Consider the following 72,089-nt stretch of genomic DNA (forward strand, 5'->3'; position numbering starts at 1 on the left):
CACTCACTTTATTTGCACATTATATCCTAAGTGACTAATGTATCAGCAAACCTCACAGATAAGATGGTGAATTTTAGCCATAATCTTCCCCTCAAAGTTTTCAGTTATTTGGGATCCTGTTATTTATTTCTTTTGCCTTCAGATATTTCTGCACAGACAGGAATTACAGGAATTTCCATGTTTGGTATAGAATTATCTAGACACAAGAGTTTTAAAATGATGAAAAATATTCATCATAAGAAAAAGAGTAATAAAAGACATCTCAAAAGGCAAATTATGATTCAAGCTTTCTGCCAAGACAGTTTTTACTGGTACACTTAGATAAGAAATGCTATATTTATATATGAAAAACTATAGCAGGTTCCTCTGCATAAAGGAATAATAAAATACCTGCCCAGACACCAACAAAGCAGCCTTTTTCTATTGAAAACATCCACCAGCACTAGTCTGGAGAACGAATATTAAGATTCATCATTGATATTGCTGGTTTGGAAGCATCCTTTCTGTCAAAAGGCTTTCAGTGACAGTTCACCAACATTGTTCTCCATCTTTTTCTTCATTGTCTCCCAAGGATATGTTCCCTTTTGGGTGAAATGCACACAGACCTTTGAAGTCTACCGGCAAATCATCAACTGCACTATAATACAAGGGGTTTTCCAAGGGGGTAGCATTTTTTTGCAGAGTCTGCAGCCCCATGCCAGGGCACATGGACCCACTTTGGTACAAGTTCCTTCCAGAAACTTTGGTGGAATTGCACATCATATAATTCAAACTGAGGAAATTTAGGGACAGGTGCCCTCAGCTTTGAAAAAAGATGCCTCACAAATAGCATTCAGACATTAGAAAACCCAGGGACTCCAGAGGACTTCACAAAGCATAAAAGAAAGAAACATTAATACATTGTTTGGAGAAACCTGGTGCCAAAAAAAAAAGAGTAGATTTAAAAGCAAACATGAAAAAGAAATAACAGTTGTTTTGAAGAGTTGCTACAGTGCTAAGTGTTGGGGAGCTGTAAAACCTCCTCAGTCATTCTTTTGGCTTCATTTTCCTACATTGTTACTAATATCCAAGCTACTATAGTGATTTAATTTTACTTTATTGCACTGCTTTTCCAGCCCTTATGAGATAAACATTTCCGACAGTGTTGAAAATTGAGGTGACAACAATTTTCAAGACAGACCAGACACAGAGTATGAACTACACAAGTTATAAACAAAAAGGAGGAGGGGAAAAAAGAAGTATATTTTGCATTCCTTGGAGTCAGCCCAAGGAAGAAGGAGTCCAGTTCTCACTGCTGAGAAGTAATTGAGACAGTGAGGAGTTGGCTCAGTGCATGACTATCCATAAATTTGTCTCCAAGACAAAACTGGCTTTCTGATTACATTAAACAAGAGGATGGATGACTTTGTGGTTCATGTCCTTGAACTGGGCTCAAGAGGATGACCAGTCTGAACCTCCTGGTTGACCTTCTACAGGGCACATTGAAAAGGCCTGCTTTGTGTGAGGAGGGTGTGTCATGACAAGCTAGTTTATTCAGTAGAGCTAAAGCCAGAGAGGCTTTCCTTCCCAGAAGAACTCCACATGGTATTGGCACACCTACCCTGCTTCCTGACACCCTGAAGGACAGAAACACACAGATCATGTCATTCAGAGGTAGCTTGGTTTATTTTATTACACTCTTCCACTGAACAGAATAGTCATGATCTCTCTCTAGTCCTCCTTTGTCTGTTTCTAAAAGGATAATTTCTTTCCCACTCCTTTTTCTTCCCCTTTGCATCTTCTTCTGCAATACTACATAATTTCTTATTGTTTACAATATCACATGCTAAAATATTTCAGCTACTATTATTTTTTATCTTGTTACCTTCTACTAAATCATATGATTATCTCCTACTTCTTACTTTCAGGCACCAAACCATCCCTGGCCCCCTCGTTTGCCATATGTTTTGTCAGCGTAACATTTGCTGGTAACACCACATCCTTTCAAGAGCATTTTGGGAAAGGAACAACAAGCAGGTTATTTTTGGTAGAGCACATTTTGTCACACCAGGGAAGAAGAGGTTACACTACAAGGACAAATATTTCATGATATTTGGGAATACCAATCTGTTTAGGAGCTGTAACTGCAGGTGCAAAGAGAGCTCATGGCATCATCCACAGCAGGGTAGCAGAGAAACCCTGTAGTGAATGATCCTACGGTGAGAAACTTTGATGACTTGGGCTCAAGCTGAGAAAAGTAGTTGTACTGAAATCATAAAATAAAGTAGAAAACAATATATCCTCCTACACAATTGTTCTCTCTGGGTAGTTTCTAAGTATTCTGAACAGGTCAGAATCTCTTTCATTTGCAAGTGAGTCCCTATTGCTTTACATTAGCAGAGAATTTGGCCCTCTCTTTCACACAGGGATGGGTGATATTAAATCTAACACCTAATATCACTCTTGGTTGCACAGCAATAAATCTGAAGTTACTCTTTTGAGCTCAGAGTACTGAATGCAAATCCAACAGGTTTGTCTCACTTTTACAGGGAGATAATGGAAAATAAGCTGTGCTTTTGTGCATTAAGACCTGAAGTAACATACAGCAAAGTTACTAACTTTGGACATAAATTATTTGGATTATACAAATATAAGAAACTGAAATCTTCAGAGGCAAGGAGAGAAGAGTTAAGACACTGCCTGGAATTGCAATCTATTTTCTTTTCCCAGTAGAAGCTGCCCTAGACCTGATATACCAGCTGCTGTCTGATATATGTCTCCTGCCTCCCCATATGCTTCATGTATATGCTTGCATATCACTTTGCAGTCAGCCAGCAGCTTGAAAATGTCACAATGATACTTTGCTTGGTGACACCCCACACCCTCTGTGCTCATGATTGAATGTGTAGGTCCCAAATCTACTTATATGCACAAAAAAGCAGAACAAAGGGGGTGGTTTACAGCGAAACCCTTGAGCAGTGCTACAACAGTGAGCTCTGGAGTGAGCCAATACAGATGGTTTCGCCTGCCTGTGGCCTGTAGGGACATAAGAGACATCACGATCGTGTTGTCAGATACTCTGCCCTTTACAGGCCATAGATTTTCACTGGCTGATTCACAGATTAATATCTTCAAGGCCACTCAGGCCACAGAATGATATTGAACTAATAACTTATGTTTGACTCATAAATCTTTCAGGAAGGTGTCTGTAAGATTTCAAGAAATAGAAAAATTCATCCTTTTTCTCAGCACTTTCTTCCAAATTTTGAGCGCCAAAAAATTGTCTCTTTTTTATCACTTGCATTGTTACAGAGTAATTGCACAATTGTTAACATTCATTAAAATTTACGAGATTCAAAACCTCTTTTAGTACCTGATTTTTGCTTCCCATTGAGATCCTTGTGAACAATAAACATCTTGCTCCTTGATCTTGCTTCTGGTAAGCTAGATAGAGGTATTTCTGCAGCAAGGCCTTGGCCTTGTATGAATCATGAACCTAATATACTTTAAGATATTTATCTTCCATGCTTTAAAGATGGAGAAGAGAAAGCTCTTCCATGCTGCTGCTTCTTGTTCTTCAAATGTAGACAGGACCACAGAAGTTAGCTCAAACCACCAGTTTCCAGAATAGATGAGGTCAGCCACAAGTTGTTCGTTGCAGACTTTTTACAAAGAACTACAGGTGATGAGAAGTTTTTGTAGAAGTGAAAAGACATATTTAGTTTCAAGGAGTCAAATGGCCTACCCAGGAATTTCAGCCAGTATACGAAAGGGAGCTAAAGTCCTTGTACAGTCAACAGAGGAAAATTAAATGATACCAAAGGCAAGTTAGCAAGCCTCAGAGACGTAGTCCCATGCTCTCCTTCAACAGGTAACCTCTGTTTCTCCATGGGGCAATCAGATCCTCTCACATTCAGTGGGTTCCCACATGGAAACAGTGGAGCTCAGGGAAACACTAAATGTGAATCCAAGGAAATCCTGTATAGCAAACATTCTGCCTTCACAATGATTAATGCACTATTCAAAACAGATGCCTGATAGTGGAAAAATCAAAGAGGAACGAGTGCTAACCACAGCACTACGCCATGACCCCAGTGGAAGGTTGACTTCTCAGCTAAGAGTTATCAATATCTATCTGTAGCAAAGACATGAGTTAATGGTAAAGTAGACATGAACTTAATTCTCATTGTGCTTGTGTATATTTTACAAGGAGACAGACCATGTTGATATAATTTTTATACTGACATAAATTTTTTATTTTCTATATGTCAAACTAATGTGACTTCTAAATGGAGAAAAGCCCTTTATAGCTTAATATTGTAGGTGTATTTCTCTTTATAGATAATATTTGCAGTGCAAGATGTTTTTAAATCTTCTTTTCACCAGTGATCAAAAAACTCAGCATTTTCAACCTTTTCTGGCAGTACATTTTAGATGATGTTCTGTTCCTCTAAGGAATCCAAATAATAGGTGTCTGCCAGAAAATGGCAATTTTGCAATATCAGCTCGCTGGCAGAGTACAGAGAATTGTTAGAAACACATAATCAGAGAATCACAGAATAGCTGGGGTTGGAAGGAACCTCTGGAGATCATCCAGTCCAACCCCCCTGCCAAGGCACGGTCACCTAGAGCACCTCATCCGAGTGGATTTTGAATGTCTCCAGAGAGGGAGGCTTCACAACCTCCCTGGGCAGCCTGTGCCAGCACTCTGCCACCCTCAGTGTCAGGAAGTTCTTCCTCGTGTCAAGGTGGAACTTCTTGTGTTTGAGACCATGGCCATTGCTCCTCATCCTGTCACTGGTCACCACTGAAAAGAGTCTGGCACCATTCTCTTGACACCCAATTTTGAGATATTTATATGAGATGAGATATGATGAGATCCTCTCTCAGTCTCTTCTCCAGACTAGACAGGCCCAGCTCCTGCAGCCTCTCCTCTGACCCCACACTGGAGCAGAGGAAGGGTGTGAAGACCCCTCCCCCTGAGGAAAAGGAGCAGCAGACACAGCATGTGATGGACTGACCCCTACCACCATCCCCTGTCCCCCTGCGCCACTGGTGGGGAAAAGGGAGGGAAAATCAGAAGCGAAGCTGTGCCCTGGGAAGAAGGCAGGTTGGGTAGGAGATGTTTTAAGATTTGGGTTTCTTTCTTATTATCCTACTCTCATTTGTTTGGCAAGAAATTAATTCTTTTTTCCTAAGCCAGGTCTGTTTTCGCTGTGACAGTAACTGATGAGTGATCCCTCCCTGCCCTTACCTGACCCTCAAATCTTTCGTTATATTTTCTCTCCCCTGTCCAGCTGAGGAGGGGAGGGCTGGATCAGGTTTGCTGAGCACCTGGGGTGGAACTAGGGCTAACCCACCACAGCTGGACATTTCAGAGGACATTTGAGAATTAGTTTTTGAAGTTAAAAAATGAAAAAAGCAGAAGATTGTGGCAGGTGAAATTCCAAATGGTGGAATAGTGATAGAGAGTGTTAATTAACACAGTGTTTATTCATGCTACATAGTGCATGTAATCAGTTACACTTCTAAATGAGGATTTGATTGCCCACTATTCCAAAGCATACCAGCACTTTCCCATCGTAAAGACAGGGAATCTGCCCATTTGTATTTGCTAAGTACAAGCAGAATGGCCTCTGGGAGGAGCATGAAACAGTACCAGAATAGAAATAGGAAATTTAAATATTCATAGAAAAGCTGCAACATCCTTTATGTCTGGATCTCAGCAAAGAAGGGTGTTGGTTTTTTCTTAGGGGGGGAGAGAGAATTATTGAATGTTATGTAGTCCACTGCACCTAATTTTAGCCACAGAATGAATCACCTTCTGGAAACATCTATCTCCTCCTTTGACTCTGCAGGGTATGCAGAAGACTAGGATAGATTATGTGACTAATATCTCAAACATCAAATTTGCATAAAATGACACAAGCCCCTTATCTTTAGAAAGTTTCTTCAGTAGACTGCCTCATCGTAGAGTCTAATTAGGAAATTTAATTTGGGTGATGTTGTAGAGGAAGAGTCCTTATATGAATATTTATAGGAAGCCTTCAGTAATCAGAACAATCTTTCAGCATGCTTTCAACTTGTAACAAGACCTAATCATGTGCTTAATTTTAAGAGGAAACTTTGTGTTTTCTTAAATCTTGGTACCCATAGGGCATTCTTCAGTGCTTCCCCAATAAAAGTTTGAGCTCCCAGAGACAAATCAGCAGTGTAGCACTGCGCTACGCAGCATTACTCCAGCTCCTATTTCAATGTTTGAAAAAATCTGACAAGATCCAGGGATCCTAAAGATTTCTGAGCTAAGTTCTTTCTCAAAACTTCCTGATATAAACCAATTCCATTCCTGAACTCTCCCTGTAACATTTTTTCGGCCTGACTTCACAAGGCAGAATTCATATTTATCTACCTCATAGAGAAAAGATATGTTTAGCTTATTCAGATATTTTCCTTGTAGTTTTGTTTATTGTTCTGGCTTATAACTTCCTGGGCAGCTCTTTGATTTAATAAGGAAGAAAACTATTTCCAAATAAAGCATTGCGTTTTTCATTGTGAAGTATATATATTTATCTCAGTTGAGTTTGGTCATAGCTCACTTCAAGAAAGGAATAATCTCTATACACTGTCTTCCAGCATCTCACATTTCCCTTGCAGTTTAATGCCTACCATGTCTAACAGGAACACACGGACAATAAAAAGTAGATCTGTGTGAGTGTTGCAGAACTGACAGTTGAAACCTTCAGCCACATTCATACATGTCATTTAAATTGGGTTTGAGGAAGTCCATGACACTGTACCCAGAGGGAAACATTTGGACTCTGCATTAAACCAAAACAAAACTCATTGTGCAATTTCGTCAGCAAAAGCATTCATTGTGTGTCCCAGTGCCTGAGTCGCTGTGAGAGTGAGCTGTTGCAGTTGGGCTTGTTGCCATCCCAGCATGTGAAGTTTGAGATTTTTTTGCTTTGTTTTGTTTCTTGCAGCTGTATATTCTCCTGCCAAGCATCAAAAATCTTGAAGTAGTGCCAATCAGATACAGCTGAATTGCCTTTACTGCAGTAAGAAAAATTATCAGCATGCAATTTATTATTAGAATAGACCATTCTAAATTTTTACTCCCATTGCAGCAGACAGCTATATCCATTTTTGTATAAAAACTCACTCAGCACAAATAAAAGGCCAGCAGATTAGCTGGCTTTAAAACCATATCCTATTTTCAGCTGGACTCGCTGGAGAGTGGACTTCAAGGACAGCCATGTCCAGTGCATTTAGTTGCACTTGGGGAACTCTCTCTCTCCCACACCTTGTATAAAACCAGTAAAAAAAACTTATCATCAGTGGCTTAGGAACCTCGCTTCAGTGAGATTAATATTTCATTATTTGAGAGAACTACAATCACCCATTTAGCAGGGGTAAGCAGAAAACAAAAAATTAGTTCTACTGTAGCTCTAAGTTTACCCCAGGGCTCTCTGGATCCTATACCAATGGTGTTTCAGGAATTGTTTAAAATAAGATTTAAAAGAAAGCAAAACAAACAAAAAACAGCCACCAACCAAAAAAAAGCAAAACCAATACTATCAACATAAAAGTATTGATGCTCTGCATGCAGGATATGGTAACCACTTGCCACTTTGGGAATTATCTCCAAGAGCCTAAGGATTTGCAAGAGTTACTGTCAGCAATCAGAGGAGAACACACCCTGAGGGACCTTGGGAGGACCAAGGTCTGTTCTAATCTCTTGTAAACCCTTTCTTCCCCCCAGAGTGCCAAGTTATTTCTGGGATTCTAATGAATTCTATTAGGATTGCTGACTGCATCTTCTAGTTGTTTAACTAATCACCTAAGTCTAAGGTTGCTTTAACTAAGCCGCCTAAGTCAGAAAACACAAACATCCTCAGGATAGCTCAAACAAGTTGCAGAATGAAAGAAAAACTTATTGGAGTTTAAGATTGTTTTAAAATAAAACCAATTCAAGTTACATTACTTATGAGAAAAACGAAGTTCAGGCCTCCCTTGGGCTAATAATTTTGAGGAGTTATTTTTAAAGCAGTGATACGAGCAGTGCTAAACAACAAGGTCTTGGGGTCATCACACGCATCCTTATGGAGCCCTAGTTTCATTCAGTGTAACTGTGACTTTACCACATGCCAGGTTTGTGCTCAGATACTGGGTTGAAACACTAAACTGCACTGGAGTATCTCAGAAGAGAAGGGAAGCACAAAGATTTTGCTCTTGCACTTATAGAAGAAAGTAATCTTGAACTAATGCCTTTTTCTCTGGAGAGAAAAGTACGTGCAAGCTGAAAGAGCAAATTCATCAGTGTTATTATATTTTAGGAAATATCAGCCAATCTTGCTGTGTCTGTTTGGGTAAGTGTTGCTGCAAGGTGGGAAGCAGACTCAGGAATGGATTTTAAGCTTCGTTAGATGTAACCCAGTTACTTCATTGGCTGAAGCATCCACACTGTCATTAGAAAGATCTCTGCTTTGGATATGTCCCCTCTGTGCCTGATGCATCCAGGCTAGAAAAGGGTAGAAAGAGGCTGAAGCCCTTGCTAATGTAGAGGAGATCCAATCTCCCAGAGAGCTCAGGCTGAGACAAGCCCATCATTATGTTACACAAGGACAGGCCAGATGCTGTACTAGCAACCTTTGAGAGGATTTTCATTTGCACTTAAATAACCATGAAAGCAAAATTTAATACGTGGGTAACAAAACACAGCAGGGTCCACAATCATCAGAACTCTTGACTTTCTGGCCACTTTGCAGTTATCACAGAATCACAGAGTATGCTGTGTTGGAAGGATCATTGAGTCCAACTCCTGACCCTGCACAGCACCATCTCCAAGAGTCACACCATGTGCCTGAGAGCATTGTCCAAATGCTTCTTGAACTCTGTCAGGCTGGTGCTCTGACCTCTTCCATGGGGAGCTGTTCCAGGGCCCAACGACCCTCTGGGTGAAGAACCTTTCTTTAATATCCAATCTAAACCTCCCCTGACAGAACTTCAGGCCATTCCCTTGGGTCCTGTCAGTGGTCACCACAGAGAAGACATCAGTGCCTGCCCCTCCTCTTCCCCTCAAGAGGAACTTGTAACTGCAGTGAGGTCCCCCTCAGTCTCACCCTCTCCAGGCTGAACAGACCAAGTGACCTCAGCCACTCCTCACATGGCTTCCCCTCAAGGCCCTTCACCACCTTTGTTGCCCTCCTTTGGATGTTCTTTGATATGCAGCAATGTTCTTTGATATGCAGCAACTAAAAAAAACAGCTTATTGAAATTATGCTACAGTAACACAGTCCCATCTATGTAAAGAAGAATAAAGGTTTGCAGTTGAACTGACGTTCTAACTACACCAGATCATCCAGGAATTATAACTTCCAGTGTTTAATTCTGCTTTTTGTGAGCAAGTCTTTCCTTTTGTTTTAAATTGCAGAATGATTCACTTTATTTTATTTATCATTCTGTTACTGTGTTATGAGAAGTCCATGTGCCAAAGCCTGCTCTGATTTCTTGAACTCAGCAAGAACTGATAGTATGATTCACCCTCTCCACATCTACCCAGATGACATTACCACTGTTCCAAATATGCACTATCAAACTGCATGTCAACATCCTGTTGGCTGGTCTAGAGTGTTGGACATTAGATTGGAGAGGAGGCAGTGGCTCCAAGACATTCTGCCTGATCTTTGGACATGATGATACTATAGAGTTACAAAGACTCTGCACCACGGTCCACTGAACTCTTGACCTTACACATCTTCCCTCCGTGGTGTCATTAAATGAACCACAGTTCATGGAAAGCCAAGAACCAGGCTACAGGGAAGATGATTTTATTTCCTTTTCACAGAGAGATGGCACGTTTTGAGAAGTATTTGTATTGTAGTGACACTGGATGGTCACCTGAGCACAGACACAAATGGAAAAGAGCTTGGCCCAAATAAACTGACAGATTAAGTGGGGACCTTAAACAGGCACACTACATCCTTTAACTGCAAATGATTGTGCAATAAGGGAAAGCAGGGGATATACATGTTCCAGGGATAGGAATATATCCTGAAGGTTCAAGATGAAGTCAGAGGAGTGGTAAAAATAAAGCAAATGCCTGGGGTACAAAGTAGGAAGGAGAGTTGATCTCTTATCTCCAGGGTAAACCCTTCTCTTTTGGCCTCGTATGAGGGTCAAGAACTTGTTCAGTGTTATGAATGCAGACAGAAAATTCCTTCTCTGTGCTCCAAGGATTTCACAATCTTGTTGCATTTAAAGTCACAGGCTGCATAGGCATCACATAAAACATGAGGTATACTAGCATCACAGTCCATCCTGGGCAATAAGTCTATATTGATCCCTTTTGCATCACAAAGGTTTCATTCTCCATGACATTACATCAGACCTGAGATGGTCCACACCGTCTATGGCCAGTATTCCTCACCCTTTCAGCACAAAAGTAAATGTGAAACAGAAAGGAAACAAGTCAGGGGGGAGAACACACCACAGGTTAACAAATAAATAACCTATTATTCCTCACAGAGATGGAGAGGAAGACAATCAGTAGAAAATAGTATTTCATGGGATATCCAGAGCCAAATGCTTTCCTATGAAGAATCCTTCCTTCAGGATTCAGCCTAGCAGTTAAATCTCTGCTTGTGTTGACCTGCACAAAGACTTCAAAACCTAGGATTCCACCCAACCACACACAGCTCAGCAGCCTGGCATGTTTAAGACAGCCTGAAGTGTGTAGCCAGCAAAGGAGAGGAGAAAGCCAACACCACCTCTCCCACCAGCTGGCCAGGTGACCACGGCACGCAGCCCAGTGGGACACATCACTGGCTCATCTGAATGTGGCCACCAGTACTGTCATGAGGCCCATGCTGAGCTCACAGCCAGACACAACTGCTGCTACATCCTCTCCTCAAACGTCCAGATGATGGATCCAAACACCTTCTCTGAAGTTTGCAGGCTGTGCAGGGCGGGCAGTGAAGAACATTACTGATAGCTTTCCAGTCAGCCTCTTTCAATCTTGCCACTGCTTTTACAGGATGAGATTACAGATTTTGCATCATGTTTTGCCATGAAAATCCATCACAGAGAGGGATTTCTAGTGTGATGACCTGTTGTTGTAAGGCATAACTTCCTGAAGAGAGCCTCTTTCCTTTGTTTTATTTATTTATTTTCCTTCGAGTGCAGCCCAAACCCTCCCTTCCTGTTGGGAACAACAGCTGCAGCATGCTGTATCAGCTTGCCAAGCCTGAATGACTGTGAAATATCATTTATCTTGGAGCAAGACAGCATCAAAGAGAACAACCATGTGGGCCTGACCATGCATTCATTACATAGCTGTGCTTAGGAGGAGTAGGATAAATTGCACTATCAGAGGCAAAAGAGGTCCCACTTCTGAGCTAACACTCTTGGACCTGAAAGCACTGTCACATCTGAAAGCACTACTGAGAAAAAAAGGGAATTTTCATTTCCTTACTCAGAAAAACATTCTTTCGAAGGTTGGAGATGCAAAAGTATTCACCAGGGTAGGAAAGCAATACTTCTTCTGTAGGTTAATGGGAACACCATGGCCTCAAGATCAAGTAATCGGCTGATGAAAACCACAGAGCTGACACACACATTTCCTAGCATACCTGTGTTATCCCACAGATGTGGTGAATCCTGTATGAATGCCACAGTCCTTAGACAAAAATTGCTTTCAGATACCCTTCTGTTATTTTCTCCCTTTAACCCTTTTGGGGAGCTTTTGTTTCTTGCCAGAAGCAACTGCTGTTTAAAGATTAGGAGACTTCAGTCAAATTGAAAATTAATGATTAATCACACATTTTCCCCACCAGTGCTCCACTCCCATCTTTTTTTCTGGGTTCCCTTCCTGCCTCCTGTCCCCCAGGACCAGTTGGCTTATGCTGGGATGCTTTTTGTTTAGTGCCCAGTCTCAGGCTCCTCCGGAAGCGTGCTGGGCTGCATGGTGCTTCCCTTATCAACATCACATATTTCCCATTAATGACAAGTGGAAAAGGTCAGGCAGGTCTCTTTAATGGCCTGTTTGAGGGCAAACAACAGCCTTGGGAAATGGCTTTCTGATTTCTGGGAATCCCAGTCTATTCAATAAGCAAAGAAAGAAGTCCCAAGAAGATAACAAGGGGTTAAAGGGGACTTCCCCATGTGGGTTTGGTTCTGCCAGAATCCTCTTATAGAAACTTGGGCAAAACTTCCAATGATTTTGGTGGTGGGAGAGTAGCTTTAATAAGAACACAGACAGATGCAGGAAGTGTTGCACAGATGCAGAGGGGTTAAGCACCCGGAGCAAATCATGCATGCCGTTTTCAGTAGTTTGCCACAGAATTCTTAAGAAGGTCCAGACAACTGGCTCTAATGTAATAAAGGCATCACTACCACCATGCTTCAGTTCATCTGCAGCAGCTAAGTTCTCAACAGCAGTTCTGAAATTGCTTGGGGATCAAAGGATCATAGAATCATACAATGGTTTGGGTTAGATGACCTTAAAGATCATCTAGTTAACAACCCTCCTGACATCTTCCACTAGACCAGGTTGCTCAAAGCCCACTCAACTTGTGCTTGATCAGGATGATGAAAGATTTAAATGTAAAAATATTGCACGACAACAATTCTCATGCCCCAGAACAGAAAGCCCCAATTTTACCTGTGCACATTGTGTTTCTTACACAGAAGAAGCAGTAATCAAAAACATGCCCATCAGTATTTTCATAGAGAAGCTTTCGGGTGTAAATGAATGTCACGCTATAGAGCTGAAGCCAGTGGAGCAACGTCAGGAGTTTTTCCTATTATTTCACTGTCTTTGTTTTGTGCCTTGCTTTGCTCTATCACTAAATGTTCCAGAGCTCTCTACCATGAGCCCAGAGTGTGGAAATGCTGACTGAAGTAGTTTACTGCATCCATGCTCACAAACAAGCTGTTATTTGCCGTTGGCATGTAAATAAGTCACTGTTCTTTCCATCCTATAGCTGTTAAATAAATACTGTGAGCCAAGTTCACAGCACTGATTTCTTGTAGGAGGTCACTGAGATGATTTCACAGAAATATCCTGTGACAATTTTGCAAAACAGGATGGTCCCAGCCTGAATTTCATTACTCTGTTTTTTTCCACTTCCATCCTGATGGTTACTGTGTTTTTGCTGTCACAGGCAGGCTGTTAATTCATCCTGACTCCAGAACAGACACCAGGAAAATGGAAACTTTGTCCATTCTTCTTAGTGTTTAAGGCATATGTATTAAAATTACTTGTATTCTGGTATGACCTAGAAATCCTAGTCCATGTCAACTACAGACTCTGTATGCACACTTACAAGAACTTCATGCCACTGACTGCAGTACAGCATGCAGACAGCCAAACAGATAGCTTTAAACGGCAGCTATATAAACAAGGCAGCTGGCAGCCTAGATCAGGCTGAAAAACTTGCAGTGGAGTATGAATAAATTCACCTCTGCAGACCAATAAATACATCTTATTTATAAATAACACCTGCCTGTACATTAAAATAAAAATAACAAGACTAGGGAGACGCCAGGTGTCTCATCTTTATCCTACCAATGGCAAACTGGGGCAGAGATTAAATGTTTTGTCAAAGGTGCCATAGGAAGCCTGAGTCAGAGCCATGACTGGAGCTACCTGTGCCTCAGCCTGTGCTGCAGCCACAGGTTCCTCCTTGTTGAGCGGTGTAGATTCACGGTATATGCTGACATAACTACTCTGACCCAGTAAATGTCATCCTCAATTTTCACCTGTTAAAAGGACAGAATCAGTCAGACTGTGAGTGTTAAGGGGGATGCTGGGCAATGAAAATTGGAAGTCCTACTTTCAGTCTTACGCACTAATGGTAGACATTTTAGGAAAGGGAGTCAGCAGCAAGTTTTGCACTTAACAGGAATAACATCAACAGCAGTGGATAGGGGTTTGGGAAGTGGATTTAATAGGTGAGTCTGGATTTGGCTAAGAATGAAAAGAGCATTTTCTTTCCACTGGTTGCTGGCTAATAAAAGCAAAGGGGTGGAATACATCCAACTTGCAAAACTTGAATACAGTTACTGCTATCTGCAAATGGGTGCCCCTCCCCGCTCATGTGAGCTACACAGGCAAAAGAGAATGACACATGTGCTGTTTCCTTTTCCAGTTGTAAAGGGGTCAGGAGCCAGGCAAGGAGAGCCTGAACAAGGGGAGCATTTTCCTGGGTTCTTCCAGCTGTTCTGCTCAATCCCGCCGTCAGTTCTGAGCAGGGAAGAGAGACTGTCAACACAAATAAGGCATTTTTCAAAGGCGTAAATTATGAGTTCCCAAAACAATGCGACATCTCAACCACGTGAGTACCCTTACCCCCCCTCCCCCTTACAGTAAGAGTGGGTTTATCAGTCTGTCGCTGAAGGAAAAGATTGTCTAATGCATTTCATATGGGGGAGAAAAAGAAAAAAAGGAATGCCTGAGACCGATCCTGAAGGAAAGAAGTTGTGAAGAAACTGTTTTCTTTCTTAATTCTTTGTGTTTGTGTGTGCGCGTGTGTGAGTGAAGAACTGAAGCAGGCTCTGCAAACTCCGGTTCCTGAATAGGACCGAGAAAAGTTAGTAACATTTCCGCCTAAACCCCAGCTTAGAAAAGCTTCATTTGAATGTTTTTCCCTCCCCCCGCCTTCAGGAATGAAGTTATAGAGCATTTTGAAAGCGTAGTGACGCTTTTCTAAGATAGTAATGGTGCTGCTCAACTTGCGTTTAGAGTCTCAAGCTGTCTGTGTGTAACATGAGACGCAAGCCACAAACTGGCAGTCTATATTTAAAGCCACAATGTGTTTCTGCTCCTGGAAATTTAGAAACATGGGCTTAAGGACAAGCAAATTAGTTTTTCAGCAAGAGAGGGTACAGGAGGGCAAGTCCTGTGTTTGCATAACTCCACATATTTCAGTAAATTTTAAGAAAGTCAACAGTCAAGTGAGAGGCTCAGCTGCAGTATGGTAGTGTTCATTTTGGGACAGTATTAAAAAGAAAGGAGAGGGAAAGGGGGTGGATTATGATTTGATAAGCTGAAAAAACTCTTGAGTTTTTGGTGCTGCAATATATCTTTTTTATTTTTTTCCGTATGGTTTTGTGTGATCTTTCCTGTTTTAATTCAAGAAAGTACGTTTGTTTTATTTTTAATAAATAAACTGCCAATAGCAGAATTATTTATCATACCATGGTATCAGTAATGAAGGCAGAAAGTACAGACAGCACTGCTGGGAGCAACCTGCAGTCCAGGGTACTTTTTCTGTATGGCTGTAGACATTGACAATGTTTCCCAAGCTTTGAATGAGGCAGGCTGATCCAGCAGAAAAGACACAGCAAGCAGAACCTCTGTAATCTCAACCAGCAGTTTCTAGTTACTCTTTATTCCTTTTTGCGAGTTCTAACCAACAAGAAAGATTAGATGCTACCTTTATATTTTATTCTACTTCATTCTGCAGTTCAGAATATTATAGCTTGTTTTCAATTGCAGCTTGTTTTCTGCTATAGACAGGAAAGATACAGGCAGGCTAATTCAGGATTCTGAGAGCTTGGGTTTGGAAGAGCTTGAGTAAATTACTGCTATTTCTGCTCTCCAAGCGTGTCCGGGAGGGTGGTCATGACTCACTGAGGTTCTTCTTGTGTATTGTGAAATACCAACAAGGGTCCAGAGCCAATCTTGTTTATTTAGTGACAGGCTTGGCCAAGTGACATATGCAGGATCATCTCTACAGTCCTGAATACATTAAAAACCACTTCTCTGGCAGACCCAGGTTGTCAGACCCCACAGAAGGCCCTAGGGGAAAACCAGATAAGGAGCTAGTGCCCCAAGGGGCCTTTTGTCTGTTCATAATGAAAAAAGGCGGATGCACCAGGTTCTCTTGTTTTTCTCCAAAATGTGGACAGGAATTCTCAACTTGAACTATTTTAAGATCATATGACTCTCTGTGAAAATAAATGGCTTGCAATCCAGCTAGAAGAAGTATTCTGGCTGAAAAATAGTTACAATATATTCTTTTCTTTAGTTGTTGGGGATTTTTGTTGGTTTTTTTTTTTTAATTATATGGATCCAATTTATAGATTAAGAACAAAAGTTAGAGGTGAGTCTGATAATACCATATTTCTGTATAATGCAAGCTTGGTGCATTGATAATGGTTGAGGTTTTGAGGGAAGGTCTTTGGCAAAAGGGTCTTATTGCCTAGTAAAATTCCTGCTCTTTTTGCAAGAAACAAGACAAGAAACAATTGAAAGTTCAGTGTATTGACAGGCACTGCGCAGCATGGACAGCAGATGTTTGCCAGAGAGGCAGAATAATTGGGAAAACAAATTTGCTTCATAGCCACAGTGAAAATCTTTGAGATGGGTGTGAAAATGCATAAAAAAATCATCAAAAACTTCTGACTTTACTGAACATATTAATTCTTTGCTGAATACTTGCAGGTGAGCCCACAGAGCAGCTGCCAACTGACTGAACAGTGTTAAGTTACCTATTGCTCATGTTCTTTGCTTATCTCCTTGTATTCACGCACAGCTGATAAGAAATTTTTATTCATTCTATAAATGCAGTATGATCCTGTCAATCCAGTGGGGACCGGACTACTGTTTCAGATTTTAAGTATTCAACTCTGTGAACACTGTAAATGTATTCTGCCTCCATATGGGGATGCCCCACTGTCTCACCTTGGGCACTTCCCATGCTCAGCTCAGATATCCACCAGATATCTGGGTGGGCTCTCTGTACACATAACAGAGGCCAGGGAGACAGTAACTCTGTGATGCATTTGCTTCCTGCTCAGATTGTACAAGCAGTAGCTGCCTGACTTACTATGAAACCTGAGGAACTCCACAGGTCTGGCAATCTCAATTCAGCTGGCAGCGTTTGCCCTCTTCCTTTTAGACAGCAGTGACCCTATTTTGAGGCAGCGGGACAGCTCAAATGAGGTGAAGGACTAGGACAATAAACGTCACCAGGTCAAAGGTTCAACCTGGGGAGGCGGTGATCCATGCAAAACCATCTTTATGGGTGAAACGTGTCCATCACCTTGGAGAAGGTGCTCTGCAATTGACAGGATTTAATCTGTACCCAGCAGGCTGGGAATGTTTGTCTGGGGCCTCTTATACTTCAAATGCCAGCTGTCAAAGGAGTTAGTGGTTAAGGAGAGCAGTTTGTGGAGGCTTCTCTTCCTCATCACCCATCAACAAACAAGGTCCTCCTGGGTGGATAGGGAAGCAGTGTGATGTGTTCAGTGAAGAAGACTTGGCCCAAAAACAAACCAAGAAGTAAGGCTGGTCCTCAGGCCATGCCCCAGCTGCAGAGGGAGGAAGAGGGTGAGGAACAGTGTGAAGTAAAGCCAGCCTTCTGAGCTGTGTGCACTCTGTCTGCACTGCCAGCTGTCCTCCAGCAGTAACCCAGGCACTGCCCTGCTCAGGGGAGCAGTCTGGTGCTGCCTCTGTTTTACAAGCAGGAGGTCTCAGCTCCATCAGGCTAAGCTTCTCCACCTGCCCCAATGAAACCTACAGCTTCTGGCAAAATGAGTCATGTGTGGGTGGGCTGTCCCCCAGAGAGGCTGAGACCTTGCAAAGGTGGCCTCAGACAAGGGCAGAGTGACTTATAGTTGTGAATGGGGAGTGTGGTTCTGAGAACAGCCTTGCCCCATCTTAACTCATGATGAGATATATTTCGGTGCTGCAAACTGGTCCTTTACATGTTCCTGGAGCAATACCACTTGCCTTTCACACATGACCTGTGAAAAGTCTTGAATGAACCCTGTAGGCTTTTAATTATATTATTCACACCTTGGCAATATATGTGATTTCATTGCCCTTAATCAACAGAAGTGCTTGCCTGTGACAGTGAGTGATAAACTAAAACAGAGGTATTGATTATGAAAATCTGGTCTTCACTGGTAAACCTGTGAGCATTTATACATAAGGAAACCTACAGATTATAATAACCTCTCATTTTTAGCACAGAAATCTCAAAACATATCCCGCAAGCATTTATGTAAATTGAAAGTCTCTGCTTGTATGTTTGTTTCCCACCACTGTGCATATGAATTGGAAAATTTGGCTTTATACCCCAGGGCTATCCTGACACCCTCACCATCTGACATATTTATGTGAAAGCCTGGGAATTGAAAGGCTCAGAATGCACCTGAAATTTCAGTAATTAACAGCAGAAATGTTGGCAAACCACTGAACTGGAGAGAATAGGGAGGATGTCGACCCAAATAGGAGTCTGCTGGTTTAAAATACTCAATTTTCAGCATTGCTGGGCATCATTTAAAAAAAAAAAAATTTACACAGTAGATGTTAAAGATCCAGGTTATGGCTAGTTGTGTGCTTAAGCCTGTTAATATTACAGAATTATGCAGTGTCTGCATCTCATTGCTGATACTGCTGCACCTTTCTTTCTAGGCTCTTGTGTAATATACCCTGTAGCCATCACTGCTCAAATGACTGAGTCCAATCAGCAAAGTCTTTTGTGAAACAGGCTTCCAGGACTGCATTCTCTAATGAATGTCTGTTTGTGTGTGTGCTCTGTGCAGTGCCTGTCTCTATTGTCAGGGAGGGATTAGTATTCCTATAGCATAGAGAAATTCACGCCAACAGAGGGATCTGATTGTGCTAGGTGCTGTACAGTCACCTCTTCTCCAAAAGGCTGGTAAAAAGGAGCGATTACAGGTGGGAGAGAAATGACTGCTCTCCATAGACACTGCTGGGGAGTCCACTTTTAGCTGGGAAAAGCTGGGGAGGTAGGAGTTGGTTTGATTCCAGTAGATCCACTGGGGCAACAGCTCTTTGCTTCCCACTCCCTAATTTTTTAATGCATGCTCAGGAAAAAAAAACATAGCTCAGAAGACATTTAGCAACTGCCCTGTTTGTTTCCCACAGAAAGACCAGAAAACTTTTGAAAACAGCATTTGGCATAAGTAGGAACTTTGTTTACAATTTTTTGTTTCTCATACAAGTTGTGATAGAAAATGCATGAAAAACCCAGATGCCACAGTGACAAAAATATAAGAACACCTTAGGAGGGCAAGTATTGGGGCAGTAGACAATTGTGTTTTACTTACTTAATTTCCTAAATCAGATGCATTTGACAGCATTACCCCAGCAATGAGTCAATGAAAAATTCACCAGCTGCTAAGCATTCTGAAAAACTACTTGGAGAATGGAGAAAAGTGTCACTTGGAGAAATCAGGTTTGGTTTGCCAACAATTTATGGACACGAATGGAGGAAAGGCCTCTCTTCTCTGGGTAATTTATTTGTAACTGATAACTCAACTGCAGCAAGTAACGATACTGCAATGCTATAACAACAGACATGCAGCTCATAATTTGTAGCTGAAATAAGGTCTGGACTCCTTTGTTTCTCCAAGAGTCAGCATGATCTAATTCACACCAGATTCCTATCTCTGCTATGTTAGCATGGAAATCAAACACATTGCCTGTGCTATGCTGTTCCCTTATTGCAGATGTACCTTGCACGTGTAGTTTCACCAATGAGACAGCTGGCTAAGTGATTTTCCTCTTAATTAATCATCTCATATGCAAAGGAAGCCAGTTTCTCATATCTTCTTCTCTTCTGACATATGTTTCACCACAGGGTTCTTCCTGATGAAGCAGAAAACTTCACTTAAAATCTCAATGGGTTAAACTTGTTCTGCTGCATTGGAGTTTTAAAGTGGCTTTTTTTCCTTTCCTCTGCCTCCCTTTTTCATCTTAAGAGGGGAAAAAAAGTTGGTTACTTCATGAGGGTCTCTACCTCTTTCTTCTTCAGATAAGCCCTGAAACAGAGTTAAGCTTTTTATCAGTAAGTTGCAGGGGGGTTTTTGAACACACCCTGAGACAGTTCTTTGTTATTGTGAGTGATAAATGCCTATTTTACTGGGGACTGCATGTTTAAAGTATCTAGTTTTATGAGGCAGTCCACACCATAAAGAACATATGTGACAAGGTCACAGCCATGCAGAATCAGACATCAAATCCTTCCATATGTGTAGGTGTTTAGAGTTGCAAGCAGAGACTCTTTCAGTAATACCAAACCTAGAAAACAAGTTTGAATTCTGTCTGTACACACACATATGCACACCCAAAGTGTATGTGTATACAATATACCAGATATCTGTATGCATACATATACAAGGACACACATATTTATACACACCACCCTTTCCACTACTTTTATGGCTTTATTTGTTCAGATTTATATCCCTCTTCTAGCTCATCTGTGCTGGGAGAATTTGGTAGCTGCATCTTTAGGACAGTTTTCTAGAAACACTGATAAGATTAGTATATTCATACTGAAATTATTCTTTAAAAAAAACTAAACCCCTTTGGAAGCACTCATATTATGTAATTCTGTGTCCCACTCAAACAGTTGAGAAGATTCATTTATACTGGAATGGATTTTACAGAATTGTTATTCCAGTTTAACTTTTTTTTTGGTAGGCAAACTTCTTCTCTGCTCTTCAGCTCATTTCCTTTGAAAAGTGTTCTCACTAACACAAAAGCAAGATGCTTCTTGTCTACTAATTGGATGTTTCAAAAATTTCAGTCACTTAAGAAGGAATGAAAAAGTGGGTCTTGATGGCTGACTTTAGATAAACCAAATAATCCTTAAGTAAAACAAATAGCCCACGAATCACTTAACACAAAGTGTTAAATCACAAAACACAAGTGATTGAAGAGTTACCTGTATGAATTAATAGAGGGAAAAAATATTCCTAGTGGATTGTGAAGAGTTACCATAAAAATGTAGTAATCCAAGAGTTCAGGAAACTTGTGTACATATTCAAAAATCCTGATGTTTAAAATGACATGCTGGATTTTTATATTTTATTTCTGTCTTCTAGGATATATTGTTGAATTCTGCTTTCAAGATTTTCATAGCATATATTAGGGCTAGAAATTTACCAGTTTATTATGAAACAGTCCAGTCTTTTATTTCCTGAAACTTCTATAACCAGCACTCATGAGCTAGCTGAGATTGTTCTTCTAACTATCAATGGTTCATTCAAGTGTAATGAGCACAGTTCCAGTCCCATCCAACAAAGCAAGCAGGAAATTAAATCCTTGATGTATCTGTGGCCTCTCTCACACCTGCTCTCTCATGTTGTCTAGTTGAGATATCCTCTGCACCTCCTAATCCCACCTGTCTGTCCCGTTCTCAGCCCACAAGTAAATGGTCATATCTGAACATACAAAAGACACAGGTCCCAGCTGATAAATGCCATTTCCCCACTTCTTTCAAGGACCTTCCACAGTTCTGCCAGTGGGAAGGAAGAAAAGAACAGGACAGGAAGACATAGATCTTTCCCTGTCACCATCTGGGCTGAGGCTTTGTTTCCTCTGGGACTTGCCCCCTCTTCCACTCTCTCCCCCTCTTCTCCATTGATTTCTCTTTGCTCTCTCATCTTCACAGCTTGCTATGAAACAACACCTCCCCTCTCCAGATCTTTCCTCTCATCACATAGCAATTTTTATTTACAACTGGGACATGCTTTTTACATTCTGGATCACATGACTGGGAGAGATGATTATTGTCTGTCTCTTTTGAATTTCCATAATTACGTCAATGGCCTTTGAGTTTTGGACTCTGTTGCATAAAAATCCAGTTTTGCCTTAATGAAGTCATAGAGAAATTTTTTTTTTAGTTTAGAGAAGCCTATGCTACCAGTTACTAAGGGCAGTTAAGCCCTTGGTGCAAATAGGGGCTATACACAGGATGAGGCTGTATCTCGCTCTACAGAAAACCCTGAATAAAGTGCTGAGTACACCAGGAACCAAATCTCCAGTTGGGAACCCCTTTTCAGCTTCCCCTTTGCTTTGGGGAAAAAACCCTTTGCTTTGGGTTTTTTTTTTTTCACTCTTCTACAAAACCACTCAGTGTGCTCTGAACACTCTGTCACTTTTCCTGTCACTCATCCTATCCCTGCTCCAGTCATGAAGAAGAGTGAACAGCTTCTTCTAACATCACCAAGGCCAAGAAGAACACTACCGGGTCAGGGAGAAGAAGGCCAGGTTGGCTGGGGCTTTGAGCAACATGGTCTAGTGGAAGATGCCACTGACCATGGGGGTGTGGTTTGAAACAGATGATCTTTAAGGTCCCTTCCAACCCAACCCATTCTATGATTATATGATTCAAAGGGTGCTTGGTAGGTCCTTCTCGTGAAGGCTGTGTACCCCTAATGTGAAGAAACAAATTCTTTTGAAACCTTGCTGTGCCTTTGGCACGTTACCATCTCCCACTTAGAGCTGTCTACTCCTCATACCTAGAGCTCAAGCAATGGTTAGTGTGACTGGACCCATGAACATCCTCAAAAAATGAAAAATACCCTTCTATCTCACCTTTTTTATAACTGAATGGATCTGGTTCCTCGAAACACCTTTCCTCAAGTTAACCATCCCACATCCTGACCCAAGAACCCAGATCTGATTTCTACTTGCTGTACAGGGGACAATTTGAACTTACTTCAAATCCAAGCCATTACCACAAGGATAGTGATGCATGCTAACTTGGCATGGAGAGAGATGGAAAAGATGGTGTTGTTCAGCCCTCAAAAGAAGCTGGTTTTTTTTTCAAAGCCTTGGTTATCTAAGTCTTTCCTCTGTTTCCAGGTCTCCAATTAATGTCTCCTTCCTACTTATGGTTAATAGCAAGCTTTCCTTTCACATCCTTTCCATTTCCTCTTGACAAAATACAGTCTTCATTGCAAAAGTGTATCCTTTTTATTTTGTTTAGTCTGTAAATTTATCAGGACAGAATGATCTCTCCTTCTATCTCCTTTCTAAACAAAAATCACCAAATAATTATTTGACACTTTGGTGCTCATGTGGCACTGACCACATCTGTCTTCTCAAGCTACCTCACCAAGTTGCTGATTCTGGACAGAGATTTCAGCCTCCTGAAGTATGAAGATATAATTCAAAAAACAACCTTCAGTATGACATCAACTGGTAATGCATATCAAGCTGAAAGGATTTAGGGGTTTCTCCTTGAAAATATTTTTCCCCTAAACACATTTTTTTGTATTCTCTGAGATAGTCTCTGGACTGTGGAGATCAAAGCAAGCTGGAAATCCAGCAGAGTTTTTAAGTGCATTAAAGGTACAGTGTTTCAAAGCCACATGCCTGAACATTTAAGCACCATGGAAGAAATGGAGTAGCAGGTGGTAATACATGTAAACATGATTGTTACAATCTTAATACTTTACAATTTGTCAAAGCCTAACTGTGTGACAAAAAGCCAAAATAAAGGATGCTGTGTGCACATGCAGACACACAGGAGAGCATAAAACCCAAGGACACCAGCCAGCTTTGGGTTTTCCCTTTCAGCCACATTTTTGATCTTGTAAGTCATTTACAGTAATAAGGATGTGGATTTACCAGACTTATGTGGAACCTGGCAAATCTGAGCATGGAGTGAGTGCTTCTTGGGAGATTTGAATACAGAAACATAATTCTCTGCTGCACTTCTTTTTTGCAGAGGTAAAGAGTATAAAATGCCATCCACCATAGAGCAGTGGCATATTGTGAATATATAGAGAGAGACACAGTCTATAATGTTCCTCACTTAGCAACTGAGACATTATAGAAATATTTTCAGATGCTTTCACAGAGCCAAAGTGAGACAAAATGAGACTACTTTTCTTTTTATTACTCCTAAAGAAATGAGAAAATATCGAAAAAGGGTGCCCGCCAGATCCAACCCCTTTCCTACCATAAGTTTTGGTACATGTTTTCTGTACAGCTGTAGCTGTAAACAGAAGGCTTCATCACCTGAGATCACCTGAGGTCCTGGCCTGTAAACAAATAGTCAACCATTTCTGTGTCCTTCCCGTTTCTGCATTTTCTTGGGAAATGCCTTCCTTACTGCAAGCTGCCATTACAGTGCTGAAATCAGTGTTGTTGAGGTCCTTGTACCCTGGAACTTGAGATTGCTCATATTGATTTTATTGGACTTTGTATCAGAATTTGCTGATTTCAGACCATAAGTTTTTAATACTGCTCTGCTTCAAATGCCTTGGTTTAGTTCACAGCAGCCTCATCTACTATCAGCACAGATTTTAATGAAGGCAAAGTGATTTATCAATGGTAACTAGAACTCTTGTAGGAAACACTATTGAAGACAGGGGGTAGTGGGAAGCAAATAAAGATAAACTGATCCTGTATGCTCCTAAAGAAAACTTCCTGCTGATTCAAGGTTCTTGCACATTAAGAAAAGATGTGGCTCCTGAGCTCATTCTCCCTGTGGATTAATGATCCATAAGGGACTCTTTGTACCAAGGAGGAGTAAATCACCCCTCCTGCTTTTGGCAGGCAGGAACGTAACTGGGGAGATAAATGCTTTTACATTTCTCTGAACTTTGCTTTTACACCTGGGGTAAAAGATTTCCCCTTCTGGAATCCATTAAAATCTGTGAATCTCAGACAAAGACTCTTCTTCCTCCTCTCATGGTCTGTGTGATATGCTTAATCTCTACATCCTGGGGACATAACCATTTGTGAGCTGGAAACAGAGCATAAGCTGAGCCCTTCTTCTCTTGAGGTACCTCCTCTGGCTTCCTTTGCTTGCAATGAATGAAACCTTTCATTTCAGCGCCTCTGACTTGTGTCAGAAGATTTGTGACTGACTGGAGCAACAATGGGGTGGCAGAGAGGGATGAAACTCTTTAAAATGTGACTTTGCTAAATAAGTAAAGATCAGCTTTAAACACAGGGGAGAAAGCAAGACGAGGTACAGCTGAATGACACTGTTTTAAAGAAAAAAATGCAGCCTGGACTTTTCGTCCCTATTCCTCTCCACGACATGCATTTCCTTTAAGGAAAAGGTCATGCCTTCTTTCCCAGGCTGCTACAAGCCTTCCCCAGACAGGAAGCATATCCTGTGTCCTGTTTTCTCCAGAGTCCAGTAGCAGAGCAGATGGGACCGTAACTTCCACGTTGCTGCTGCCACTCTGCTGTTTTTAAGTGATCTGAGTACCAAATCTCTGGGTGAATCTTCCCCCCTCTCAATTGTGGTGCAGCCCCAGGGCCTTGCAGAGCTGGCAGCTGCTGGAGATGGCCAGAGGGAGAAATACAAGCTCCTCCCTTTGGAGGTCTGGATGGCTATTTTTGTCAGATATGAAACTGCAGCAGTCATTGGGGGGAGATGTGGGAGGGGGAAAAGCACATGTTCTGTATTTAAAGTTTGTATCTGTGATTTATTCCGGAAGAGAGGGGCATATTTTCCTCATTGAATGAGAAAAAGAGATTTGGAAACTGCAACATACAGCAAATGCCATTTTCCACCCAAGCAATTTCCTTCACAGCTCACACCTAAGAAGTTGTCAAACCCTAGGGGATCAACCCTCCCGAGTCACGCCCTGCTGCCTGCAGCACACAGCAATGTCCAGTACTTTTGGGTGGCTGAGGGAAGTCTGCAAGGGAAATACTGATACATGTGGGTGTTCAGCTTTGCAATTGATTTTGTTTTCCACTATTTGGCACTTTAAGGCACCAGCTTGCTGTCTGTGGACATGAGCATCCATATTCCTAAGAGGATCACTTCCTCCCACTCCCCGCTCCACTGAAAATATCCTGGGTGAGAGGACATGTAGCAAGAAATGCAAATTCTGTCCATTAACAGAAGCAAAGCCATGGCACGCCAGCTGTGGCCAAGGGTCATATGTCTCTCCAGACTCCCACGGCCACACACATCTGTCTTTTCCATTCCCCAGCCTTGCTGGGATATTTCCAATCCATCTTCTAAATAACGGGATTTGGTACCGATTTTCCCCATGTTTCACTGCCATTGCACAATGAAGTGATGCTGTGGCATGACCAGAGCTGCCTGTGTGTCTCCCTTGGCCCTCACCAGCTGTTAGGTTACACAAGTATTAAGGCAAAAAGACTTTCTTTCCTGGGGACATTGCCACTTCTACCCACCTGCTACAGAATCCATGACAAATGATGGCCAGTGCAGGTTTGATCCTGATGGTGCTGGGTATTCTTGACTAACCAGGACTTAAAAGCTTTTTCATCTCTGCCCATGAAAGTGCTGCACTGAGCATGGAGCTGATGGTCTGTCTAACCCACTAGAGCCAGTAGCAGATGCTTAATGGAGAGTTAAAGCACAGGGCAACAATCAAGGGATCTGAGGAATGGGAAAGTTTTGAGCCAGAATTAGTAATTCAGTGTTTAAATGGTTGCCTTGGGGTATAAAAGCTTTTGCATTTACCAGAGTTTCTCATACGAAATACTTTAACCTCCTGCTCACATCGACTCAGCGCTTGGCAGGACTGAGCCTTGGCTGCCTCTCTTCTTGAGCGAGCTCTTTTAACTTCTAGCTGAAAGAATTCAACCTTTGAAGCTCAGCATTACTGAATGCACAGCTGGTGGCAGAGAGCAGGGAACTCCTCTGTCCAGTTCTCCCAGGTAACCCCAGTGCCTCCAGGGGCGTGTGACCATGACTTTATCATTTTGTCCCCTCCATCAGCCAGCTGTGCAGCAGCTGTCCACCCCAGCAACAATAAAGACTTTTGTCTGAAGCCAGCTGTGCAACGCAGCACAGTACAAAGGTGCTGGTAAGCCTAGCCCCTGTCTTGCAATGAAGCCAGGACAGGGAATATCTCTGCCACCCCTTCTTCCCTCCCCATTAAGTAGAGCTCCTACTTGTCAGGCAAAAATATACAGGGTAAGGTTTTAAAGAGTTAAAGCCAGATTGCTGTGTATGACCCTTCTTTATAGCGCATGTGCATCTCCTAGGGAGTGCTTCTTGCTGACTGTCTCCTAAAGGGACTCTCAAGAGCAGACAAGCTAGAAAGACAAGCTTTAAAGCTCCTGCCTGTGTGTTTAACACTCGTGGGTGTAGCAGGGCCACAGGGAAAGAAAACCATGTCTCACAAAAGTAGCCTACTGGGTTTGGAAAGGCAGACATTCAGGTCTTGTGGAAGAAGGAATTAAATTGACAGAGAAGCCCTGTAAAGCTCGGGTCCTGTGGCCTGTTTTATCCAGTTAAGTTTTCTCTTTCACCTATACGGACAGAACCAAAAAAATGCAAAAAGGAAGTGGGCTTTACTCCTCTCTGTCTTGTAACAGACACATATTTGTGTCCAAGCCTTGCCATGGCATGAAGTACAGCACAGCTCTCCCTGAAATAAACTGCAGCTCACATATATCTCAGGGTGGAACTTGGCTCTTAAACAAAATTTAATGGGAGTCTGCTCTGGCTGAACTCTACTTATGACTTCATATTTTCCAGGGCTGTGCTACTGCTGTTGGCTTGTTCATTTTTCTTTCTTTCTTTTTTTTTCATTCTCTTTATACTAATAGGTGTTTCAGTGGGATAACTTGACCTTATGAGACTGTTCCAAAGCATACTTCTCTGGAGGCAGTGGTAAATGGTTTTGATACATTATGAAAATTCTTTTGAGAAGTTTGCAGGCTCTCTCATGACTGCTTGAGAAGGCAGACTTTTGCAACCTGTTAGGGAGCATCAACTGGTGAATTAAACTGGGAAGTTAGAAAGCAGAGAAGGTGGGCAGAGGCTATATATTATGTTCCTGGCTTGATTCTATCATATTTCTCATACTCATAAAATGGAGTTTTCAAAACTTTCACCATTGGCCCGACTGAGCAGGCGGAATGTGTGAGAGAACCAATTTCAAAGGAAGCAGAAGCAGTTTCGCAGTGAGAGCCTTTGCAAATTCCACCTTGTCTGTGAACCACTTGGTGTTCCACTCTGTGTGTTGGGACAGTGCCCTGCTTTGAGCCAGCAGGGCCAGCAGTGACTGCTGCTGCTTGGCCTCAGAGTCCTGTCACTGCTGATGCAGCTGTGGAAGAGCAGCACCCCTGAAGGAAGGATGGCACAGCTCTGCCCTAGGGTCCTGATTTTGACAGCTGAGAGAGGCACCTGACTTCTTAGTGCATTCCAATATAACCTCACACAGGGAATACTAAGCCCAACTTTTTCCATGGCCTTCTAGAGCTACTGTAGTTCAAAGGAGTCACTAGACTGTGAATGTCTGGAGTTCTCTGCTCTGCTCAGAGCAGTCCAGAAAGGAAGTCTCCAGCTTTAACCAGCTGCTTTTCTCTTAATGCTTTTCTTCTGGGGAACTTGTTTTTCCTGCATGTAGGTTTATGATGTATTTCAGCCACCCAAAAGAGCATTCCTGCTTTTTGCCCTCTCTGTCTGCACCTAGCAAACCTCTCCCTGTTAATGGATCAACTGACAGTCTGACTACAGGCTGACTTGGATCAATTTGCCAATAAGTAAATAGCCCTCTAAAGCAAACAGTAAATATGAGTAAATAAGTAAATATTAAATGGGGGAAGGGGCTTTCCTTTTGGTGAGCTGGTTTTCTGCTGGATCAGCTTGGAAGGAAAATGTTTAGGAACAAGAATGCCCTTTGCTGCAGGAATGTAGCAGCCAGCTCAAATCACAACAATTCACTGTCAACTTTCCTGCATGGATATTTCATACACTTAAGAGCAGCCCAAAGGCTTTACAGTAAGTGAAAAATATGTTGGTCAGAGAAGTACCATAGCAAGCATTTGTTGCTATTGAAAACTACTAGACCATATTTCTTTGCTTAATGACACACATTAATCCTCCATTGAAATTTCCAGGGCTGTCCAAGCTGAATCTGGCTTTAAAGATATAAAATACAGTCCAAACTATAACAATGTAGCATTCTGAACAAAAAAAGGAGCTGGAAAAAAGTACCAGCAATGTTCCTTTGTTTTTTTCTTTTGCTGTTTAAACCGCTAAGGATGTCATCTACAAGCTTTGAAATGGTTTCCAAAATATGGCATTTTTTAAATTGGTGACCAAAATATAAATATTATCCAAGTACCCACTGCTACTTCTGTTTTCAGTCCAGTTTCCTAATGAAATGAGTCTTATGTGTGCCTGCTGTCTATCTGTCTGCTTAATCATCTGTTCATCCATCTGCCACTTCTCATCAAGAACTTTTGGATCCACTGACCAGTTTCAACCAGATTTGAAAGAGAAACAAAAGCCTTGGAAATTATTACAATTTTCTAGGTTGCATGAAAGTCAACACTGTCTACAGAGAGCCATTCTAGTGAACAGTAACACAAAAAGGACTCCTTATTAGAAGATTAAACTAAGTTCTTTGCTACTTAGGAATGTAGTAGCATCAAGTTTTGGCAGTATAAATTTCCTTCCATAGACGTGACTCCAGCTTAACAGGCAAAACACAGAGAGCAAGACACCATCTAAACACCTACAGGAGACATCAAGCCCCTCTGACCAGGGCATGTTCAAAGCTCTTCAAAAAAAAAAAAGGTCTCACTACCTCATAGCAAGGTTAAGCCCTCAGAACAAGCTTTGGAAAGGGATGGTTAAGCAGTGCTAACAATAATGTTTGGGATTTATTCTCCCTAATTATAGACTCTAGAAATCTAGGCTTCTTTAAGCTATTGTAAGTTTGCTTATTAGTTTATGGGAAGGAAATTCCCACACCAGACCAGGATTCACCACACTGTGTGGAGGCTGAATAGATCTTCTTGCAAGAGGGCATGTCAGAACAGAACAGAACAGAATAGCTCCAGTTGGAAGAGACACACAGTTATCATCTCGGCCAGCTGCCTATTAGTATCCTCCTGCAGCACCTGTGGAGACAGCTGAGATCATACAGACTCCTTCCCAGCAGTCAAACATCTCGTCAGGCTGGTTATTAGCCTCCCACCTACATGGTACTTGACATTCGTGTTGCATTAGGAGAGAGGAACATTAGCAATAAACTGTTAATGAATCTCACAACAATGTAAGTCTGCACTGAAAAACATTCAGTATATGGCTTCATTGCAGGTCTTCTCATGCTTAGCTCTGTTAATGTGTTCAATATGCTATTTTTCAAATAATGCCAGACAATTGTCCAAAAATAATACACAAATGATCCTTTTTTCCTTTTTTCCCCAACAATTATTGCACAATCCGTCTGGAATTGCTCAGATGAATGATAGATGGTAAAGAAGTTTTGCTAAAATTCCTCAACTCTGTTCAGACAGCTTGGACTGATACGTAAGTGCTTTTCAGATAATAAAGTAGCCTTTGTCTTTAGAGCAAATATGCAAAAGAAATCTGCATATTCATTAAAGAAACCTTGGGAAATAAGAAATGTTGTTGCCCTGAGCTACTATTTGCCTTGCAAGTTTCTAAGGTGTTCCAATATGTTTTATTTTCTTTGTTTAATATGCTCAATATTCAAAGCATTTGGAAGATTGTTTCCACTACCGATATCTCCATTAATAATATTAATCTCATCTGTGCTCCAGGAAAGATCTCTGTGTCCCTGAAGAGCATATGCTAAACATCCTGACATTTCCACTTGCAACGCACAGTAGACAGTGCCTTAGGCAAGCACTGGTGTATGAGCTGGATGGAGCTGAATACAATTCATATCAAATAAGCCAGGAGACAGAGCACAGAGGACTACCATGTCCAAGAATTATCACCTGTTGGACTGCTTTGCAACAAAATATTGACAGTGGGAATGAACATAAAGGAAGAACCCTGCCCATGTTGGGAAAATTATTACACTTTTTTAAGGACAGGAGCGTGTTGCTACATTCTTTGAACTCTTACAATAATATCAGGCTTTCACCAGTTTTCAGGTGATTTCTAGGTGACATCACTTGTACTTTGATCATATCATCTCTAGTTTAAGCACAAGGTCAAGCTTTTTCATCTCAATGAGAAATAGGCATTTGTCAGCCTCAATAGAATAATGGCCGTGTTTCTATCTCAGCATGTCGGTGTTCATTAAAATGGGTTTTCTGCCAGCAACAGAGCCAGTGAAACACTCTTGCTTTTGGATCTGTGTCTCTGGCCCCTAAATCCCACCCCCAGCATATGGAGGCTCCCTCCCTCAGCGGCTCCCCATGGGGAGGGGGAGCTGCAGTTCCTCTGGATCTCTGTGCCTGATGACTGGAAAGCTTGTGGTTACCAGAGAACTGACTCTAAACAGAGCCTAAAAATGCTGAGTCCTCACTGCCTTTCCTTCAGTGCTCCGCTACTCTGGTCTCCTTTTCCTCTCCAGTCTGCAGTTTTCGTGAAAATTGAAGCAGTCCTTATCTTTGCCTGCTTTTCCTTTAAAAACAGTTGGAGCTGAATAATGGAGTCGAAACTTGTGAAGGATAAAAGGACAGTCAGGCAGACAGCAGGAACAGAGAAAATCAGTGCAAAAATGCTGTTGAATGTATTTGATTAAAGTGTTTCAAATTCTAATAGTTCTGACTGTCTTAGTTAAGAGGACTAATTTTAACTAATGTTTGTCTTAGTGCCAAATCCATAAATGCTTAGTGCCATGTCCATAAAAGAGGGCATCTTTCAAATGTAAACCAAAACCTAATCTTTAGGGGTTATTAAGGTCATAAAATCAAGCACAACAACATTAAGAAACAGAGATCACCTTATCCTCTTATGACACGGTCAAAAGGCTTGAGAGGCAGGTCTGAGGGTGGTAGACCTGTTAGGTACAAATTAAAAGCTTGTCTTGGTAAATAATTACAAGCAGTTTAGCAGTTAAGTTGTCTTACTGCTTCATATAACCACTTACACAAGGGATTGGGAAGGAATAATCACATACTCCAAGATCTCTTGGCCTCTGACTTTTCACTTGAAGGTTCTGACTCAAATTTTTATGGTTATGTTTTCAACATAAAAGGTTTAGATCAGTGGGGTATGCTGCTTTCATTAACTGTTTCTAAGAATTATAAGAGAAATATCGGTTACAGGTTGTCAGATGGGCTTTCACTGTGTCCATAATCAGCGGCTTTGACTACCTATGGTCATCTGCAACACTTGCAATGATTAATCAATTAAGCCAGCAACTAGTGTCTGTTCAGCTTTAACCTCAGTAAAGGAGCAAATGGCTGTTTGTTCCCATTTTCACTCAACAAAAATGAGTAGAACTTAAAAACTGTTGACTTTGGAGGAAAGTCAGTTAGAAATTAGCAAGAATCGTCAGATTCACTGGATATTTAGTGTTTCTTTCAAAACCTTCCCAATTATAAAGCCCTTAAAAGGAGTCCTCTGTTCTGATGAAGAGGGAAGAGGTGGGAGGAGGAGAAGACAAAGGCAGGAAAATGTCCTGATTGTGGACTGTATGCTCAAGATTGATTCATACTCCATTTGTCACTCCTTCCTTAATGAAACAATTCCAGGTCAATTTATCTTCCCCAGGAAGATGTTGTACATGGGCTGGCTCCGAGGAAAAATGTAAATGATGGCCTGGTTACATTAACCTATTTCCATGGGAAAGTAAGGAAATTTTGCAGTGATATAACTATATACCTGAAGCAGAAAAAACAGGACACAAATTCCAAATTGCCAAATGAAGCATTTTTTTAATAGATTAGACCTTCTTCCAGGTCTTCACACTTCATGCACCTTTGTGTGATAAGGAGGCGACATTTGCTCTTCAGACATTGAGCATCTTTCCCATAGGAGCATGGCAAAAAAACAGTCACCATGCACAAGCAGCAGAGTGCTTCACAGGGTGGTCCTTGGTAGCTCCCACATCCCATCTCTAAAGACGATTTCTACAGCATCCTCTTGTGAGCTTCACTGCCTGCTTGCCAAGGGGCTCCTGTACCAGGGAGGCGGCTCCTCTGCCAGGGGGGCAGCTCCTTTCTCTGTCTGCTCTCTGCTCTGAGCTTCTTCTGCCAGCCCTGAAACATTCTCACCCTTCCTGCTGCAATAAGCAGAGACAGAACTGTCTAAATTTCTCTTCCAATTTTTTACTGTATGTATACATCCTTGTGAGTACACGGGACACATTAAAGTCTGTTACCAGAGGGCACGTGGGCTGACAAAAAGCTGTCTCTCAAGTACTGTGCTGAATGGGAGCTTTAAGGTTGTAACATTTATAGTACACCTAAGGGGGAATTGCCATTGTAATGCTCTTACAGGATGCCCTTAATTGCCATCAGAATTGGTGGTAGGTATTCAGAAACCCTGAGGAAAGGAGCTAAAGTCTCCAGTAACTTCAAACCAAAAAAAAAAAAAAGTATGTGGTTCAAACTGTTCAAACTGAAAGGGGAATTTGAGGAAGCTGTCAGTTCTTTCAGGGGATAAACGGAAAAGTTAGTTTAAAAAGAAAAATGTGGGGGTTTTTAGTTTATATAACTTTGTAAAACAAAACTTGCTTCTCTTTTTAAATTCGATATGTGGCTTTTATTTCAAAATATAGAATATCTGTTCACTTTTAAAAAATCTTTACTTTTTTTTAACCTAAAATAGTTTCCCAAATTTCATTAATATTTTCTTCTTTCCCCTCTTATCATTAAGGGATATAATATGATTACTTTTTGACAAAATGACTTGTAGTGTATCTCTCCATCTCTGATTTTCCCCAAGACCCAGGGCAATTCAGCTTCACAAAAGAAAGAAACACTGTGCAAGTGAAGCCATTGCTTCCACAAACATTATAAAACATATTTTCTCTTATTTACTTCATCACATTCTAGAATGGTGAAAAAATATTTTGCTAACACTGTGTACCAGAATCAAATGAGAACTTCTAAAATTATGTGACTATCCTAACCTAATTAAACTAATTTGATAATTGCTTTTTGTCCATACGATATTACAAAGTGTCAAAAATCTTAAACAGACCTTTATTTGAATTAAACTGTATACTTTGTCTGCTTAGAATTAATGACGAAGTACTTGTTAGCTGGGATAGCAAGAGAATTGGGCCCAGAGCATTTTATTTTGTAGATATTTTTAATCTGCATGATGTAACTTACATTTGGAACACAGCTTATTTACTTGCTCAAAAGATCATGTGATTGTTGCTGTTATATGACACCATTACTGTCCTTATAATAATTTAGTATACAAGTGGCAGCCAAATTATTCTGTCTCTTTTCCAGATTGACAGATGAGAAACTGTTCCTTAATTTTAAAAGAACAGCCTTGATGTGTTTCATAGTCTAATGGGAGATGGCGATGACTTTTTCAGCCAAATATGTCAAATTGATGGGTTCAGGCTGATGACCCTTCGGGATAAAAGATGCCAGCTCTAGCAGGGCACTGCACACTTACTAGCAAATATTAAAATAGGTAATGACTTTTTTTTAATTCAGAAAGGCCTCACTGTGATGCATCTGATATTGTAACGGGCCAGAGAGCAGCTTGAGCAATTAGCATATTTCTAACATGAAGTTTTCAGAAGTTGGTTCAGCTCATTTTTACAGATGCAGCTGCAGTGAACCAGTTCTAACTATAGCTTGTAAATTAAATCAGTGTGCTAAGGTTAATAGATTAATGATTTTCTCATGAATTCAGTGTGTTGGCAAGGCACAAATATAAACCAAAGGGCAAGGAGGACATACCACTGTTGCATAAACAATGGCGGTGTTAAGACTTCATTAGTTCTTCTATACTAAATGTGTGGTAAGAAAAGTCTTGCTTCAGTAAAGACAACACAGACACATTAGGACCTGCTTTTCCAGTCAAGAGGAACAATGACTGCAGAAGAGCATAAAAAGAACAAAAAGAGCCCCTGGGAAAGGAACAGTTATGATAAATACATTTTTATATACAGAATATTAAAAAAAAATTAAAATTGCAGTAATTATAGTAAAGGTTTTTAACAACTGCAAAAGCTTCCTGGTAGACTCCATATACTCCTCAGTGCTTTCAGAAGTTTATAACGTTTTATGGAACCCAATCAAATACCTTAGTATTATCTTGAGTGGAGGCAGTTAGAACCTCACCTAAGGTCTTTACATAAAAAGGCAGTCATCTTTTTAAATTACAGCTCTTTAAAAGTAAGGAAAGATTAGTATGGTATGTTGTGCTAGGCCAATTGATACAAGCCAAATAAAATGAAAGAACAATCAACACTGAGGCAAAACCTTCCTCTGAATTCCCTCTCTATCTGGCCTGAGTCATGAACTGGACATCATTCAGTTTGAACATCTCCCTTGTTTGATTCACTCCCTTGGGTGATTCTGCAAAGCACATCCGTGGATACACTGAGATAAGGTTGGGTTGTTCCTCATCTGGAAAGTCCCATTAGCAGCAGCTTTTCATGAAGCGATTAGGTGAGCCGATTAAAGATGAAATCTTCCTGTGTGTTTCCTAGTCTGCTTGCCTAGGAAAGCCCTGAGAAGGAAATCACTGCCTTGAGGTGTTCAACCCACCATTCACATGGATCGAACAAATTTCAAGCACTTCTTATGCAATGAACGGTACATCAAGAGAGAAAATGGGTTGCCCAAAAAAGCACTTAAAGACCTACTTGAGTGTAATTTAGCAGCCAAGGCTTTGTCTGAGAGTGTAACCTTGCAGTCAGCAACGGACCATTGTGTAAGAGGTGGCTGGGGTTGCTAAGAATCAAAAGCACAAGCTTGTGGGTAGGAAAATCCTGAAAGACACGAGCAGGAGCAGTGCTGCCTAACTGCTGTCGAGTGGCTTTGAAACCTGTGCTGTCAGAGCTGCTTACCACACACAGATATCTGTATACTCACCCAGTCTGACAAACTCCAAAATGCAGGATCACCCACAGCTCCGTGGGAATCATGGCAATGTGAGTTGCAATCTCAGGCTTTTCCTTCTCTGCTCAACACTACCAGCTTTAGTCTGGAACTTTATCTTAGGAAATTGGAGAGGCCTTGAGAAGTTTGGGGTAAGGTCTATGTTAAAGCATCAAATTGCCCTTGTGGAGTGAGCAGTAGGGATTTGGCAGTTCACAACCGTAGATTAGATCTATCCTGTAGGTGTGATTCGCATGCACTCCTGTCAAATGTGCCCAATGGGGATCCTTTTGCAGGTACAGTTTTCCTTTCATGCCTTTTCCGTGTGTAAATCCATAGCAATCAAACATGTAGGTGCTTAAATTGTCAACTAAGAGTGCTGACTGCAGAACCACCAAGAGTAAAAATACTGGACTTGTCTTCTGGAAACTAATTTAGCAGACAAAAATTATGCCTGAAAATTAGAAAGTTTGATGCTTTCTACAAGTTTCTCCCATCTGCCTCTGATAGTAACCACAGAATCACTTAAAGGTATTGTTTTCTGCAAGTAGCAAGATCTAAACTCTGAGCCTTCTATGCTGAATGGGAGAAAGTATTTGGGGAATTAATATGCCCCTCCCCACCATCATGTAAGTTGAACAGCTTGTCAGTTGGAATGCCTTAACATGGTTTGGCTTCTAAAGTAACTCACTGATAGGTCTTGCATCTTTATCAGGACTCTCCATAATACTTTGTGTTTTCCTTAAAGACCTGTTTTCTGGTGTCACAAAATCATGCCAAAACAGTTTCCACCTACAAAGTACATTTAGTCCTTGGTATTGTAAAGAAGGACTGGAAAGAACTACTTGAATGAAGCTCAGATACAAAAGAAAGTGTAAATTTAAAAAAAAATAAATTATTTTAAAGCCAGTGTCAGAATTCTGGGGCAGGAAGTGATTTATGGCTTTTAGTGGTTCAGATTTGCAATTTATAGAAGAAAAGGAACCATTACAGCTGTCAGAGAAGTGCACAGTAAAAGTAGGAGAGTGCTGAATCTCAAGCAAAGATTTTCAGTGCTGGACCTGCCTGCTTCAAACAAGTGTTCCTCAGTCAAAATGGAAGAGGATAGGTTAAAACTGGGGGGGAGGGAAGGAACTACTAAAATTCATAAAAATCGAGTTTTATTGGAAAATAGCACCAGGAGGAGGAAGTTTAACAAATTTACCAACAAACTGAGCAGGAAAAAGTCACCACTGGCCATGTTAACATACAAACCAGTTGTACTGATTTGCCACCTGGGAAGCAAAAAGCCAGAGATCTGCTTGCAGTATTTAAGTCAGGAATATTTCTGAGGCTTTCAGAGGCTGCTGCTTTCTCAGCAGGATGTGACTGATGAGGATGAGACAGGTAGCAATTGTCATTCTATTGCAAAAATCCCTTATCTGTAAGTTTATGAGCAGAATGGGAATTTGATGAATTTCAGGTCACGACACATTTCGCGTCATTCTGGCTTTTAGAAATATACTTTCCAACAACAGACAATTTGATTTGCATGTTCTATTCTTGATTTAGTCAACTCATTCTGATGGCCAGATATTTTATGAAAAACAAGTTTCCCCAAAATCTTTTGATTTCTGCGTGTCATGGTAACCAATGGCAGCATATAACAAGAATGTTTAAACACTTTCAGAACCAGACTGTAGCTGGACAAGGGCAAGTAAAACAGAGAGAGAAAGTTTTGCAAGGACAATTTAGCAACAGATAACACAAAATATGTCCTTGAAACAAAGGGAAACAATCAAAACAGGTGCAACAGCAGCTATTGAAACACAGACCTCTGAGCACTCTGCATGTGAAGAAGAGCAGAATGAAGAAGGTACAAGAAGGTCAAAGCCATTGCTGAGCTAAAAATTCCTTCAGTAAACTGGATGTCTTTTCTGCCTCAGAAAGTGAAGATTCAGTCCTACAGTAATGCACTGTATTTCTCATATAGACTGAGTTTAGAGAGGCCATGCTGATGTTCCTGGCCAAGCATGGATTCCCTTCTGGACAGCAACTGCTGTTTCAGTCCTGCTCAGGGAAGAGGGTCTCATTCCATCACACACGCCTTGCGTGCTCCTCAATATTTCAGGAAGGGTGACACTGTTTGAACCTCAAACAACCCCAACACTTTCGCACCTGCCTAGCACTGCTGTGCTATTGCCATGAATCACATAGCTATTTTTGGACAAAGGGAAATTTCAGAGACAGTAAAACAGGGATTAAGGGTGTCTCTGTGCTCTCCATCAACATTGCTCCTAAACTGATCTGGGGAGCAGACCTTGGAAATGTCTGGTCATTGGTGGTAGCTGCAATGTTCTGGCACTCTGACTGATGCAGCAAAAGGCTGCCTGGTAGGGCAGCAAGCCTGTTCTGTAGTCAAAAGAGAACACTCAATGGGGTAGTCAGGCCCTGGTGCTCCCAGTGAAATGGGGACTGTGGTGCGGGAAGCCACGTTACGGTGTCAGCTGGTTGCTGAAGGGCACAGCAGTGCCAGCTTAGCAGATCAGTGCCAGCTACACCATAGCTCAAGATGAGTCTGGCATTCTGTAGCAAACTTAGAAAGTACAGCATGGAAATGAAAACTTTTCTGACAATTGATGATACTGTATTCCTCTATCAAAAAGCACTGTGATGGCAAGTACTAGAGATAAGGCACCTGCTTGTAATCTGAATCTGAGAGGCACCTGGGAATCCCAGGTAAGAGCAGAGAGTTACTCATAAACGTTTATAGTTAAAGGGATAATAATTTGATCTGGAATTAATGCTTGGCAGCAAGCTGTGTGGCTAGGGAAGCACTTTAGAATTCACACCTTCAAGTATTTGATTGCTGTAGAGGAGCCTGCTTTTCTGGCAAGCAGCATGTATTTGGTGTGTAAAGGAATACAGAGCATTTTGACCTTGAGGCAATTAATCTCTTCTGAGCATGTGGGTTTTGAATGGACGTAGACATAATTAGAGTTTTTAAATTACAGAAGGTGTGCTCAATCTTTCCATCAGTATATAGATGGAAGAAAATGCAGGAAGGATCTCTGGGGGAGAGAAAAGCGCTCCTACTTTCTAGAAAAAGCACCTCCCATGCTTGAGAATAAGTGGATCCTTTGAATCTCAGCTCTCCTCAGTTTGTTGCAAACTGATGTTAGAGACAGAGCAAGGAGAAAACTGCTGGTAGTGTTTTGTCCTTGAATCACATATACAGATATAGCAAAAGGTATCCCATGTATCAACCATAGTGCCACTGTTGAGTTTATAGAAGGATTTGGAGTTAGATTTTCACCTTTTCCAGAGAACTTTTCTATCTACTGCACTTACCAAAGGGAAATTAAAAAAAAAGACCTCACATAAAGCTTTTTGTCTTATTCAAAAACCAGTGTCATTTAGAATTATATAAATAGTACAAAACTAAACAAAGAAAGGAGTGTCCTGTCATTATCCTAGCATAGAAAAACTCGAGGAGTTCATCACCCTCTCAGACATCTACATAACGCAGGACTAGGTGAGCTGATACTACTGGCATGGAATAAGGAGCAGAAAACAATTCAGAATTGTATCCTGATCACCTAAGTGGAAGTTGGTGAAGAAATTCTTGTCTGTATGTGTTTACTTATATTTAAGGTCTATCTCAAACAATAAAGAGAGAAATATCCTCACTGGGTTTTGGGATGTTTTTTCATCTCCTCTTTAAAAAGCTTTGCCTATTCATTAGTTGTTTTGGGTATTCTTATTAAGTGCTATAATTAAGATCAAAGTGTAGTTCAAATTCTAGCTGTTCTTTCTTACATCTCAGACCAGTTTCTTACCTCACAAATAAACATGGTCAGGTACTTCTCTTTTACAATTGATTGTAAAGGTTTTTTGGGTTTTTTTATAAATTATAATCTAACAAACAATGTTATTTGATTTGTCAACACAGACTTACTCTAAGTGGACACTGTATTTTATGCCACACACGTGAGAGGCTTGCCTTGATTCCAAATGTAAGCTTAAAAGAAAACAAATGCTAAGAAGAAAAACAGGACATTGCATATAAATAAATACTAATTGAAATCAATACATACAGATTAATTTGCATCAAATCAAGATCCAGACCATACTCTGAAGAGCCATAAATGGGAAAATAAATAGACATCAACCTTTTTTTCCCAAAACTACCTCTCTGAGAGTAATCACAGTACCTAAATGCTCTTAATTTAATCATTCACTGGAGGATGTTACAGGTAAGTGCTCATAATAAACAGTAGGTGTTGCCCTGAGGGCCATGATAGTTTGCATAATGTGCTAGCTATTTATTTTCCAGTGTTATGGTGGCAGAAAACTGTTACAGTATGGCTAACTCTAATGTGAAGTTTCATAAATGTCTTTTGCTAACAAGAGATATTGATCAAGGTCTGAGTTTCACAGGTTAAAATAATACAGCACCGCCAGTACAGTCACTGCTGCTCTATATGATCCAATTCCTTTTTTATAATTAACTTTTGAATGTTCTATTCTATTTATAGATGGAGAAGTGGAGAGCCCCACAGCTGGAGCAGATGTGGCTGTTATTGGAGGTGAGTACCAGACCGTACTAAGCAGCACAATAAGAATTAAAACAGCAGGTTTGTTGATTTCTTGCATTTTGCAAATCCCCTACTTTGCTGACAAGACAACAGGAGCGGCACAATTAGAGTTAATTAGGCCAGTGGGAAATCTGCTCCCAGAGGGGCTATTGCAAGATAACGAGATGAGATAATGAGCATAAGCCATATACTGAGCAGTAACACCCCCATCCATTCCCCATTTCAGGACAAACAAATACCAAACAGTCCTGATTTCCTTCAGTATTCACTGGGTCAAGCTTCAGTACAGAACTGGTGTAGCACTTTTGATTTGAGCAATGTTAGCTTACACCAGCTGACCCTTTATTGTTACAGAATTCACCACACTATATTTCCTGGTGCTCCATTAAAGCTCTCTCATGCATTTAAACTAAATACAGTTGTCAGAATAAATGAGCAAAGCTATGTTCACGGAGTGAACCTGTCTTTTTATTTTTATTGTGTTTGTTCATTTCCATGCTAACACACTAATTTCAGTCATTCACAAGGGGCTATACCAATCATTAGTGCAAATTGGTGAGGTTCTGCTATATTTCCCTCAGGTCCCATCTCCTGTAACTTTAATTTCGGCTTTCTATGAACAAGTAGCAGGTAAATTGATTTGTACTTAGTCCCTTAGGCTTATTAATATTGTGCTACATCTAAAGCCTGTTAGAGCCTCTTGTGTCAAGGGATAGCAGCGAGGTCCTAAAAATTGACGAAGCCCACACTGTAACCATGATATTATTTTAAATCTGGAGTTCTTTGTATAAGGAATTTCATTTCTGCTAGCAGTAACTTCACATTCCAGAACCAGACACCATGAAATCTGGGGGATAATGTTAAGGAGTATGTTTTAAGGCAGAGTTATAATCTTTATTTACTCTGCTAATATTCTGTCTATTCCTATGTTTTCACACCAGTAGGGTATCCCCACTCAGTTTACTGATACTGATAAATCTAAAGCTTTGAAGATACTCACTCTCGCCGCTTATCTTGACTATAAGATGCAGAAAAGAGATACTCTCTACCTTCCCCTCATTGTCTCTGCAGAGTAGCAGGCATTTCCAGAGAGCAGTTCTGAGAAAATGTAGAGTTCACTTCTGGAAGACAAAAACAGACACACTCTTCACTGACAGCAGAGGAAGCCCTAGGAATGTTCCATTCTAGTTCTTTTTATTGTGTGTTTCTTTAATGTTTGGTTTAGTAATAAGAATATAGAATCACCTCAGTATCATGTACTTTTACAGAATCACAGCAAAAGCATTTATAAGCACATCCTGGATCCATGCAAAAAAACATGTTTAAAAATTACAAAAGTCATGCAACTTGAATAAACTTCAAAACAATTTATTTTCAGGATTTTTAAGTCAAAAATTTGAGCTGGGAGGAAAGGGTTAGAGTTTGTAGGTTTTTTAACAATGGACTTGTCATGGACTTGTCATTCCTTGGACTTGTCAGGACTTGTCTCTTTTATGGACTTCTACCTTTCACAGTAGAAAAGGATCTTGAATTTACTTTCTTTCACTAGGAGTGCTTCCATTCACCATTTGGTCCTATGCACACTGGGTTCATCCATAGAAATTTTTGTCCAGTCAACACATAGCTGGAAATTAGCCTTAGTGCAGGAGACAAGAAGGATCTACCCAGAATCCCTTCCTTCTGCCAGGTGTCACTTCCACATTCATTACAATCAGACTTTCTTAATTAGAGCACAGCATGAAATGGCAGCTTGAAAAGACAGAGCAGTTCCAGAGCCACACAGCTCCTGCTATTTGTTTAATGTCTTCTTGGAAATACTCTGCCCTGAACATTTCCTGAAATTGAGAACACTCGAGAAGGCAGGGTTGGGTTGCCTGCAACACCGGGTATATGTTACCAGAAGGAGGAAGGAAACCTATTGGTTTTCCTTTATGTTCTCTTATTTCTCCTCATTTTGCAGTGACCTTTTAGCTCCAATGTGTTCAATCAAACCAAGCCACTGATTTGAAAGAAAGCTAGTGAGAATTTGTCCTGTATTCCTGCAGTATCTATACCCTATCTTGGTTTTCCCAGTGTGTTCTGACTCTGGCCACTGCAACATGCAAACATCTTACAACACATGGGCTTTTCCCCACCGAGCGATTCAAGTCATGATGTCTGGCTGTGAGTTTATTACTGGTGATACATTTAAGTGGTCTCTTTCCAGGTGTGATTGCTGCCGTGGTATTCGTCCTCATTTGCCTGCTGGTGGTGATGGTCCGGTACATGTACAGGCACAAGGGCACCTACCACACCAACGAGGCCAAAGGAACTGAGTTTGCCGAAAGCGCAGATGCCGCTTTGAAAAATGACCCCGCTCTCCAGGAAGCAGTGGATGAGAGCAAAAAGGAATATTTCATCTGAGAGGCAAGGATTTCCATGGAGACTTCCCCAAGGGAATCAGTCAGAAATATAACATCAACAGAAGTACTAAGAGGTGGATAATATGAGGATACAGGCGAGCATCCTAATTGAAAAGTATCTCTTTACTTTTTTTTGTCACTGGGTTGTTTCTTTTCCTCTAGCAGTGAAGAACTAAATGCCAGATACTTGCCTGTTGATTTTATTAGCAACACAGCTGGTCACAGTTGAAATCAATATCAGATAAGAAACAAAATCTCAGTATGAGTGATACACCAAAACCAGATAAAGATAGCAAATGTCAAGCCTTGACATTTGGTGAAAATAGCAGATGCCAAATGAAAACATCCTCTTAGAGTTAATGATGCATCCTATTCTGATATGATGAAGAACTACCTGAAATTGAATTTCAAATGGTAACAGAACAAACATTAAACTAGATAAAGCTGATCTAGCTCAAAACAAAAATAAATCTATAGTCCAGATACACCCCATGCCCTTAAATGTGCATTTTTATTGGAACAGGGGAGTTTATTTTGTTTGTTTGGGGATTTACACTGGGATTTTTTTTTTTAAATTTTTGAATTTTATATCTATAAAAAAATCAAAGACACTTCAAAGAAATAAAACTCTTGGAAAACATGGAAAAAGTAAGAATGAAGGATTTATTACTGACTTTCTCTGCATGGCAGCTTGAGAACTGCAAAATGCTGGAATTTACAATGTAGTATATAATAGCCAGTGGATGTACAAATATGATTCCAATTAGTCAGCAGGTTCTTGGCACACATGCATAGATAGATATTAAAAGGTAAAGCATCCTGGTTTGAGCAGGCCGCTTGAAACAATGGAGCTCAGCTACATTTTTTCATGCAAGATATTTTTGCCTGAGTATTTATTTATTTATTTTGCATTTGAAAATCCTCTGAGTGCCCACCAGCAGGATTGTGGATTTTTGCAGGGAGAGGAATTCAGTTCTGGTGCAGATACCAATACATTATTCACAAATGCAACCATATGACTGTCACTATAAAGAAGCTTGTTCAGATTAACTGCATCCCTCTGGCTTTGTTTCTCACTCTGTAGGGCTTCTGTATATCCTTTGCAGTGTGCTAGACCAGAGAATTACACTGACCATCAATGCTTTATTACAAATAAATAAATAAATAAATAGACAGATAGATTATTCATGGTGGGCTGCATGAAAAGATCTTATTCCTCACCTAAGAATCAACGGTGATGAGTTTCTTTACCCCAGTAAGTTGGCTTCCTAAATGAAGCCCACAGTTTGCTCCAGAAATAGGATAATTGTTCTCTGCACCTGCTCATCCACAGCTGTCATGGTGCCCTGGACTACTGAAAATAGAGGTGGAGAAATACAAGATAACAAATAAGATACTGATGAGCTCTGCTCAACTTGATGTATTTTTTCCTGTGCTTTGATCTATATATGTGTGTACATATATATAAAGTCATCTACAGCTGCGCTTTGAAGACACTGTTGCTGATCACTTGTGCTCACTTCTTGGCACCAAAGCTCAGAAAGCTCCTGGACTCCAGTGTCGATTACTGACATTGGTCACAAAAATGCTGTAAGAGATCTGAGCAAGACAAGACTCTGAGGACCCCAACTGAAAAAAACAAGATATTTTTGTCTTTCAATCACAATCTCAGTCCTTCCTCAGTACTCGAAGAAGATGGACTCCGAAGTATTTTTAGAATTCCAATACCTTTGCTTTTGGATCTTAAATCCGTGTGCGTTAGCATTTTAACCAAAGAATATGAAACTCGTGCCAAATGTATTAAATGCTTAAGATACTTTTTGTAACATACCATTGGACAGCCACATTGTATTCTGTGGCTACTGCAGTAAAAAAATGCACAAAACATAGCACTGGCAGAGCCCAAATTATTTTGATATTATGCACCTGTCTCCTTCTAAGACACATTAATATTTTAATCTTTTTACTACTTTTGAAATAGGAGGTATTTTATTTCTCTAGGACAAGTGTTAGAAAAAAATCACTGATCTTAACTGTGAGACTGAGTTTATAAAACTGAAGACCCCTGGCCCTCCAGTTCGATGAAAATGTAAATATTTCCTCTGAGAAAAGTATAACTGGGGTGACTTGAGATTTGCTGCACCTCCCACATAAAGTGTGGGAACACCAAAGAACTTTCTTCCAGCCCTAGCAGGACCTATAGAGGACTACCAGCCTTTTGTCCCCTTTCATGTATTCAGAACGTGTAACATTATTATAACTGTTAAAGAAAATTGACTTTAGAGGAAATTTTGATAGACATAGGAAATAAATTCCTGCCTCTCTCCCCAGTCATAAAATTCTGGCTTTTGCAAGTTGAGCGTGCAGATTTTAATTAGACACCTGTGTCATACCTGTTACACACAGGAACCTGACTTAGTGCCTCTTTTGGTGTGGGTGTGAATATTTTAAATTATGTGGTAGACTTAGACAAAGTGCCACACTGGAATTATAGAGGCCAGATTTTCTGGTGGTACAGCATGGGTTCAGAGTACCTCAGCCAATTCTTACCAGTTCAGACAACTTCAGACTTTGTGTCATTGCCTCCCCTAAATCTGAACTGAATGCAACTTTTGGTCTCTGACTACATCTCTTCTTAGTAGCTTAATTAACAATCTTTATCCCATTTTCCCTATTTATCTAGGCTGACAAACACTCCAAGCATTCAGGAACAGCTTCCCTATTGGTAACGAGCCACTTTGAATAGTTGGTCAGCAGCAATTCTGGCACGAGCTATGGTTTCAGTGAGGTTATTTATTTACTGTGTCCTTCTGGGTTTCAGGGCTTTGTGTATTTAGAAATTACTCAAGCACACTCAACAGAGAGAATAAATGGTTTGTGGAGATTGTCTGTTTCTTTGTTTTCTTCAGGAAAAACTTTGCTTTGCAATGAAGAAAGCTCATGATATGTGGTGACTTGGCAGACTCTAATGGCCCCATCCTCTGTTTTTCGCTCATACAATAACTCTACTGTCTTGAGTCATTCAATTTAGTTGTAAAAAGAGTGCATTGTGAACTTCCTATAACTTTCAAAACTAATTAGCAAAACATCCTTCTGCAAGCAGCATGCTGTGCTAAAACAAACATGTACAGTGCTGAGACATCTCAGTTGGCAGCCATAGCATTTCATCACTGATGGTTAAATGATTTTTGCAATTTGCTGCCTGAATAGAATAATTAATGAAACAGATTCTTCTTCCCCCCCCCCCCCCCATACTTTTATGTAGGGTCCCTCTAATGCTGTGGCCTGTTGTCCTACAGCTCTTTGGTGCCCCATCTCCTCAGCTGTGACTGCTGTTCTTGTTTGCAGTCCCCCAGCTCCCATCTGGATCTCTACTGCCTTCTCTATGGTAAGGGATTAGCCATTTACTTATGTATTTATTTATCTATTTTTATCAATGAAGGTGTTCTGCCCTTCTCTGCTAGCCAGTAAACATTTTCATAAAGGTTTTAATTTTGGATTGCCAATCCTATGTCAAATTTGAGCAAATTTGACCAACCTGATCTGAGACGGATTTACAGAGTGATCACATATGGCACATTTTTACAGAAAACATGTTTGTTAAAAATGGCACTGCAAGTTCTGTATTTGTTAAATTTAGTGCTATAAACCTCCAGTGCTCATTAAACAAGGGAGCATTATGATGATCCCTCTGTCGTCATGCCTTAATGCCCTGTGAAAACTTGTTGAATCCCACTTTGCATGGGAAGTCATAGGTCCACACTTACAGGCGTAAGTAAGCCATCTTTCAATGATGTATGGGAAAGCAATGCTCCAAAATGACCAATATTTGCTGAAGTTGGAAGACAGAAAATAAATATGATCCTGTAGGAACACAGGACATTTTTTTATGATATATGAAAATGAAAGAGATTAAACACAGTATTTCTGGTGATATTGGTGAGCTTTAAGAGTGGGTGCATGAAGCTTTCAAATTCTCTCACTGATAAAAATAATCCCTTGCAAAGGGGAATTAATCTCCTTTTAAGTCATTTCTTTTTGTCACTCCTTGAAAAGAGTTTTCACAGATTCAATATTCTGACATTCTGCCTTAACAACTGAAACTCAATTTTTTCTAATTTTATGAGCATAACTGACAGTCCTCCCCTGCACCCATCTCAGCCCCTGAAGCATTATTACAGCTCAGCAGAGTAATTCTGTCCGAAAGAAGTCAGTCCCAAATGTGTATCTGGCCAACCAGACCATGGACCTGGTATGCATTTTTTCTGGGGCTTGGCCTCTATTGTTCCAGGTTTTCCCCAGGTCCAATGTGCCATTGCACATTAACACAGGCCTGAGGAGCATTTAGTCAGCCCCTTGTCGAGGAAACAAGACATATATAGACATACATATATGTAATTTTTTTCTTTTTAGAATACCAAGACCAAATAATTTTGTAACCCTATTAAAAATAGGACTATGGGATTTCTCAGTATCAAGCTTTCTCTTAAATCGAATCTAGGGATCACTGTGGTGCATCAGTACAGGGAAATAAAAAGGACTATTGTCTTTCAACAAGGAATGCAGACAAAGTGCTGAAACATTTACAGTTCAGGGATAAGCAGGAAAGTACTGCACTGCTAAAGCCTGCAAGAATCCCTCACAGAACAGAGGAAACCCTGAGACAAGATGCAGAGAAAATCATTAAAAAGGTGCAGAGCAAGAGAAGGTAATCAGATGCCAATAGGGATGGAGAGAAGCTTTTCATCAAAAAAAATAGATATTGCTGTTTGGAGAAATCAAAGTGTATTTGCTCAGTGTAACTGCTGACAACAAATTTCTTTGAATTATATGAGAGGTTTTCTTTGAATAAAATGAGATGTTTGGATTCCTTGTGTGTTCAAGTCCAATCAAAAAATGATGGTACATACACACCAAAAGAATACTCACATTAAAAGGTATTTATTGCATTTTCTAAAATCCCCCAGTTCTTCACATAAGAAAGCTTTGTATGTTTAGAAAGTGCAGAAGCCTCACAGCAGCTGTTCATTCAGGACAGAAGATTAAAGAATCCCTGAACAATCAACGGACCCACATCTGATGTCTGGAAATTTGGGTAAATAAAGGAAGTTAATAATATAAAAATAAAACATAGATGGTGAGCAAAAATTCCAACCATATATTACAAAGAAGTTAAATAGCTGTTGTAGTAGAGATCCTTCTATAATTCAAGACAGTGGTATTGTCAGTGACTGGAAATAAGGAATCCTTATTCTACATGTCTATTTCCTGTGTGTTTGGGACAAAATCCCACTGAATTCAGTGGGACAAGCATTTCACTGACTATATTTACCCTTCCTGCAAAAAAAATTGTATTTCCACCCATGTCAGAAAGAAACACATTAAAGTACAATCTTTATAAGTGCTGATCTTTCAGCATAACTTCTTGCCTTCACACCTCTTCTGTTGTTTCAAACTGTATGTATGATGGAAAGTATCTGATATGTTGTACCAAAGTCTATTTGGATTGCAGCATTGCTATGACAAGAATAGAGGAAAACAGCATCCAAAGCCTACTGCTGATTTTATGTTAAAGCTGACTATGATGTTTGTATTTACAAAAGCTATTAATACACTGATGGTGTAAATCTACTATATTTTGAATTGAAAAAAAAATATGAAAATAAAAGAAATTAATAACTTTATAATTAAAGTTGTAATTTTCAGCATTTAAAAGGCTCTTCTCATATTTTTCTTCTTTTTCAAGATACCATGAACTTTTAGAATTGCCAATTATGTTGCTTTCATAAGAATGTAGATCAAAAAGGAATAGTCAGCTAGAATTTTTCTTAGTAGAGCATACAAACCCTAAAAGATATACTGCTGGTGTTTGCATTAAAAAGCAAACAAAGAGAAGCTTTTGATAGATCTAAGAAGGAGTCAATCTTCAAATGAGAAATCAAACAATTATTCTCTCTGAAGAAACATTACCCTGTGGATGCTGCTGTGGACCTGTGCACCACTCTATGATCTAAGGCATGGTATTCTTAAAAATTCTGGGCAGATTATAAACATCTAATGGCTATTTGCTGTTGGATGACCTGCCTTCCACCCAGCTGGTACCAAATGTGAATACTTCTGCTTTGTTCTTCATACAATTTTTATTTTATCTTAACATATCCCTGGGTAAAGAGTATTGAGAGGATATGCCTGGTATAACAAGTATTGTAATAGAATCATGGAATCGTTAAGGTTGAAGAAAACCTGCAGGATCATCAAGTCCAACAATCTTGCCACTGCCACTCCTTTTTTTCAAAGATCACTCCTGTCAGTGAGAAAAGGTCTTCAGGTGATACGTTATTAGGTCAAAATGACACCTCAAAATGGCAAAACCTGGAGGGTACCAGAAGGACAGTGGATCCCCTAAGTTTTGATAGCTGTAGAGAAGCTGTTCCAAGGGGCCTTTCGTGGGCCATAGGACTTTGATGTGTAGGACTGTTTGGAGGCCAGCAGCAGCCTAATGGCTCATTAGCAATGTTCCAATGATGAAGCAAAGATAAGCAAAGAGGAAAGGCTACTGAACACTGTAAACTGGATCCTTTGTTGTTAGCCAGCAATTGTGGAAATTGGACCTGGTCTTCGTACCACCTGAGACAACAGGATTCAGTGTTACTGGAGATGCTTCCAATTTAGCAGCCCAAATCTGTGATGGCTTTTACTGTTACCAGTGGCACTGCATGGCAATTCCACAGAGGCTGCCCACAGGCTCATTGCCAAGGAAAAATTAAGGTGTGTTCACACCAAATGAATATTTTATGGATGGCCAGTATTTGACAAGCTTAGGGCAGAAACAAAGAAATGAGTAAAGAAAAAATTAGCAAATAAAGGGTAGTACATGAAAATAAGAGCTTTCAGAATGAAGTGCCCTCACATAACATCACCTTACACATACATATGATTCATTTCATACCTATTCTATCAACCTAAAGCCTCGGTACAAGATATTTTGACTACACTGAGAAATAAAAGGGTCCAGACCTTGCAGTAATAAACCTGCTTCCCAGAAAATATTTTGATCAACATTTCTATTTCAGCTTAAAAAAAACAAAAACCAACAGGTTTAATGCCTTAACAACCAGGCTTGCTAGGACTATGTATAGAGATGCTTCTTAATTCCTGATGTTCGCTTAGTGACCAGGAAGACCTGAATGGCAAATCAGTTTCCAGTACCTTGAAAAGAAAGTATTTAATCTTCCTGAGGGATTGCTACCAAATTCATTTGGAAGGACTTCTCAGTGTGACATATGGATACGTTGATAAAATGCAACTCAGTGTCACATTCTTACTTACTGGGAACAATCACCTTTATTCATTCTAATACCTAATGGAGTGATGATAGCATTTTAATAAAGCCCCCTGTAATTCATATTTAACATAAATAAGATTTTATATTGTATTTCAATTAAATTACACTTTCTGCCATTCTTTACTGTCAATTTTTGCTTTCTTCTCCATTCATAAGTTTTTGTTCCACAAATGCATGTGAGACCCTCAGGGCTCTCCATACCTTTTCTCATATTCCTGTAATGTACTGCATAAATAGAGCCTTGTGCTCAGAATTTCTTCCATAGAGCTGAAATATCTCAATTCCCTTCTGTTCAGCAGCAGCACAACTTACCTACCAGAACAAAAGTTGAAGAATCAGAGATTATTACATCTCTCAGTTTTCTGGTAAAGGGATAAAGACCATTGTTCCATGCAGGGAGCTGAGGACTCTCTCATTCTTTCTTCATGCATGACATGAGTGATGCTTCTGACACCAGGATGCAAGAAAGAAAAATGAAAAATGGAAGGCAGAGCACAGAATCAGGAACAAGCTGATTCCCCTGAACAGCAAGATGCTGAAAACTTGCCAAAAGCCCCCACAGAACTATTTTTCTTTGTCTTCTCATTCAATACCTCTCTCACCTTCTTCCCTGCAAAGAAACATCTGGCAGCTGTGTTTAACTTTAACCAGATCTCTCATCTCTGCAACTTCACTGCCTGCAATGAAAAATGGATTACAGGCACAAGGATAAGACCAAATAGTTCAGGAACAGATTGCTTCAAACCTTATCAGACCCACCAAGTCAGCTTGCTCCTTGCCCCACTCACAGGTATAAGTTTCATGGGCTTTGAAAGCCTGTCCCCATTTTTTCATTTTGTCCCAGGCCTCAAGTCCTATTTTCAACCTCTCCTGCTGTAGGATTGGGAATTTTCTTATTAGACTCTGGCTGACCTTTTCATGGTTAGAGTCTTCAGGGGAGAGAGGAGACTCTTGTTGCTTTGGTTGTGCTTGTTTTTTCCCCATGCAAAAAAAAAATTAAAACTTGATAAAACTGAAGTTTTGTTAAACTCCAGTCGGTCAGGCTTTTTGGTAAGGAAGATAATGGAATAGTTGTGAGTGAAGGTCACATTCGCAAAGAAGATCAGCCTCCCTCCCCAAAGTACAGGGGCATTGAAGATTTAAAAGAAAACAGTACCAGAATACTGTTCTGACAGGGATCAAACAATACTTTTTCTATAAACCAAATTCTTGGCCAAAGTTGAATTGTTTTTGAAAAAATAAAATCTGTGAACTCCTCATAATTGTCTCCTCTCTGAAATAAAGAGTAAATAAATAATCAGTCTGAAGAAAAAGCATTTTTAATCAGAGGAGTAAGAGGTCATTATCCACTGAAACAATTTTTTTCCAGCAGTTCTGTGTTGTACAGTAAAATTTGATACACTACAAAAAGACGGAGTAACATTTTGTTTCATCTTCCCTCTGCAGGTACATTCATGAAATGTGTTTGTGTCACTTTAGCTAATAAATGCCGTGGTGCCATCCGGCTAGCACGCTGTCCTGGCACCGGGCAACCTTCTGCCTGCTCCAAACAGGGAGGACGGAGACTGATTGCAGCGCAGCAGGGCAGGCGAAGCGCAGCACCCGCTCGGGTTCCCCTTGCCCACCGATGGCGAGGGCGCGCGAAGGAGGTGGGAAAGAAGCGGAGGGACTTCTTCGTGGGGGAGGAGGGTTTACTGGAGAGGAAAATCCACAGGGAAAGCTGAAGAAACGTGGCTTGCATGGGGTCTTGTACCCCACCATATGGGTGTGGGAAACACACAGTAACCAATGGAACATCAGCCAGGGGGTGTTACCAAATTACAGCAAATGGGAGAGAGGGTAGGCGGGGAGGAGTAACAAGGGCCAGTTAGCTACCGAGAGACATAGAACTCTCTGGAAAGACAACCAAATATGAGAAATAAGGGGAGGGGAGGGGAGGGCTGCAGCCAATGGTTTATATATTTTTCACAACCTTTTGCATGCTCAAGGCTTTTGGGCTGTGGAAGCATCAAACCAATGGACCTTTTGGTCCACTTAATTTGGCTGATCATGGCTCACCACAACAAATAAATACTCTTTTGTGCAGGGTCTTCCAGGGTCTTGCCCTCTCCCTCTATGTGAATTGTATTTAAGGTGGAGCTGGAAAAATATATATAATCTTTCGTTGTCTAGCTCTGAGTCCAGGCAAAAGTTCCCATCTTCCAAGGGCTCTTTTTCATTTTATTGATATTATTATGGCAAATTAAACTGCTGAGAAAATGCTATAAAGTTTCCTAAAATTGTATATTTAGGCTGTATCTCTCTCAAGGTGGAATTCCCAGCCAAAAAGACAACAGTCTACAATGAGCTGGAAAAGCAGGAATGAGACACTCCGTTCGTTCCATGAGGAACACGTCTGAGTGTGCCCTGGTTTGCCCTGGGATTTTAATAAATGGGGGGTTATGGGGCTTTTGCTTGTTTCTTTGTTGGTGTTTGGAGGTTTTTTCTAACGGCAGTATAGCCCAGCTGGCAAAATTCCTGATAGAAGTAAAATAAAATAACCTCTTTAAAGATACAAAGCCTCCTATTCCAGCTGCTGGGATGTGGAACATACATATATCCATTCCTTTTGCATGTCAGTGACTGCTCTGGCTGCTAAAGTAGTCTAGTCCAAATAGTATTTGGACCTGTAGGCAACACCTGAGCGTAAAAGAATGGCAGTAAAGAGTTCTCCATACCTTGGGAGTTTGCCAGTCTCTGACTATGTGATTCTGCCTATGTTTTCTGGGTTCTTGCTGACAGTGAGTGAAACAGCAACACGTCTCACATGTGTACTCTGACCAGCACCTGTAGTTACACAGCACTTTGCTGAAATAACCTTGTGTAATACAGGACTTCACATTCCAGCTAGCAGGACGAGATAGCAATACAAATCATATTTCTTCATTCTAATGCTAAGCCCATATAGAGAAAATTAAGCTTTGTTCCACTGTACTCATTAACACCATTCTGAACAAGATCAGGGAGTTATTTTTATCCCCAGATGTGTATGCCCTAATTTTGGATCATTTGAGAGACAGAAGCTCTATAACAGAGCAGCTGCTTCATCCCACTGCTATCACAAGGAGCTCTGATGGCTCATGTCTCAGCAATCAATAACCTCCACACCAACATCTGCCACCAATTTGTGAGGGCCATCAGCTACTGACAGAATAGTTTCCAGAGGGTCTTATCACCTGCAATTGGAACAGCAAAGATGGACTCTGCATTAACTTTGACAACAGCCACAGATGCTGGACAGAGGCCATAACTTGAAGGAGCAATTGGATCAGGTGCAGTAAAACCAGAGCAACCTATGATCTTGAAATGCTGTGTTGGTGGGTGAACACACAAACACATGGGCCTGGGGAGGCAGTGAATGGTCCCCTGGTGCCTTAGGAATGGTGAAAAGTGAATTCATACTGCCTAGCCAGTAAACACAGCTATATACTTGTATTCAAGAGCAGCATGACCACAAAGACAGGCTGAATTAACCCAGCCCCACCTATCTGTGGTTGTTCAAACTCAGCTACAACAAAGTCAAAGAGAAATCTCTTCTGACAGCTGAGTCAGAAAGCAGCAGGAATTGATGGTAGTCACTTGCTGTGAAGATCAAGCTGTGGTTCTCACAAATATTTTATCACCATATAGCACAAAAAACCTCTCCATGAAATTCTCTGCACCTGCACACTGACAGGCAAGGTCCAAGCAGGACCTCCCTGTAAAAGCTGTTTTCTTGTTTGTATCCAGGAGTTTTACTCAGCCCACAAGCAGCTGGTATAAACTATCACAGATCCTTTCACTTCAGTGCCATTCACTTCAGCTACTTTGACTCAAAAAAAAAACCCAAAACCCACAAACAACAAAACCAAGAACAAAAACCCAAAAAACCTTAGCAGTGTAAATTTGTCAAGGACCAATGAACACATTGAAAAATGAGATCTGGATGAAGAGAAGTTATGAAAAGGCTTGAATCCAACACTTAGGACTGAGTGTACTTTTTGTTAGGCTTCCAAGAAAAATTAATATTGCAATAGGTAAACTGGAGAATGAAAATGACCTTAAACACAGCAAAAAAACAGCATATTTTAAAGCAGAGGGTTGTGATCCTTTCTAAATTACGTTGGCAGAGTCTTAATTTTGCAGAACTGATGGCTTTTATCTCCTCAGCACAGTTGATCTGACAATGTGCTACTGTAATTATAAGCCAAGGCAAACTTGCATGCATTATTGGGAGAGTATCAGGGAAAAAAAAGGAAGAAATATGCTATTGTGCATTAATGACTTCATTAAACAAAATTTTCAGGATTTTGTGATGGAGGACTGAAATGATGGGCAAGAATTATCTTCTTCGAACATCTGGGAGCAGAGCACAGCTGGCTCTCTATTGGAGCTTGGCACTCAGCGTGCTATGAGACATACTTCAGTACATAAGAGAGGCTCTTATAAAGCTGAATCATTTGGGCAATTAACACTCAAAGCAATTTTCACACAAGCCCTTGATATATGAAATTTGAGTTTTCCATAAGTGACAGGCTGCTGCTGTATGCAGACAGCACCAGCTTTGCTGTAGCACTTCAAGGTTTATGAGGGGGAAAATGCGTTCAAAGATGGAAGGTGCTTTAAACAAGTTTTTCTGCTCTTTTGGAAAGGAAGACTTACTGACAATGTTTTACTATTATGGGCCTGTCTAAAGTTAGTTACCTCACAGGAATATTCACATCAAGGGGAAAATCTTGAAAGTTTTACGTCACAAGAGTGTAACGTCTTAGAGGACCAAAAAAATAATTTTTATTGATTTTTCACCTCTTGCACAAAATCTTCTTTGGGTGTAAGCTAGAGAGTCTCTCTTAAGAAGGCAATTGTTCCCGTTTTCTGTGGAGAGCAACAGCGTGGCAAGAAATTGAAACAGATGAGAAAAAATATGGATTTTACAAGTGCAATTTCTTTTGATCAAAATTCGTGGAAAGTCATTGATTTAGAAAAAATACATTTTAAAAAGCCAACTATATTTAAGTTTCCTATTACTGTTAAAAAGCTACATACAGTATAGTTTCTGACTCAGAATTCCCAGCGATCTGGGAGTTGACTGATGGAACTATCGTGCTTCAAATGGTTTATCTTGTTCATATGGCAGTCAGGAATTACTGCAGGAAAGGAAAGGAGGGTAAAACTTGGAGTTAGTCACAGACAAGATTAGAAATGGAAAATAAAATTTGTTCTATCATACATAACCCAAGAATTTTGCAAAGTAAACATATCACCCTTAAATTTAAAGCATAAAATAAATAAAAATAAGAGGAATAAAATAAGAGGAAAATAAATAATAAAATAAGAGGAAAATCAACATTCTTCTCCCCTGTCTTCCAATCTGTGAACTGCAGGTGAAGGTCCAAGGTTGTTTAATTTTGAACGATTAGGGGGGTTTTTTTGTTGTTTGGTTTGGGTTTTTTCTTTTTAATTAAGTGCAGGACTGAGTGAAATAGAATCCAGAAGAATACTCTAAATTTTGCTGCTCTTTTGGTTCTGCAGAGTAGTGATTGCAGGTACTCTTTGAACTGGAATATAGTGGTTTAGTAGCAGTACAAGGAAGGTTATTTAGAAGACAAAGCTACACAGAGCAGTTGCTGCCCACCGTTCTGCCCTTAAACTATCAGCTGGTTTTGATAAAGCTGCTCAATTTCCCCAGAGATAACTGAGGACAGAATCTGCCTGAAGCCCCCTGACTTGATTAGAATTTTTAAGTCATAGTTGAACCCTATCTTCAGAAGCAGCCCTCCTATCAGTAGCAGCTTCAAAGTAAGCTATAGAGATACACAGCTGGATCCTTTAGACCTAACAGAAAATTGAACAGAGGTACATTTGAGAGGTAAACCTCTGCACCTGAGGTATCTCAGAAAGCCTGGATTTACTGACCAGCAGGGTCAATACCGAAGACTTTATTTATGCATTGCTGCTAAGACTGACAATAGCACTTTGCCATTAAGTGCCTCAAACTCATTTTGCCTAAACTCATATTCCACCAAAGCTATTTTAGGCTTCAATGACCAGAAGCATTTTATCAATGACTCAGAACTCCCAGCACACTTTGCTTCTTAGCACCGACTCAATTGCTGCACACCTGCACTTCATTCCCCAAAATACTGCTATTATCCAAGAGTCATGAATCCTACCAGTCACCTAGGGTTTGCAATCTAACACAGCAACTAGGTGTAGTTAACTTTCTGTGCTTGCTTCCACTAGGGAGTAAATCCTCTCTTATTTAGCAAATAGTCACAGCTGGGAAAAAGATTTTATAAGGAAGTTTTTCAGTCATCCTCTGATTTGACTAGAGGGGTGCAAATCAGCATGGTGTTCATTTGGGTTTCAGAATGTACTTGTAGCCAAAGATGAAATATGGAGAAAAGTTTCAAGGAAGAAAAACTGCAGTGTGAAAATACAGTGATGTTTGGTGAAGAGGACCTAAAAATCTCTCTTCTTGGAGAACAGGGTACTCTGAATTAAAAGAGCAGGTCCATATTTCTGTATAATTTTCTGTGGCTTTTTTTTGTAAGGCTGTTTTCCTGGCAGACCACAATACTTAGAGGGGGAGCAATTTTTTCCACCCTCCTTTTCTTTCCCTGCTCACCTCATCCAGTGTGGAGTGGACTTTTCAGTCAGATCTCAGCATTGCACCATTCCCCTTGAGGAATAAGCCACACCAGGCACAGCTCACACACCCGGCTCTTCTGGGCAGTGCCTCTTCTACCCCCCTCTCTTGTTGTTACCCTGCTACCAACATGTTGATTTTTTCCAGCCCTTGTTTCTTTGCTACTAGAGTGGTTGCTTCCCACCAGTGAACACCAAGTCTGCTTCCCTGTGTGGTGAGCTTTTCTTTCAGCTTATTTTGTCTCTAGTTGATTCAGACCAACAAATCTCTCTCACCTTCCTTGTAGTGACATCCCAGTAAACTTCAGAAGCAGTTAGAGGTTGACTCTGGTGATGTAGGGAATGTGTGTAGCTCTGTAAGAAGGTAAGAGTAATATAAAAGAACTGTAGTGGAACAGAGAAAGATCCATGTAACTTGGTACCTCATCTCCAAATCTTTACTGATAGCAGGTGTATAAGGGAAGACTACAAGAACAGAGGAACCTTGCAGTGTAATTTCTCTAAAATATACTCTGAATATTTATGATTTGGAGATTTCTCATATCAGAGGAAGGCTGTATTCTCAGATTGTAAGGTTTTTCCTTCATTAATTTTTTTCATTCATTAATAATACGTTATATTTTGAATTAACATAATTCTTTTTTTGTCTCAGACATGCTAAAGCAAGAAGCTACACAGCTTTATTTATTTAATAAAGCAGTACTTTCTTTTCTTTGTTCTGAACCTGTCCCTGAGTTTCTCAGCAGACTTCTGATAGTCTTTTCATCAGAACATATGACCAAGAGTTATTTCCATTAACTTCCTTGGTGGTCCTTGGAAGTCCTGTCCACCTTCTGCATGGCTATTTAAAATGGTAGCAGTAACATGACCTGTCTTGCATGAGGAAAATTACAGTGGCAGTTTCAAAAAATGTTGAATTAGCTAGAAAGTTACATTCTTTAGATTTTTTTGTATTGCTTTCAACCTCTGTTCAATGAGTCTTTTAAAGCTTGACATCTATTCTCTGCATAATACAGTCAGCAAGACACTACTTTTGTGGCAGCAGCTTTATTCAAGAAGATAACACTCTGCAATCCATGGCTTCTATGCAACAGACAGCATTTTAATCTTCATGTTATTATAGACCACTAGAGGGTTTTCAGGACTGTCTTCATGAATCGTTTTGATAGTAAAAAAAAAAACAAACTATATTCGGCTTCCACACTTTGTAGTAAAGCTGTTCTCTTCCCCAGATAACGAACAGAACTCATTGGACTGAACTAATTTGCAAGGCAAAATACTGATGGATACATAAGAGACTTGAGCCCTAAGTTTGTCTTATTTTGGGTGGACTTGGTTATGGTATCCAGATAAATTGGTAGCAGGAATCTCTGCTAATACAAAACAGCTGCAGGCTGCAGATGGGGTAAATCCTAGTCATGGCGGTAGCAAATTTCTCACCAGCATGGGAACATTATCAGAATGTTTCACCCATCAGAGTTTCACACATCACTCTCCAGCTTCTTTTCACAATCATAAAGCTATTCTTTACCATGGTTAAGTAGGACTTCTCTTGTCTTTTCATGAAACATGAATCAGCTCTGCATTAGAACCAGGGAATTACAAGCCTGTAGATTTCCTAGTCCACCTTCCTATGGGGTATCATATCAGTGAGCTGGAGGTAAATATAGAATTGCTCATCAGTGATTTGATGAGTAAAGATCAATAGGGGTAGCTACAGATTTTACTTTGAAAGTTTGGTCCATCTGACAAAGTGCATTTTCATTAAATGTAAAAATACTGATCTAAAGAAGTGAGGAACAGAACGCTGGGAACAAGTGTGACGTGTTTATAGTTCATAACAACAAAACAACTCAACATACTTTGCAAGGCCGATATAATGGGTGAACAAACTCTTTCCTTGGATGCACCAGCAGACAAGCACTGCAATGATTTTTTTCCCTATTTGGCCCTGCTCACCTGATGCTGACACATTTCCTGCATAGTGAAATGACATATCCAGTTCTGGTGTTGACATTTTAAAGAGGATGTTGAAAAACTACAGGGTGTGTAGGGAGGAGTCACAAATATAGCTCAAGGGATGGAGAAAAATATTTATGGGGAGCTAATTTGATTTTATCTCAAAGAGGACTTGAGATAACCATGATTAGTGCATAAGTAACCTTCCTCAAGAGAAAATAGAATATTCGAAATCATCTTTTAATCTTGCAGAGAAAGGCATAACAGAAAATGTATGGAAATTGAAATTGAGCTAATTCATATTAAATATTTTTAATGAGTGTGATTAACCATTGAAATGCACAGAATCAGAGCATAGCAAGTTCTTGATCTCTGTGCCTGTGTCTGTTAATAATTTAAAAACAAACCAGGTTCTCATCAGCAAAGTTATAATCTTTCAGCCTAGATGTGGGCTTAAAGGGATCACAGTCACACTTTTATGGATTCAGGTCAAGAATGGCTGTCTTACACATTTCTGAAGCAATATGTAAGCCAAAATAGTACAGGCTGTTGGACTCCATCCAGGGATAAAAGTGTGAGATTGACTGGCCAAGCACTTGGTCTTTTCCATCCAAGGGTTATGTTTTGGTCAGCAGATCTACAAATCTGCACAGCCTTCCCTGTTCACAAAATGTATTGAATACCCACACTTGCCCAAAGCAAGCCTGCTTGCAAAAAGCACTTATCTTCATGGAGGGCAAGTACTGCAAGAAGTAATACAACTGCGTACAGCTGTGCACAGTACAGCTGTGCCTCATGAATGAGTGAAGCCAGTAGCTATTGCCTCCTGAAATAGAAGTGCAGGAGGCCTATCAGCTTCTCAGGTGCTGTTTAACCTGCAGGTATTGTTGTTTGTGTTGCTTTACACAAAAACGTGTTGCAGTGTTGTCTCTCACTCCAGCAGATATAGCATTGCTAATTATCCCATCATGTACTACATTTATAAATAGCCCAGGTAGTGCCATTTTACATTATCTAGAAGAGAACCTCTGTAGCCTGGGTAGGGTATAGAATTGCTTGAAAAGAAAAGCAGGTCACTTTAAAGACAGATGCCGTAATTTCTCTGCACACACTTCAGACACTATGGTTTGCTTGAATCAATTCAGTAGAGAAGGAAAATAGGAATGACAAATAGGGTGATGAAAGAGATGAATTAATGAGTAGTCTTATTGCTGAGAATTCACCTAAAGCAGAGATGTAGAAGCTGATGCAAATACTATTTGCCTCAGATTCTCCTAGATACAATACTTCACAGCTCCCCCCTCCAAATTAAATCCATAACTTTAATCCCTTTTTCCTGCCTGCAAAAGGTCATATTTCATTGTTGCAAACCAAATGGCTTCTTCTAGAGCCCTGCCTTAGGGGCCTCATGTGTGTACACTTGAGCTCTACCCCACAGCTGAGAAATTCTGCTGTATCTGATCTGGGCTGCTTACTCACCTTTGGTGCAATGGCAGACTCTGTATGGAAGATTATGCCTGATGAATGGGACTCCCAAATTTCAAGTTGAGATTTCCAGGTTATAAACAGATAAAATCAGGAAGAAACTGTGAAACACATGATGGTTTGGGTAATTTGTGCTCATGTATATGTATGGAACAGCTAGAAATTCTGGACAAATGTCCTACATCCTCAAATTCTGTATAGCTAAGATTTCCAGGCAGTAAATATATCTAAACGGGAAAATGTGTTTAAAAGAATGTCATTATTAATCTAAGCATCTGTAAGAAAATATTAGAAAAACTGGGAAGTGTAGACCTATCACCTGAAGGGGGACTTGACAGAGAAAGTTATTAAAACCCAGCTGAGGAAAGGAATTCGGTCTTAATGAAAATTTGCTGATAGTGAGCCACTGTGCCTCATAGTTGACTCACTGAAAGGAGGCGCTGTGGGGCTCATTTCACAGCTGAAGAATGAAGAGAATAATCCCAGTTAGATACTGGGAAAAGGAGGAGACATAGGGGTCTGAAATTTGTTTCATCTTTTTCCAAGTTCCATAATCATTTTTGGCATCACGATAGTTTATCTGCAGTACATCTTGCTTGTGCTGTGTGTCTGGTATGCAAGGAGGAATCATTTTCTGGGAGGCAGATGGATTATTACCATAGCCAGCTTGGTTCCAGGAACACCATTTGGCTCCCTTGTGGCAAAAAGCTGGAAGTTCTTCCACGCAGGTTGTCATACATGAACATAGCACAGGTTACTGAAATGAGGTCTGTGATCTTCCAAGGATGCTTCATTCGGAGATTGGCTTCTGCTTGTTCTCAGGTAGCTAATTTTGCTTTAGGATATGGAAAGAATAAATATTTTCCTGGTGTTTCTTTTCCAATTGAATAGCCATATGGATTGCCACAGGGAGAGTTGATTGACAACAGGAGAGAAGACAGTCCAGCTCAGAGTGCATTAAAGGGTGGTTCCTCTCCTTCAGGGTGTCATCCACACTCTGGAAATCTGAGACCTCCTGTCCAAAGGCAAACACAGGAATTAGTCAGAATGTAATAAAGGGGTCTTGGCAAGAAGGTGAGGAGTCACTAAGTGGATTAAGTGGAATCTGAACAAATAGCTCTTAAAATGTACTCCTGGACAAGATGACACTACCATAGAAGGAAGCACTTCTATACAGGAATAAAATTTCTGTAGTGTTGGATGTGAAGATTTTCCCCAAATTTGCGCTGAAGTTACACACATTTTGTGTCACAAATTCTTTAAGATGAGAAAGCTCCTAAACAACCTTAGCATATTATTTTCTGGGCAAACACCTGTAAAAGGAATGTTGTAAATCTCATCCATTCCTTGAGATGACACTCAGACACCTGCATGTCTCACGGCAGAACCAAAGATTTTAAAACTTTCATGCAGTTGTCCAGGGAACTTTTCATGTATGTCTCAGGCTCTATTTGCTATGCAAATTGAATAGCAGCATGCCCAAAATAACTTATATGTGTCTGCCTATTTGCAAATTGAACAATGTAAGTTAATAGGCAGCAGAAAACTGGGTCCCCACAGCAAAGTACAGAGATCTACAACTTATAAATCAGCAGGACCTCTCTGGTGCTGCCTCGTAACTCAGTTGCCCAATGAAATTACCTCCCATCTTGCATACCTCTGGCAAATTTGCTTTTCATCTGCCAGTCTTTCTGACACCACCATTTGCAAATATACCACCCCTCCACAGGCTGGCTCCAAAGCCCAAGGAAGTCAGGAGAAAACCTCTCACTTATTGCAGCAGCCTTTAGAGTAGGCAGGAAATAAACAGGCATATTGCACACGTTACCCTAGAGATGCTTTCCTTCATACCAAATTACTCAAGGTACATTGCTGAGGAGTTCAAAATTGTTTTGATGGAAATGAATATGTGTCCTGAAAAATCAAGAGAGCTGGAGATGAAGTCCAGGAACTCAGAATGTAGCATGTACTGTGTGGATATTTTTCTAAAGATTAATTTACAGCACTTCCCAGGGGACTCAGCCTAAGCAATTGTGACAGACCAGACAGAATAACCCTTTTATGCACATTACCTCAACTTCTAGCAACACTGCTGTGATGTTCTTCTTAAGCTTTTTGGTGTTTTAAAGGGAGATGGAAATTCTATTACCATTTTTAGCTTTCAAAAAACTGAAGCTGTCTTTGAAAGCAAAACTTTCAGCAAGAATGAGTCTATCTAGACTAAACTCCTACATTCTTAGCTGAAAAAATATAAGTTGAAACTACCTATTTAGATGTGCCTGACTTAAAGTTTTATTTTCCATTCCATCAAAATTCAATTTGCAGATTGGTTTTTAGCAAAATAAATAAAACTGAAATTACTGATAATGCTTTGAAAATACAGTGGTGAATTTAGTTCTCACACCAATTCACAATCATAATTGTTTCTATTAAACAGGTTTTGCACCTCTCACCTGATCTGTGCACTGAAAACATGACAAGATTATCCTTCCTTCCCACCTCCTGCTGAGCTTCCTGGAGTTAGGAGACCAAGACCGGGGTTTTCACCTCCTGTGTTAGCAGCTCATCACTGACACCTTCTTTTGTTCTGTTTGCGTCTATGCAGGCTGCTGCATTTTTAAATCCTTTAGCCAAGAAACTCTCATATTTCCTAGGTCAGTGTTGCCTAGAGCAATGCTACAGTGGGTCCCTGCCCTTTTCTTGGATGAAGTGCTCACTGCAGCACTGGGAACTCTCATCTAAGCATGCACCATTCCTTTGACACAAAGCACTCTAAGCATTTTGCAACCCTAAATTTAGCGTTTGCTGGGCTATGAACTCAGCCCAATGGGCATTACATGCCAAAAGTCCCGACATACTTCCTGCAAGGTAACACTGCAGTAGAAATAAGTGAAGAAGGGCATATTTCTATACCTCCTCTGCATAGTTGTGCAGAAGTTTTTGTTCAGCATGAGTGCAAACAGTAGGACAGGGACCCTGGGGTTACTTTTGCAACTTTCCTTCCCTACCTAGCATAAACAAGTTCCTATTTATCTCAGTGTGGCTTTGTGAAAACTGAGACATTAAGATTCAAATGACTGAAAGGCGATAGAAATAGCAATACAGGCCATGTATATCAACATAATCAGATTTTAGACCTGCAGACCTCCCTCCTACAAGGGAATTAAATACGATTGTCTGATACCTGATCATTAAGTTTTATTCCAGGAGAGCAGGATTGCTTTGATTTACTGTGTAAAGCACTTATGATCATAGGATGCTTGGTAAAATATAGATGAACTGCTCTGAAGTAGGTACCTACAGACAGCTGGATTTTGGGAAGCCCAGGAGGTCTTACCTCTCTCTCTGAAAACTCTTACTTCTTCTTTTCAACAGGATTTAGGAAGAAGAATAAAAGGAGTGAGCTTTCATCCACCCCCAGTCTAAATCATCATCTTTCCTTTTGCTGCTAGGAGCTCATGTTGTGACAGGTCATTGTAAGATCTGTAAACATAAAGATGAAAGTAATTGAACCTCTTGAGGGAAAGGCAGAGAGGTTGAAGCTGGAGGTAGCAGCAGGATGCCACAGGGTGGGAAGGGAAGTCTAGAAAGAAACCTTGAGATTTGCTTTTCCCTGTGTGGCAGGGTTTGAGCTGTTCTTGTCTCCCCTAAGAAGGCTTGCTGTTTCTGTAATGCGGTTGTTATCATTTGAAGGCTAATTGTCCTTCAGAGAAAAAACACACAAAACTGGAGGTGTTGAGAGAGGAGGACAAAGTGAAACCTGGCAGAGACACAAGACAGAGCACCTCCCCACCCTATCCAAAGCCACAAATCTGAAGAGACTCTCCAGTTCTATTAGAGAAGAGCCATGCCACTATCCTATATTACCCTACCTTATCATGTGAATTGCTATTTTCCAGCTCTTGGTGTTCTCTAAGTATACAGTTCTCTTAAGCTGTTTCTAGGCAAGCCCAGAACGAGAATGCACTAAGCTGATCATCATTCTCTGACTTTCAGACTTTGAGTTTTACTAAAATTCAAAGCAGTGTGGGCTTAGGAAAGGGGAGATTAATTTTGGTTCTTTCACCTGGGATGATTCATAATCAATACAGGGAAAATACTCAGTTAAAAACTCTTTCAGGATTTAAAAAAAAAAGTTTCCCATAAATATAAAATATAAACAATATGAAATTAACTTTTGACTGAAACAAAATTAAGTATCCCATGCCAATTTTGTGCTTTTTCCATAAAACCTTTGGTGTTTGTGGAGGACAATAATTCTTGTGTGTCTTGCCCCATCTTCTTATGCAGTGCAGGGTGTCATAGCATGGTTTCATCTCCAGTAGTACACAACAGTAGCACCCCATGTCACACATTTCTGCTGGCACAGGAGTTGCTGCCATTGAATTCTGCAGTCTATTTTTAACTTTCATCATTTGCTATGCATTAGATTTTGATTAATCTCTCTGAAAATGAAAACTTTAGCAATTTGGCACTATTTAGGCCCAAATAACTACAATATTTGGGCACAAGTCAGTATTGGGAACTCTGAAAATGGTGCTGTTATTTCTTTAGAATACTCCCTCAGCTGCCATCAATAGGGCCTGTAGGTCTGGCAGTCACACCCTGTCAAACAGGGAGACTGTACCCTTAGCTCTTTGATATATTATGTTCATTAGTATCCTGCACACTCCCAAGAACCTGTTGCTTTGATTTTCATCTGGTTTTGTTTAAGCATGTTTGAGTTCTTGGGAGGTTTTGATTGTCTCTTCAATAGTTTTACACACAAACTCTCTGCTATAAAGCTGCCATCTGTCTCTGAAATATACACCAAACATGCTGGAGTTCTCCTCTCTAGAGACCTCCTGTTCTCTATGAAAAACTGAATAAAATTCGTATGGGTGTTTCAAAGACAATAATTGAGTAGCAAAAAAACCAGCTTTTGCAGGACTGAAGGAGTCAGGTTTAACTATCTTTACCAGCATTATGTCATCCAAACAATGTCCTCACTGCAGCAGCAAAAATGTGGTTGAAGATAGCCCACCTTATACAATTCATCCTCAGACTACACCTCAAATATTAAGAAGTTTGTGCCATATGTGATGTTTACGTTCTCTAGACCAAAAAGGCGTTGAAGAAGATTTGGCTTGTACAACAAAATGGCAGCCAACACTGAGCAAAGCTCATGAGCACCACTCACTGAGTAATGTTGAACAGTTTGGTGGCTGTAATTGCTGTCCCTTTACTGCTACTGGACCAGTCCTAACCTCTGATGCAGCACTGGAGAGCAGTGCCATTGTTTTACTGTCACTTATCTAGTCTGTCCACTGAGGGCCATGATGATGATGAGGCTCACCATCAGCTCGGATAGCAAAACTTTTGATCGTAGGCTCTGGTAGGGCCAGAAGCTGCCCAGTGGCATATGTGACACCCTGACCTTTCCTGTGTCCTTAGCAGGTAGTTTAGAGCTCGACCTGGCTGATGATTGCGTCAAAGCACTGGCAGGACTTTGTCTTAACCTGGGTAGGCAGTGCCACATGAGCAATGCGAGCAAAGGCTGTTCTTGCTGATTCAGCTTCTGATTTGATCCACAGCCCAGGACAATCCCATGTGGGATTCCTTCTCTTTCCCTGAGTGATTTATATTATAATAATACTCAGAAGCCCATTCAGAAGCCTGCTGCCATACCGATGGATATCACAATAACCCCTCTTTATGTGCTGAACAGGCTGTCATCTTCTGTCAACTCCATTGTGAGAAGAATTGGCTTCACTGTGGATTTCTTTACTTCTCTCAACTGGAAAATCTTTATTATTAATGATAACTTTGGTCACATGCAGTAAAGGCAATCCCTGTTCCCAGAACTTCCAAAGGTTTATATTAGAGAGCAGTAAGTTGAAGTGATGTGAAGCAACTCATTTCTCTTTCTGCTGATGGATGAAATGAAAGGTTCAGCTCTTGCTGAAGAGAGACACTGTAGGTGCACAATGCTGCCTTAAACACACTGGAAGGATTTTCCAATGCACTTCTTGGGACCTGCTGCAAAGAGCTTCCTCAAGCAGCTCATTCACTACTGAAAGCAGCAATATGCTGTATGAGACCTGCAGATCTCAGGCGCTGTGCTGTGTGTGCTCAGTCAAAGCCTCTGACACTTGTGTGTTAGTTGAGAACACAGCTGCTGTTGTTGTGACACAGTAGTTCCTCAGAGCTGTCTGAGTTCCCTGCAAAATGAGAACAAATTCTCCAGCTGTGGAAGATGTGCCATCATTATTTAGTTTGTAACAAAATGCAAGTAGAAAGAGCAAGAAACTCTGCAGAAAAGTTTGTTCTTCATCATTGTCTTTGGCAGAATAAAATCTAGGTAAAGAATTTGCCTTAAGAAGCAGATGGAGGGTTTCTCAGAAGAAATCCATGAGAGATGCCATTAAAACAGTGTGTTTGTTGACTTCATCTGCCCCAGGCCTGACTCATGACATTATGTGTGACTCAGAGCAAAAAGAAAAACTGGTTCCCTCTGAGCTGAGAAAAGATTCTGAGGCACAGATAGGGAAGGAAGCTGGGAGTCCTTACACTCTCCTATTCCAGCAATCAGTAATACATCCAGGTACCCTAATAGAAACAGAGAAATCCTTTCACTTTAAATGCTGTTACAGCTTTGGTGTAAGCTGTTTATTTTTACAGCCTGTCGCCTTTGAGGCAATAGAAAAATTATTGTTACCCTTACTGAAAACTGCATCTCCGGGATCAAGCACCATGTGCTGTCCTCATGATCATGTGGGACACTGCTGAGGGTTCAGAGCCTGATGAAATCGGGGCGTTTTTCCACTGACTTCCATGGGCACTGTATAAGTGCTTTATTCAGCTACTTCATTAAATGTTTCTTTTTTACAGGGTTATTACTGTATAGATCTGATGTACACAGGACACTGGAAAGCATTTTTACTGCCAACCCTCTGTTTGAACCAATGGGCAGTTTGGAATATTATGGTCCATTATTTTTGACTGAGGATCTAAACTTCACTGTAAAAATGCTGTCCTTGTAAGTTTGCTATCCTGAGTGTTGCCATAAACACAGGTTCTTGCCAGCTGGGAGACATGTAAGGTAATTTCTGATGATCTGATGAACGCCTGGGTACTCCCAGGCAGCAGCAGGATGCCTGAGCTGGGATCACTGCAATTTAAGCAGTGGGCTGAACCAGGAATAGGACAGTACAGTCCTTTCAGAGATATATCTCCTCCTTGGCTAGTTACACTCTGCATGCCAGCAACTCACACGTGAAAGGATAAACCAGAGGCCAACTCTCACATTTTATCTGAGGACTAAGCTTTACGTAAATCCTGTTAAAACTTTTTACGTGCATTATAGGCCAGCGAGCAGGAGATCCCCTCCAGGCTGGTGAACATGGAATTTATTGACCTGGTTTTACCAATGTCATTTTGGGGAAAGCTGTGGGTTTGTGCCAGCAGCAGCACTGAAGGGAGAGATAACAGCCTGCACCTCCTGACAGATTCCCACTGGTTTTTGAAGAGCTCGGATGCATTTCATCTTACAACTTTATTGATCTAAAACAAAGAAATAAGGAAAACTTAAGACAAGGAAATGATTCTGGGCAGCCCTGCTATACAGTTCTGACCCAGATTTTGCCCTAGTCTGTGATTTTAAAAGCTGACATGGGTTTGAAATGGAATTTGAATAAATAATGGAAAAATGATAGCAGTGTAAGTAGTGATGCTGAGTATGAAGATAGCAGGCCTGGAGGTTGGGATCATATTTCCGTGTGTGTGGTAGCATCCCACCTTGGAATCTCATATTGGCACCATTGTTGACAGAATCCCACCCTTGGTTCCTCTCTTCCAGTCATTTGTGACAGCCCGGTACAGGGGTTTTTGTGACAAAATAGAAAAAATATGAAAGCTTTCAGAGACTGAAGCCTATCAACATTACAGCTAAGCAGTGAAGCTCTGTATTGCTTCTTCTGCCATTTAAAGCAAAGATTTCACGACTGCCCATTCTACATGCTTTTGCAGAACTCACTTCTGCAGTGGTACAGTTAATAAACAACTGCGGTCTTTTATCTACCAATTTGAGAATGGCAGGTGTTAAATGCTGTAAAAGATTTCAATAGGTCTTTCTAAATTTAAAAAAAAAAAAAAAAGTGCAAAGAGCCTCGTATCTTGCTCTGCCTCCCAGAATAGATTTTTCAAATGGTATATTTGTATGTAGATTGTCTCTGTACTTTGTTGTGAGAGAGCTGGGCCAGGCAGTGGGATGATCAGGCAACCCAAAGGAGACATTATCACTGACGATTTCCATCCAGCTCCTTGCTAAGAGCAGGGACCTATGGGGAAACCCCTGCTTCTGCTACGCTGTGGTGAGTGGGAAGGCCACATCTCTGAAATGTAGGCAAAGCTGAATATGGTCACCCAAGAGATTACTTGGGTCAGACCTTTCCTGCTGCAGACAGGGAAAAGGGATGAGGGGATGAAGAGTGGCAGCGGGAGGCACAAGGTGTGGCATTGAGGCGCTGAATTGATCATCCAGGTGCTCCTTCTTCTTCCTCATAGATGACAACAGCAGCTCCAAAGCTTTGGCACAGGTTTTGTCTAAGGGCTGGTGATACAGCCCCTGCAGATACAGCAGCCTGCAGCCAACAGCTTTAACCCAACAGCGCCCCTGCAAAAACTGGCACAAGCCATGAAAGCTTCAGGAATAGTGAGTCCAAAGGTGGGGTGAGGGAACAGATGAGACGATTGCAAATACGGGTTTCACCATGAGACTGTAGGAGCAAGAGAGAGTTTTGTCGTGGTGTGCATTCAGTAAGTGTTCCTGGATTTTCACTGTACTTTTAAAGGGGGGATATTCTGGCCATGTTATGTACCCTTTTTTTCTCTCCTGCACCCCCAGTCAGCTGTGATGTTTCTTCTTGCCGTTACCTGTGCCTGACACTGTCATCAGGTGAAAAGAGCAGATATATTTAGCAAAATGCTTTAAAGCATGCAAGGGAATAAAAATAAATCAATTAAGGTTTAAGCATCTGAAAATCAAAAATCAAACTCATATTTGTTCTTAATGATCCCTTCCTTTATCTGTTTTAATTTGAAAAGGGCCTCTTGGGTTGAGAAGGCTATTATCATCAACAAACGCCATTCTTTAGAAACAAACAAAAGAAATAAAAAGAAAATTCCTGTTAAGTGCTGAATGCTAGCAAGTTTAATTGCCCAAGATTTAAAAGGTTTTTACAGAAATACAACTACCCAGAAGGGAGTGGAGGGGAATTAAAAAAATAAGAGAAGTCTCTGCCTATGAGGTCTGTTTTATGTACTCAAATGTATCATTGAGCTCCTGTGTCTCAATAGTTTTATCCAGACCCCTTTGGGCCCTTTTCCTGGGTCTCTCCCTGTTGCTCCCCAGTCACAGACTTGGGATACTGCTTTGGGATAGTTATAGACTCAAAGGACCAAAATGAAAAGCTATAAAATATTAGAATGCATGGTATTTGGCCCAGAGTTCCCCAATACAGACATATGGATGAAAATACAGAGTGTTTTCTTCATCTTGGTGTCACTACACTGGCCAGTTGTCTTCTTCCTGTTCAGAGCAAATGTGATGTACAGCCCTCCTGTGGTGGTTCAAGCCAAGGCACTCATGTCATATTTTCAGTGAGCTTGAGGTATATATATGGCTGGTTACTGCTGTTCAGCTGATGGGGGGTAAAATTAATGTTAATGCCTCATTGCTCAGACACATCTCATTGCTCTTAAACAGGAGCTTAAATTTTCATGATTTGGATGACTGAGGTAAAACCTTGGACACATGTCAGCTTCTCCCCAGCTGGCCTCTCTGGGGCAGATATATCAAGAATACATGTATCCCAGAAATCCAAAATCGTCCTCGTTATTCTGATGAAAGCAAAATAAACCAAAAGAAAATCTCTGAGAAAAATCCCTTGACAAGTAAGATTTCCTGGGCCCCTATTAAAGGTTCTTTCCCATAGAGTTCTCATAAACCTCATTTGCAATGCATCTGCCAGACCTGAGCTGAGTCTCGATGTCTCATATTATTCATCTGAAAATTGTGTGAGACTGTGAGTCTTGGTCCAAGTGAAGCCAAACAAGGATAATTCAATGACTTCTTTAAAACCTTCTTTTGAAAGTTTGAAACCATACCTTCATGTTCCTTTTCAAATCTTGCCATGAATTATTTGTTGAAGGGAGTTTAGGGAGGAGAAGTAAATTAATTCAAATTTCCATGGCTCCTGCACAGTGCCCTCATTTTTTTACCATCCATCTTGGCAGGGGATGAAGCACACAGCAGAATTAATAGAGACTGGCAGGAGGGCAGTGCAATGTGTCACTCATCAGTATACACTTCTATGACTTCAGACCTTTTCCAGCTGGATCTACTCATAAAAACCCTCAGTGCTCCATCTGAAAATGGCTGGTGACTCCAAGTGTGCTGCTGTGACTCTGGAAAACTCCTGCAGACAAATTAAAACAGGAGGAGACTGATGGTCCCCTGATTCTGCACACACTGACCCCAGCACCTGCCTGTAGCCTCCCCCCTCGCTGAGCAGCAGCATCAGCTAATGTGTTCTTGATTGCTGCTGTGCTTAAGCAAATGAACTAATGCAAAGTTGTTAAATGCAGAGCAAACAATTAATTAAACACTTTACTTTTGTGCTGTTTAGAATGGGAAAAATAAACCAAAATGTGACTTTCCTTCCCAGCCATTGCCATCTCTCACTCATTTTATTTTTATCAGCACAGCACCGCTCTTCTAATGACCTGACTTTTCATAACATGGACTTAATAGCTCAATAAATGCCACTGGGTGAAAAATAGGTTCAGTCAGTATCTCAATCTCCTGCAACTGCTTATAGAAAAGTTTTCTTGGCTTTAGGGCTCTATCTTAGGGAAATATGAATCCTGGACTTAGCACATGCTAGGAGATACCTACCCTGTTCATTTCTGTAAGGTTAAAACCTTTCTCCAAGGAGAGTCCTCAGAGAAAGGGAATCTTTAAGTCTTGAAATTCATTCAGTGTAAGATTTTATAGTCATTAAAATGTGAGGATCCATGATGAGGTAATTTTTTTTTGGCATTAAATACTGTTTAGCAAGAACTGTATTCCACAAGTATATAAACGTACCAGAGAGAATCAAGATACCTGTGTGGAAGAAGCTGGACATACAGAAAAATCAATTCTCACATCTTTAAACAAATGCTAAGTTTAGATCCCTCCCTTCTGCAGATGATAGCATTTTGAGATGGAAGGCATTTAGAAGTAGGAAACTGAAGAGAATATATACAAAATAATAGAAGTTGACCAGGCTATGAAACCACAATTCCTAATCAAATAAATATCCTTTCTCAGGGATTTGGTCAGCAAACCCCTCTTCTTCTATCTTCTATTTTTGGGAGATATAAAATTCACTTTGAACAGTGTTTCAGGGTTAAAACTTTTATCAATGAGTCAGGTAACAATTTTACTTTGCATATTTTAAGGGGGAAAAAAAGGCTGTACGACCGATCTCAAGCTTATAAAATTTGAAATAAACAAAAAAAAAAACCCCGACAAAAACAAATTGAAGTTAATTTTCCTGAAGATGCTCCTTAGTATTTACATAATGGGTTTGTATTTCTAAAAAGAAAATTTTGCAGATCACTGAACCACAGCACAGTGACTAAGTGAGTTTGCTACTAAATCATTGAAAACAAGAGTTATTTAGCTTTTAGAAGAAGCAAACATATTGTTGCATAAGACTCTGAAAGGACTATTACAGTTTTTGTGCATCATTAAAGCAAAACTCCTAAATAATCCCTTAGTACGTAGGTTGGAAAACCATAGCCTGTAATGAAGCTATGAATATTTATTATAGCAGAGCTACAGCGAGTGAGAGGGAGCTTTGGCCTAATAGTCTATAATGCAGCTGGCTGTGTAATCTGAATATTACAAAGTCAAGAATTTACGAAAGCTAAATAACAGCAATCTGCTATGCAGCTGAAGCAGCTGGAAATACGGGAAGAAACAAACCTCCCCACTGTATCGGACCAGAGGTGACTGCTCCAGCCTCGGCCTCCATAAGGGGTCAGCAGCAAGAGGAGAGGGCCAGCAGCAAGTGGAGAGGGCCAGCAGCATTTCACTGCCTTCACAATCCTCTGCTATCTCAGCCAGGTGCTGGGAGGGGACA

At 40.5% G+C, this 72,089-nt stretch overlaps 1 protein-coding gene across 1 annotated transcript; it reads left to right on the plus strand.

Moving 5' to 3' along the window:
* The first annotated feature begins 14,095 nt into the window (after positions 1 to 14,095).
* GYPC (glycophorin C (Gerbich blood group)) lies at positions 14,096 to 42,917 on the plus strand. Its single transcript, XM_042041552.1, has 3 exons — positions 14,096 to 14,315; positions 40,003 to 40,053; positions 42,269 to 42,917. The coding sequence occupies exons 1-3, from the start codon at positions 14,282 to 14,284 to the stop codon at positions 42,463 to 42,465; spliced, it is 282 nt and encodes a 93-aa protein (XP_041897486.1). The 5' UTR covers positions 14,096 to 14,281; the 3' UTR covers positions 42,466 to 42,917.
* Positions 42,918 to 72,089: the final 29,172 nt, after the last annotated feature.

Source organism: Corvus kubaryi, unplaced genomic scaffold (genome assembly GCF_017639235.1).
Source record: "Corvus kubaryi isolate FWS band 111438036 unplaced genomic scaffold, C.kubaryi_AGA036_p1.0 37396, whole genome shotgun sequence".
Lineage (NCBI taxonomy): Eukaryota > Metazoa > Chordata > Aves > Passeriformes > Corvidae > Corvus > Corvus kubaryi.

Excerpts from the sequence above, each read along its gene's own strand:
- GYPC (XM_042041552.1), top strand. The coding sequence starts at position 14,282 with ATGAGTTCCCAAAACAATGCGACATCTCAACCAC. Across the intron at positions 14,316-40,002 it reads CAATGCGACATCTCAACCAC|ATGGAGAAGTGGAGAGCCCC; the intron begins GTGAGTACCCTT and ends TTCTATTTATAG. Across the intron at positions 40,054-42,268 it reads AGATGTGGCTGTTATTGGAG|GTGTGATTGCTGCCGTGGTA; the intron begins GTGAGTACCAGA and ends GTCTCTTTCCAG.